Source organism: Papaver somniferum, chromosome 9 (genome assembly GCF_003573695.1).
Source record: "Papaver somniferum cultivar HN1 chromosome 9, ASM357369v1, whole genome shotgun sequence".
In the NCBI taxonomy this organism is placed as follows: domain Eukaryota; kingdom Viridiplantae; phylum Streptophyta; class Magnoliopsida; order Ranunculales; family Papaveraceae; genus Papaver; species Papaver somniferum.
Genome location: NC_039366.1, coordinates 95,571,248 through 95,643,336, shown reverse-complemented (window position 1 = coordinate 95,643,336; position 72,089 = coordinate 95,571,248). Strand labels below are relative to the sequence as shown.

General features: G+C 40.4%; 2 protein-coding genes and 2 long non-coding RNA genes across 4 annotated transcripts; 1 reads left to right on the top strand and 3 right to left on the bottom strand.

Moving 5' to 3' along the window:
• Positions 1–21,598: 21,598 nt before the first annotated feature.
• Positions 21,599–22,602, bottom strand: LOC113312306. Its single transcript, XM_026561070.1, has 2 exons — positions 22,375–22,602; positions 21,599–22,288 (listed from the first exon to the last, which is right to left on the bottom strand). Exons 1-2 carry the CDS (start codon positions 22,600–22,602, stop codon positions 21,599–21,601), a joined length of 918 nt encoding a protein of 305 aa, XP_026416855.1.
• A 4,351-nt stretch (positions 22,603–26,953) lies between these two features.
• LOC113309352 lies at positions 26,954–29,853 on the bottom strand. The gene is made up of 3 exons (XR_003340544.1): positions 29,377–29,853; positions 28,205–28,293; positions 26,954–27,001 (listed from the first exon to the last, which is right to left on the bottom strand). It is a non-coding gene; the product is annotated as an uncharacterized LOC113309352 (long non-coding RNA).
• Positions 29,854–30,159: 306 nt separating this feature from the next.
• On the bottom strand, positions 30,160–40,514 carry LOC113310060 (myosin-12-like). Its single transcript, XM_026558615.1, has 40 exons — positions 40,376–40,514; positions 40,084–40,212; positions 39,556–39,699; positions 39,279–39,424; positions 39,021–39,177; positions 38,862–38,920; positions 38,621–38,780; positions 38,386–38,535; positions 38,168–38,304; positions 37,930–38,076; positions 37,608–37,709; positions 37,461–37,518; positions 37,233–37,334; positions 37,098–37,135; positions 36,781–36,907; positions 36,524–36,694; positions 36,301–36,432; positions 36,108–36,214; positions 35,870–35,930; positions 35,570–35,747; positions 35,244–35,449; positions 35,022–35,141; positions 34,805–34,903; positions 34,451–34,666; positions 34,231–34,370; positions 34,051–34,152; positions 33,078–33,261; positions 32,957–33,004; positions 32,763–32,822; positions 32,499–32,669; positions 32,212–32,367; positions 31,925–32,116; positions 31,699–31,848; positions 31,538–31,608; positions 31,341–31,440; positions 31,193–31,249; positions 31,046–31,102; positions 30,875–30,955; positions 30,681–30,769; positions 30,160–30,590 (listed from the first exon to the last, which is right to left on the bottom strand). Exons 1-40 carry the CDS (start codon positions 40,376–40,378, stop codon positions 30,461–30,463), a joined length of 4,737 nt encoding a protein of 1,578 aa, XP_026414400.1. The 5' UTR covers positions 40,379–40,514; the 3' UTR covers positions 30,160–30,460.
• On the top strand, positions 35,707–40,381 carry LOC113310061. The gene is made up of 5 exons (XR_003340898.1): positions 35,707–35,812; positions 38,134–38,313; positions 38,616–38,840; positions 39,829–39,912; positions 40,101–40,381. It is a non-coding gene; the product is annotated as an uncharacterized LOC113310061 (long non-coding RNA).
• Positions 40,515–72,089: the final 31,575 nt, after the last annotated feature.

Genomic DNA, 72,089 nt, shown 5'->3' with positions numbered 1-72,089 from the left:
TATAAGGTGAGTATCTCTCCTGGGTCTGGTTTTTGTAGGATGGGTATTGATGCTAAGTACTCTTTGATCTTGTGAAAGGCTTGTTCACATTATGTGGTCCATGTGAACCTGTTTCCTTTCCTTAGCGTATCGAAAAATGCTTTGCATTTATCCGACGACCTTGCTATGAATCTTCCCATGGAAGCTAAGATTTCATTTAGCTTTTTTACTCATTTTAAAGTTTGTGGAGATGGCATCTCCATTATTTCTCTGACCCTTTCGGGGTCTACTTATATTCCTCGCTTAGTTACCAAGTATCCCAAGAATTTTCCTGAGGTTACTCCGAATGTGCATTTCTACGGGTTCACCTTCATGTGGAAGTTTCTCATGGCTTCGAATATTTCCCTTAGGTCTGACAGGTGGTTTTTTCCTTCTTTGCTCTTGACGAGCATATCGTCCACGTAGACCTCCAGTATCTTGCCTATCCATGGATTAAAGATTTTGTCTACTAATCGTTGGTATGTTGCCCCCGCGTTATTTAGTCCAAAAGGCATCCTTGTATAGCAATACAAGCCTCGTAGGGTAAAGAATGCAGTTGTAGATGGTGGTTTTTAGCTTAGGGTTAAAATCGTAAAACCATACGTATGATATGACGTCCCTATGACCACTAGCGCATTTATTGAATCAATCAACATACCTACGTAAGAATTACCAGGGTACCTTTTTTTTATGCATGTTTCATGTTCCACGACAGAACCCTTAGTATTGACTGACATCATCTTCGTATATACAAAACCCTAATTCTCACGCCACCGTGCCAATGGAAAACCATGCCAACCACTTCTCCGCGCCAAGGCATGCCAGCATGCCAGCCGCACCACCGTGCCAATGGCAAACCATGCCAGCCACGTCTCTGCGCCAAGGCATGCCAACCATGCCAGCCGCACCACCGTGCCGATGGCAAGCCGTGGAATCCATGTCTCCGCGCCAAGGCATGCAAACCATGCCAGCCACGTCTCCGCGCCAAGGCATTCAAGCATGCCAGCCGCACCAACGTGCCGATGGAAAGCCATGCCAGCCACGTATCCGCGCCAAGGCATTTCAGCATGTCAGCCGCACCACCGTGCCAATTGCAAATCATGCCAGCCACGCCTCCATGCCAAAGCCAGGACGGCCCTAAACCATGCCGCTAGCTGCCAAACGAAGGGTTGCAACAATCAACGACCACCCTTCCATCTGAGATGCAGATCTCAGCCGTCCAAGTTCGCCACCAAACACATGGAAACTTGCGGCCCAAGGCCAAACATCACGGTTTGAACCAAACCCTAATTTTGTCCGCGCCTACACTATGCCAGAGCTATGTCGGCCATAAACCATGCCGCTGGCTGCCAAACGAAGGGTTGCAACAATCAACGACCACCCTTCCATCTGAGATGCAGATCTCAGCCGTCCAAGTTCGCCACCAAACGCATGGCAACTTGCGTCCCAAGGCCAAACATCACGGTTTGCACCAAACCCTAATTTTGGCCACGCCTACACTATACCAAAGTCAGGCCGGCCCTAAACCATGCCGCTGGATGCCAAACGAAGGGTTGCAACAATCAACGGCCACCCTTCCATCTGAAATGCAGATCTCATCCGTCAAAGTTCACCACCAAACACTTGCCAACTTGCGTCCCAAGGCCAAACTTCACGGTTTGCACCAAACCCTAATTTTGGCCGCCCTTACGCTATGCCAAGGCCATATCGGCCTTAAACCATGTCGCTGGCTGCCAAACGAAGGGTTGCAACAATCAACGGCAACCCTTCCATCTGAGATGCAGATCTCAGCCGTCCAAGTTCTCCACCAAAAGCATGGCAACTTGCGGCCCAAGGCCAAACATCACGGTTTGCACCAAACCCTAATTTTGGCCGCGCCTACACTATGCCAAAGCCAGGACGGCCCTAAACCATGTCGCTGGCTGCCAAATGAAGGGTTGCAACAATTAACTGCCACCCTACCATCTGAGATGCAGATCTCAGCCGTCCAAGTTCGCCACCAAACACATGGAAACTTGCGGCCCAAAACCAAACATCAAGGTTTGCACCAAACCCTAATTTTGTCCGCGCCTCCACTATGCCAAAGCCATGCCGGCCCTAAACCATGTCGTTAGCTGCCAAACGAAGGGTTGCAACAATCAATGACCACCCTTCCATCTTAGATGCAGATCTCAGCCGTCCAAGTTCGCCACCAAACGCATGGCAACTTGCGGCCCAAGGCCAAACATCACGGTTTGCACCAAACCCTAATTTTGGCCGCGCCTACACTATGCCAAATCCAGGTCGGCCCTAAACCGTGCCGATGGCTGCCAAACGAATGTTGCAACAATCAACAGCCACACTTCCATCTGAGATGCAGATCTCAGCCGTCCAAGTTCGCCACCAAACGCATGGCAACTTGCGGCCCAAGGCCAAACATCACAGTTTGCACCAAACCCTAATTTTGGCCGCGCCTCCACTATGCCAAAGCCACGCCGGCCCTAAACTATGTCGTTGCCTTCCAAACGAATGGTTGCAATGATCAACGACGACCCTTCCATCTGAGATGCGGATCTCAACCTTCCAAGTTCGCCACCCAAGGCGTGCCAACCTATCCTCCCGCACTACATGTGCCAATGGCATGCCATGCCAGCCACATCTCCGCGCCAAGGCATGCCAACCATACCATGTGTGCCAATGGCATGCCGTGCCAGCCACATCTCCACGCCAAGGCATGCCAACCATGCCAGCCGCACCGTTGTGTCAAAACCATGCCAACCTTTCCTTCGTGCCGCTGGCTGCCAAAACGAAGGGTTGCAACAATTAACGACCATCCTTCCATATGAGATACAGATCTTAGCCGTCCAAGGTCACCAGCTAACGCGTGGCAACCTTTGGCCCAACGCCAAGCCCTATTTTTGGCCGCGCCTAAACTATGCCAAAATTCTAGCTTGGCCACGCCTAAACTATGTCAAAGCCACACCGTCCATACTTTCATGCCGCTGGCTACCAAACGAAAGGTTGCAATAATCAACGGCTACCCTTCCTCTCAAGACGCAAAATTCGACCGTCGAGGGTCACCACTGAGCCGACAAGTCTCCCAAGCTCAACTTGCCAAACAACAGTAACATGCTACACGTTTTCCACCAAAACACTCGAGACATCAACACATGTCAAAAACTGGGGGATGCTCATTGGGGTATTGGTTTGGCAGTTTACAGCGTGCGGCGTACACTACGCCCTTTACAAGACAGTGTCATAAGAATGAGGCGGTTAGTAAATACAGGGAGTAATGGTGAAACGCTTTCCTTCATTATGGAACATCAATTCCGGGCGTTACCAGTTACCATCTCCTCCCATTTACTCATCCGTTTCTATTTCTTAAGAGACCAGAGTACGTTTCACTTGGGCTTGTATAAATAGGTCTTACCTATTTACACCAAAGATCAAGTTTTGGTCAGGAGCATACGACACTCAGAAATCACTTGTTAGCTTTCCCATCTGTTAGCTTTCACTTTCTGATACAAGTCAAACAACTACTCTTCCCGAATCAACTATTCTGGTCTCAACACTCTCTTCGCTTCCCTCCCCAAAACCAACCCGTTCTCCTTCACTTTGTGACCGAAGCAAGTCTGAAACGGTCATTTTTTGGTTTAGGCCGGATTTATACAGATTCATCTCTCGAATCTAAAGTACTCCTTTGCAGTACATTGTTTAGGGTTTAAGCTCGTTTCTCACCCACAACACACGAAATTACCGAAACCAACAGAAACTGTTTTCACCCTCAAACAATTGGCGACCACAATGAGAGATTGATCTTTCGACTACACTGTCAATTTTCAATTCTCGGTCTCATAGTTCGACTCAGGTCTCGGGACGATAGCGGCAAATGATCCGACCAGGGATCAACGACTCAGTTACCAGGTGGCCCATTTACCAGTCATGACGGGACAAGGGATGACTGGGGAATTCCAAGATGGTAAAAGAAAACGAGCCGCTCAGGGATCGACGAATTAATTATCAGATGACTCAGGGACGACTGGGGAATTTTCCACAATCACGGCGGCGCTTCCCACAAAACTCGGACTAGCACGAAGATCCATTTTCCGTTAAGAGATCCAAAAGAAAAACCGAGTAAGTCTTGCTAGACAAAATACATGGTCTACTACTTCAAGTTTTCACAAGAATGGTAAGAACCGATAGCCATGTAATGTTTCATCCAATGCCCTCTACTGACAGCAACATTCACGATCCCATGACTCTCCGGGAGTATTTGTGCTACTTGTAGTCGCAAACCAAAAACATCATTATTCCAGAAATAATTCATCCCTAAAGAATAATCCAAAACCCTCATAGGTAACAATTATCTACCAATTCAAAACTAGAAAAAATCAAACCATAAACTAGGCATTTTTTTTTTGAATTTCAAAAAGAAAACTAAATAAAGAAGTTCAGAAGACAGGAGTACATTCAAGGAAAAGCATATATCAATGGATTGCTCCTCTTGGAGAAAGCCTCCTTCGTGCTTTCGAGAGCCGCTCGTTTCAGCTTCAGCTCCCTGGACAACCTCTTGATCTCCGCCTTCTGCTGTGCGACCTCATCCACGGGAGGGCCTTCAACCGCCGTAGTCTGCAACTTTTCGATCTCAGAAAAACCTTCAACAAACCAGGGAACGTTGAACCCGTGGTCTACGCACACATCACGGTGGAACTTCCAGTTTGAGACCACGTCCTCAGAAACGGTATGGCCAGTCACTTTACACATGTCGTCAATCGAAGATAAAGCTTCCTCCACACGCTTGACCAGCGCAAACCGACTAATGACCTTTTTGGTTGTGGCGATGTGTCCATACCTTTCCTATATCTTGGTATATAACGTCTCGTATTTTGCAGGCACGTTGAAGCCCCTGATCAACACATGATCTGGATAAGGAACCAGGTATGGAGGAGTAAATACGGCGCATGCAACTGAATCAACAACCGACAAAGGATTCCTAACTACAATTGCGTCAGCGGCCACTTGAGTACTCTCCATTGTTTGAGTCGCAACAACACCTTCATCTCGATCAACCCCCGTTTTAAGGTAACCAGGTGCGGCTGCCACGGTTGGAGACAAATATGTATCTTCACAAGTCTCCATCTCAGGGCCATCTTCAGAAACGGCTTTCCCCTACGATGTCACGGATTAGATATTTTTTAAAAGAAGAGAAAGAAGGGAAGAAGAGAAATGCATGGAAGACTCACTGATTCACTTTCAAGCCGACTAGAAGAAGACTCATCACTGCTGTTGGAAGAGCTATTTTCATCTTCACTAGATTCCGAGCTTTCCTACTTTTCAGGCTCTTCTTCACCGCAATAAGGCTCAGCATTGCCACCATCTGCTGCGAGAGACGCCGTCTTCTGACTATGTGCAATCCGGGCAAAGGCGTTCACACCCTGATTAAGAAATAAGGAAAGATCTTCAATAACAATAGAATTGTGCAATCCGAATGAACGGGAAAGAAAAAGAATACATACCCGAACATTGAAAGAACTGAAGGTCACGTGAGCCGTTGGATCCGACTGAAAGCCACCTGCACGACTTTTCGACCTTCGCTCCTTCTTTTGGGGACTGTCCGTGTCCGCGTTAGGAGACTTCCGTTTGGGCGAAGAGGGATCCCTTAACAATGGATGTTTTGCTAAAATTGCAGCAGAAGGCTTACCACAGGTATTCTTCACTACATCATTCACGAATCCATGAATGGCAAGGAACTCGTCCTGCCAGAATATGTTATACTTGGAAGTTGTTTTAGGATTTCGTTCTGGGAGCAATAAGGGAAGACTTATACCCGGCGCAAGAGCACTAACATCAAGAGCAGCTGGCAACAAGTTTTCTGGAACAGCTGACTGACGATAGAGAGGGACCCCTTGGTCAAATCCCATATGCCGAGCCGCCCTATCAATGTTGTAAGAAACTGCCTGGAAAGATCCTCGAAAGAAATACGGTGCATAACCAGGCGTGCAACTTTGCATGAACACAACCTCCCCAACTCCCGTATTCTTTTCACAAAGCAAAGATGTGTTCGGAACAGAAGCAAAAGTGTTCATTTGAACTATGGAGGCATGCACCGGGGCCCATGGACGAAAGTTGAACGTGTGGGAGTTATCGAGGAAGTTGACCAGACTCGAGTCGGATCTTGGCCTGTTCACCCAGCGAAGTATCCTAGAACCACCCCAAGCCTCGGGAAGCGAAACCATCGGTTTGGGAGCATACTTCTCAAAATGCTCCCATAACCATGCCTGGAGAAAAGCAACGTGGATGTACGAGCCCACTTTCATGTAACCATTTGAAGCACGCATGTCCGCAACCAGGTGATCCAAGTGTGTGTACAGAGAACCGAGAAACAAGCTGCCAATGGGGAGAACAACACCTTTTGCTAACCTGATGGTGAACTTGATAAGACCATGTCTTATTTCCTTCTTACCAGAGCCGTCATCAAAAATTTCCCTGGATAACCAAAGAACCAAGAACGCTGTGACGTGAAGCACACTATTCTTTTGGTCTGGATTCAACTCGTCTGGGAACCATTGAGACACCCACCAGCTATAGAAACACCTCGCCTCGTTTTATTTCCGAACAAAACCTTTCGACTTTGCAACAATAGCAGCTTGCATTTGTTATTCATCTTCAGACAAAGTGATATCAAGATTCCATGTTATGGGAAGATTCAGCAAGACGACCACACTTTCCAAAGAGACAGTCATCTCACCTCATCTGCATATAGACGTGTGAGTATCAAAGCAACTAAACTCGGGATATCTTTCCTAATTTTAAGTACTGCAGAAGCTGTGACAGCACCAATGATTTGCGCTTTGGTCAAATTGGCTCTTACGCAGTCTTGACTTATCATGAATTGCATCCACTTGTCGAAAGAACGCAACGGACTCTGGCAGATTCTGAAGTCAGTGGAAGAAGCAGGATATTCTTGCCTCTGAAGGAAAAAACGTGTTACGTAACCCGGTCGAACCGACCAGGTGTCTCCTTCACCCTCTGAACCAGTCAGAAGGACGGGCACGAGCTTAGGATGATTTCTCCTAGTTGTGGTGGACGTCGTAAAAAATTCATCATCCGTATTTGGCTTAGAATTACCAAGGTTCTTCAAAACTGCGGCAGGGGTATTCTCAAGTGACATCCTAACAAAATTTCTTGCACTGCTTCCACTATCAAGATAACTACAATGGAACAAAACGAGGAAGAGTTACTACAAAGTGCATGAAAACTATTTTATCGACAAAGAAGAATCCATTTTGGGCACGATCCGATTTGTTACAACTCATAACGTGCATGGCCGAGGAGATGGAGACTGGCAAACCCTACGTCGCAACGGAAGACACGCCCCTTGCCAAAGCCGCACCTTACAGCGGAAAGTACGCACCTGGCTAAGAGGATGCGCCCCCACCACAGAAACTATGCGCACGACCACACCAAGGGAAAGGAGGAAACCCTAAAAACTAGGTTTTCATGTGGAAGGAATTGGCGGCAGTCACCTACCCATGCATGCCTACTTTGCGTAATAATTAAGGTGGCCAACATTACTGCGGAATTCGCACCAAAATATTTCTACAAATTCATGGAAATTATACCTACGGCTAGGGTTTACACCGATGCAGAAAAACAATATTTCTACAAGTTCATGAAAGGTACACCTATAACTAGGGTTCAAAAAAAAAAAGGAGAGATCGAAAAAGAAACGTTAGAGTACATACCTGGAATGCTTTCTCGCTTTATTGCTACCACTCTACCGCTAGCACAAAGACGTGAGAACAAAGGCGCAAAATAAAAAGGAGAGTAACCCCTTTTATAAGAATGACACTTTTTGGAATTTGAATAAGGAAAGGATTCCCTATTTGAGCCACGAATGGGAAAAGACAATCGGACCCGCAAGAACAAGTCTCACGATGCCCAATAGTTCGCGCCATGCCTTGCCTCACGATGCCCTAAAAATCCGCGCCATACCACGCCATGCCGAGTTAGCCCCGTTCCAAGAGTTCGCACCACGCCAGCGCCAAGCCGACGTCCACACCCAGCTGACTTCCACGCCGAGCCAACGTCCACGCCCAACCGACGTCCACGCCGAGCCGACGCCCATGCACAACTAACGTCCGAGCCTAAGCTAGTGCCCACGCCAAGCTTACGCTAACGGCTCCATTGCAAGCCTACCAACACTAACGGCTTCATTCCAAGCCAATACGATGCATGCGGCTTCCATTCCAAACCGCACAACGCTCACGACTCCATTCCCAAGCCGCACAATCCCCACGGCTCCCTAAGCCAGCACCTCCGCGTTTCCTAGCCCAACCAAGATAACGCGTGACCAAGTCAAGCCGACAGTCTGCATCTCAACTAGAAACCGCTTCTATCATTTCACGGTCTAGCCAGCAACACCACGAGTGAAATTTATGAAAGGCCTCCGACACGAGAATCACAAACTCTCCTTACCTCTCGAAAAAGGTTGACCGGGTCTTCTTGACCATCTTTTCACGACTTGTCATTCCAATTTTGTCCTCGCTTGTCACCATCTTATGCTTACCTCGCAACAATGCTCCTGTTCCGAGCTAAGCAAGGGAATTAATGTTGATGGTGGTTTTTAGCTTAGGGTTAAAATCGTAAAACCATACGTCTGATATGACGTCCCTATGACCACTAGCGCATTTATTGAATCAATCAACATACCTACGTAAGAATTATCCGGGTACCTTTTTTTTATGCATGTGTCATGTTCCACGGCAGAACCCTTAGTATTGACTAACATCATCTTCGTATATACAAAACCCTAATTCTCACGCCACCGTGCCAATGGCAAACCATGCCAGCCACGTCTCCGCGCCAAGGCATGCCAGCCGTACCACCGTGCCAATGGGAAACCATGCCATCCACGTCTCCGCGCTAAGGCATGCCAACCATGCCAGCCGCACCACCGTGCCGATGGCAAGCCATGCCAGCCACGTCTCCGCGCAAAGGCATGCAAACCATGCCAGCCGCACCACCATGCTGATGGCAAGCCATGCCAGCTACGTCTCCGCGCCAAGGCATTCCAGCATGCCAGCCGCACCACCGTGCCGATGGCAAGCCATGCCAGCCACGTCTCCGCGCCAAGTCATTCCAGCATGCCAGTCGCACCACCGTTCCCATGGAAAATCGTTCCATCCACGCCTCCATGCCAAAGCCAGGCCGTCCCTAAACCATGCAGCCGGCTGCCAAACGAAGGGTTGCAACAATAAATGGCCACCCTTCCATCTGAGATGCAGATATCAGCCGTCCAAGTTCGCCACCAAACGCATGGCAACTTGCGTACCAAGGAAAAACATCACGGTTTGCACCAAACCCTAATTTTGGTCGCGCCTACACTATGCCAAAGCCATGCCGACCTTAAACCATGTCGTTGGCTGCCAAACGAAGGGTTGCAACAATCAATGGCCACCCTTCCATCTGAGATGCAGATCTCAGCCGTCCAAGTTCGCCACCAAACGCATGGCAACTTGCGGCCCAAGGCCAAACATCACGGTTTGCACCAAACCCTAATTTTGGTCGCGCCAACACTATGCCAAATCCATGCCGGCCTTAAACCATGCCGCTGGCTGCCAAACGAAGGGTTTCAACAATCAAGAGACACCATTCCATTTGAGATGCAGATCTCAGCCTTCCAAGTTCGCCACCAAACGCATGGCAACTTGCGACACAAGCCCAAACATCATGGTTTGCACCAAACCATAATTTTGGCCGCGCCTACACTATGCCAAATCTAGGCCGGCCCTAAACCATGTCGTTGGCTGCCAAACGAAGGGTTGCAACAATTAACGGCCACCCTTCCATCTGAGATGCAGATCTCAGCCGTCTAAGTTCGCCACCAAACACATGGAAACTTGCGGCCCAAAGCCAAACGTCACAGTTTGCACCAAACCCCAATTTTGGTCGCGCCTCCACTATGCCAAAGCCATGTCGGCCCAAAACCATGTCGTTGGCTGCAAAACGATGGGTTACAACAATCAGCAGCACCCATCCATCTGAGATGCAGATCTCAGCCGTCCAAGTTCGCCACTAAACGCATGGAAACTTGCGGCCCAAGGCCAAACATCACGGTTTGCACCAAACCCTAATTTTGGCCGCGTCTACACTATGCCAAAGCCAAGCTGGCCCTAAACCATTTTGCTGGCTGCCAGACGAAGGGTTGCAACAATCAATGGCCACCCTTCCATCTGATATGCAGATCTCAGCCGTCCAAGTTCGCCACGAAACACATGGAAACTTGCGGCCCAAGGCCAAACATCACGGTTTGCACCAAACCCTAATTTTGTTCGCGCCTCCACTATGCCAAAGCCATGCCGGCCCTAAACCATGTCGCTGGCTGCCAAACGAAGGGTTACAACAATCAAGGACCACCCTTCCATCTGAGATGCAAATCTCAACCGTCCAAGTTCGCCACCAAACGCATGGAAACTTGCGGCCCAAGGCCAAACATCACGGTTTGCACCAAACCCTAATTTTGGCCGCGCCTACACTATGCCAAAGCCAGGCCGGCCCTAAACCATGCAGCTGGCTGCCAAACGAAGGGCTGCAACAATCAACGGCCACCCTTCCATCTGAGATGCAGATCTCAGCCGTCCAAGTTTGCCACCAAACACATAGCAACTTGCGGCCCAAGGCCAAACATCACAGTTTGCACCAAACCCTAATTTTTGTCGTGCCTCCACTATGCCAAAGCCACGCCGGCCCTAAACCATGCCGCTGGCTGCCAAACGAAGGGTTGCAACGATTAACGACCACCCTTCCATCTGAGATGCGGATCTCAGCCGTCCAATTTCGTCACCCAAGGCGTGCCAACCTTGCCAGCCGCACCACATGTGCCAATGGCATGCCGTGCAACCTTCCACGCCAAGGCATGCCAACAATACCGCATGTGCCAATGGCATGCCATGCCAGCCACATCTCCGCGCCAAGGCATTCCAACCATGCCACATGTGCCAATGGCATGTCGTGTCAGCCACATCTCCACGCCAAGGCATGCCAGCCGCACCGTTGTGCCAAAACCATGCCATCCTTTCCTTCGTGCCGTTGGCTGCCAAAACGAAGGGTTTCAACAATCAACGCCCATCCTTCCATCTGAGATACAGATCTTAGCCGTCCAAGGTCACCAGTTAACGCGTGGAAAACTTTGTCCCAACGCCAAGCCCTACTTTTGGTCGCGCCTAAACTATGCCAAAATCCTAGCTTGGCCACGCCTAAACTATGTCAAAGCCACGCCGGACATACTTTCATGCCGCTGGCTACCAAACGAAAGGTTGCAATAATCAACAGCTACCCTTCCTCTCAAGATGCAAAATCTCGACCGTCGAGGGTCACCACTGAGTCGTCAAGTCTCCCAAGCTCAAATTGCCAAACAACAGTAACATGCTACACGTTTTCCACGAAAACACTCGAGACATCAACACATGTCACAACTGGGGATGCTCATTGGGGTATTGGTTTGGCGGTTTACAGCGTGTGGCGTACAGTACGCCTGTTACAAGACAGTGTCATAAGAATGAGGCGGTTAGTAAATACAGGGAGTAATGGTGAAACGCTTTCCTTCATTATGGAACATCAATTCCAGGTGTTACCGGTTACCATCTCCTCCCATTTACTCATCCGTTTCTATTTCTTACGAGACCAGAGTACGTTTCACTTGGACTTGTATAAATAGGTCTTACCTATTTACACCAAAGAACAAGTTTTGGTCAGGAGCATACAACACTCAGAAATCACTTGTTAGCTTTCCCATATGTTAGCTTTCACTTTCTGATACAAGTCAAACAACTACTCTTCCTGAATCAACTATTCTGGTCTCAACACTCTCTTCGCTTCCCTCCCCAAAATCAACCCCTTCTCCTTCACTTTGTGACCAAAGCAAGTCTGGAACGACCATTTCTTAGTTTAGGCCGGATTTGTACAGATTGATCTCTCGAATCTAAAGTACTCCCTTGCAGTACATTGTTTAGGGTTTAAGCTCGTTTCTCACCCACAACACACGATATTACCGAAACCAGCAGAAACTATTTTCACCCTCAAACAACAGTATGCTCCTGATCTTCTTCTGAAAGGGATATTTGGTTGTAGCCTGAGTATCCATCCATGAAGGATAGCCTCTGGTGACCTTCGGTTGCGTTGACCAGTTGTTCAATGTTTGGAAGTGGGTAGCTGTCTTTGGGGAACGCTTTGTTGAGATTGCTAAAGTCAATGCAAATGTGCACGCCCCCGTTCTTCTTAGGTACGATGACCATGTTAGATATCCACGTGGGATATTTGACTTCTCGTATGAATCCTGCTGCGAGTAGCTTTTGCAACTCCTTTTCTACCGCTTCATGATAGATGTCTTCCACCTTGCGGATGCGTTGTTTAAATGGTGGCATTTCCGGTTTGAGCCGAAGGTGGTGTGAGACCAAATTCGGGTCAATTCCTGGCATGTCTTCCATTGACCATGCGAAGACGTCGGCGTATTCCCTTAGTAACCTTTGTAGTTGCATCTCCCCTTTCTCTTCAAGTAAGGTTCCGATGTTGAACATTTTTGGTTTTGTCTCCGTTCCGATGTTGATTTTCTTCGTTGGTTCCACCGTGAGCAGGTTTGTTGTTAAGGCCGTTGAGAAGTGCTTTTTTGTAATTGTCATTTGGCAGAGACGTCTTCCCTTGGAGTGGCGGAGGTGCTTGTCTCCGGAACTGAGATTTCTTCGGGTACTGAGAAGGCTCCGTCCTTCACCTCCTTAGTGTTTTCTTTGCGTCTTTTTCTTTCGTGTTGCTGGGCAGCAACTCTTTCTTCGTTGAGTCTGACCTCTGCTAGATTGTATAGCCTTGCGTATTGCTAGTCACCTTTGATTTCCATTTCACCCATGGGTGTAGGAAATCGTAGGTATTTATGATATGTCGAAGTTGTTCCTCGTAACCTATGGACCCATAGCCTTCCCATGATTACATTGTAGGGCGAAGGTGCTTCCAACACGCAGAACCGTGTATTGGTTACTAAGGGTACTGCACGCAACTGCAAGACAATTTCTCCTTTTGGTCTAGAGACTGCTCCATTGAATTCGTATATTGTGCAAGTAGAAGAATTCATCTGCTCCGCTGTCAAACCCATGCGTAGGTAGGGTTTGTAAAACAATACATTTAACGAACTGCCCCGTCAACGAGGACTTTCGTAACGTTCCATCCGTGTTTTGGAAGAGTGATCACTAGTGGATCGTTGTGCATCTCGACCTCCTGATTGACGTATTTTGTTGAGAATGTTAATGGCGTGGCCATCCACTCTTCCCAAGTTCTAGTAGGTGGTCCACTTAGCTTGAACACCTCATGGGCTTCTAGCTTTTTTCTGTTTCGAGCTTACTCGAGGATGTCTTCGAGAATTTCTTCTTGACCTCCGCTGGAGAAGGTGATCATGTTGATGTATTTGCTGTCCTGAGGTAATTCTGCCCTTTTCTTCGGGGCCTCCTCAGTTTCAGCTGGCTGTAGCTATACGTACTCCATGAATTTTCCTTCGTCTATGAAACTCTGGATCACGTTTCGTAAGTGGTAGCACGCATCAGTTGTATGCCCGTAGTATTGGTGGTATGCACAATACTCCTTGGCCTCCTTCGTTTTGTCTGGCTGCTTTCCCCTAGTATTAGGGTAAGGAAAGCCTGGCTTTGCTCCCTCCTTGCTTAGAATGTGAGAGAAAGTTGTATTCAGCTTTGTGTAGATTTTATCTACAAATACTTTTACTCCTTTGCCTCTTTTGCCATCCCCGTATTTGGATCGTTTGTCTCGAGAGCTGGTCCTGTCCCCGGCTTAGTTTTGTCGCTTTGGTATCTCCGGAATTGGTTCCAGAGAGTTGGTACGTTGTGGAGATGTTGTCACCTTTTCTTGTTCCCTGGGGTTGTCCTTATGGATTTCTTCGAGTCTGATGTAGCGGTCTTGAACAACCCTGAGCTCTCCTTCGGAATCGAGGGCTCTGTTGTGAAGCTCCATGAAAATGGCTGAGGTTCTATCGAGTCCATACTTATAGCAGTTAATGTTAATTTCTGGATTGACTTTTTCAATTGCTTAGCACGTCTTTTTCCACTTGTCTGTGTACTGCATCAATATTTCCCGGGTCCGATAGCTAAAGCAAATAGCCTATCTAACCCTGCGTTTGTTGATTTTTTGTACATGTATGTCTCCAAAAACACCGTAGACAATTGCTCAAAAGAGTCAATTGAGTTTGCTGGTAAATTGTCATACCAGGCTAGTGCTGATCCCGTCAACCTTGTAGGGAAGTACCTACAAAGTACTACCTCATCTCTTTCCCAATAGGCAAGGACACGAGTGTAATACCGTAGGTGGGCTGCGGGATCTGAGGTACCATTGTATGCTTGGAACGTAGGTACCGGGCATTTCGGAGGGATATGTTCCCTCAGAATGCGAAAAGACAATGGGGATGTGGTTGCCTCTTGAAGCACTTCTTCTAATCTTGCACCTTCGTGGCCAGTTTTTAGGCCTTGTCTCTCCTTCCGCATTTTCTCCATTTGCTCCATAACCATGTTCACATTGTGAGCATCTTTGGAAAATGGTTCGTCGTAGTAGGATTGAGAGGGATTGTATGTTGAATCCGTCTCTTCTGGATCGTGGCGTGTTTTCCTGGCTCTCCTCGCTGGGTTAGCCTTTGGTGGGTTTGGATCCACCCTTCGTCTTCCTGAGATAGCTACGTTCTCATGCCTCTTTAGCGGAGGGTGAGTTTGGGAACCTTCGATCTGTGTGTCTAACATATCTTTTAGGTTTTGGTTCTCTTGGGCCATCTCGTGCATTGCAACCTCATGCTCCTTGTTACGGAGTAACAAAGCTGCTACTTGTGCTGCCATTTGGTCTTCGTTGTGGATTCCACCATCCTAAGGAGTGCTGTCGGCCGGATATTCAGAGTTATTCGTTCCTTCTTCTATAACTGGTGCGTATGGATCTATGTGGATTGGAGTTAGGTTTCCCAACCCTTGTCCCGTACGAACTAAGGTTCTGGGTAACCCTGTGTTGGCCGAAGGTGTCTGTGTAGTGGTGGGATGCTCCAGTAACGGCATGTCATAAAGTGATTGAGATCCCGATGTTTGCCCCATCCCTTCGGCAGGAATAGGTGATTTGTTAGCAATCGTTCTTCTTGCTATTTCGCTTTGTACGTCCTCTGCTTCGGTTCTTTGATTCGCTTGAGACAGCTTTTGAGATCTTCCTATGGTAAGTGTTGGTCGTGAGCTTGTTGGTATATCATTTGGTTTCTGCATGCCTTCGGCTTTTGTTATCCTGCGTTCACAGAAAGTCGACAAAACCTGCTACTTGGGTGCCTTCATCAAAAGCAGCAATTAATGCTCTGACACAGAAGACGGCAAAGCATCTTTTTCAGAAAAAGGACTGAAATAACGTCTTTGAAAGACAGGTATTAAATGTTTATGACACCCTTGGAAAGAACAACCTTAATCGTTGAAAACCAATTAAAAAGGGGTGTCAGATCTTCGCAAAAAACAAGGTTATTAAATGCTTGAGAAGATATTTCTTCCTTAAAATCATAACTGAGATTCCTCTGTCAGTAAAAGGTTCTCAGATCTAAAAGATGTTTTGTTGAAAAAGGCAGTTTTAGTACAAAACAAAGGTTTTAATGTTTTGTGAGTACGTTTTTGTGAAAAATTTTGTAGATCTGTGACATGGTACGTCTTTAGAGGCCATGAACTCAAAGAACATACATAAATAACGAATGAACAAATCACTAGAAAGTAAGATTCATCGTTTTAAAGAACCGATCCCTTCGTTAGAGAAGATGCGTAAGTTAAAGATAAAGCTATGTCTAAACTCAAGCTTGTGAGCAAATCACGGTGGGCGCCAAACTGTGACTACTCGTTTTCCCGTAGTCTACGTAATGTATACGGCTCAGAGAATCAGATGCTAAGTAGTATTGATACCTCTGTTGAACTGATAATGCTAAGTAATAAAAGATATCAAAGATCACAATAATAACTAAGAACACAATATAAGGTAAAAGCTTCTAAGTTATCATGAGACACAAGAGATTACGTGGTTCGACTTTTGTCTACGTCCACGAGGTAATGAGTGATTGTTTTGTATTAACAATGGTGGTTACAAAGATCTTAAATGCTTCCCAAAGTAATAGAGAGAACTCAAGTTGAAGTAAATACTTAAGTTCTAAACATTAAAGAGGTATAAGCTTAAGACTAGATCTTCTCTCCTAGATATTGAATGCCCTTAGTTTGTTGGTGAGGCTTGGTATTTATAGCCCCTTCTTCTCCAGGTATATCTTTGTTGCCTCTGGGTTCATCGTTTGCTGATATACCTTTCGTACCAATGGTACTTTCGTTCACCACGTGATTTCTCCTATCGTATTCTGCCATCTCAGCTGACCCACGTTCCTTCGGGAACTTCCTAACCTTAGTATAGGTTGTACCTTCGTTCACCGCCAGCCTCCGCCAATCAGGTACCGCCACATCATCTCTCTTCACGTGCTTTGATTATGCGTGTAGATAAGAGATTTGTGCATTTAATGCTGATTAGATGCGTCATCTAACTTTTTCCCCTCGCCAGCTGCCCCTTCCTAGACTAGGCTTTACTTTTTCCATCCTGGCCGTCGAAGTATCCCTTCTTGGGATGAGATAAAGCATATCTGCGAAGGTATCCTCTGTTACACAGGTTTCTCTGCATAGCGAGGGTTACACAGTTATCTTGTATGCGGCCACTAAAATCGTGACACGTGCTCCGCAGAATATTGGTATTCACATTGCGGTTTCCTCGTTAACAAAATTCTGGTGTCTGTGTTATTTATTTTCCGCATTATATTTTGTTATATAATTGAAATATCACAGGTTGTGCGTTAAGACAATCAGTTAGAATATCCAACCTTTGGTTGTTGATTTACATTGATTGACACCTGAACATTGGTATTTGATACCGTTCAAGTAACTCCTCTTATATTCAATCGGGCACGCAGATTTCTATTTGTTGATTGCGGATTTAATTAAGAGTTAGAGATATTAAGCTCATACTTTACTCTGGATTGAGTCTGACTGTCTAGTTGATTCTCTAGAAAGTATATTGGAGTAAGTCCTCTCTGATTGCCTGTGGTTGTTAGACCCCCGCATTTTCACCAATCTGCCTCTAACAGACAACCTACTTGATTTCTCATTAGATCAAAGAGCAAGTTTAGGAAATCTATTTGTAATAGACAAAGATAGCAAAACCTACAATCTGTAACATTTACGGTCACTTAGATGAGAAGCATGTATCTTATACCACCTCTCAAGAACAATTCACTTAAGAACAGTTTTCAGATATCTATCTTGAAGAATCACAAAGTCTGAGACGAAGATAACTTTGTGATTTCTATCTATCTTGCCTGAAAGAAATTACGAGAACCTCGATAACAGAAAATCAAGATCAAGATATATAAACTATCAAGGTAAAGATAGTCGTACTTGGCTTCACGAATCCCCCAAGAAAAGGTTTTTAGTTGTAAACCTAATTATGTTTCTCAGAGGAAACTTGGGTTCATAGAGGACGACTCTATCTATCAACTAGGACACAAAATGTCAGGGATTAATTTTCCCAGTTTAAAGAGCATCTCTATTTATAGTTTTTCGAGACTAAGGGTTGCTTTGAATCAAGCTAAGATAAGTTGAGAATCAAGCAACTTTCTCTATTTAGATAAAACTCTAATTAGGGTTTCAATTAAAACATACAATGGAAGAATATACACAGTGGTCCTGTTACGGAACCATGTATAACGACTGTTCTGTTTTGGCAAATATGCCTTTCGAACTAAAAGCAAATTGATGTTCATTTAAACAATCATGAGTTTAATCATGATGTACACACATAAGTGTTTTAGTGATCAATGAATTCTTGAAGTGTTTAAAAAATGTCTTTTGAGCATTTGCTAAGTTCTACTACGGACGTTGGTGAAACGGTTTGTGAACCGTAAGGTTAAAGTTCACGATACAGGGAGCTACTATCCGTGAATCGGGTTCGCCAACCCTACTCGGCTCGAGAAATAAGATGTACACCATTTGTGAGTTGAGTTAGCAAATCGTACTCGGCTCGAGAACTCTGATGGACACAGTTCGTGAACTGGGTTCGCCAACCTTAAGCCTTTTATACCAACACCAAAAATTCAGTTCACCGCTGTTCGTGAACCAGGTCCGTGAACTGTTCCCAATTGAACTTGCGGTTTGCGAACTGGTTCGCGAACCTTCCCTGTATTTCTGAAATCAGATACCTGTGGTTTCCAAACTGGTTTGTCAACCTACCCTGAGCAGAAATATTAGAAGTTCATGAATTTCTCTCTTATGATGTATGAAACGTTCCCAAATGATAAAATCACTTGTACGTGTACGGGCGATTTTCAATTGATCCACAAATTAATTCTCGAATATTCCCTTTGTTTCTGAAAGACCGTCCTCTATTCCTTTTTCGTCAGTTTCAAAATTGTGTCCAGCTTCTGTTTATAGTCATATGTTTTCAATGAACTCTCTAATATACCCTTGAATTCTTTATAATCATAAATCCATTTTTAACGTGAGTCAATCTAAAATATTGATGAAATTAGTATAATTGAGGAAACAAATATATCATTCATTCCTTTTAAGAAAATATACATTTAACTTTAAAAATTAAATTCCTTATAAAGTTCATACTTCATAAATTTGATATCTTTTAAATTTTCCTTTTATATTTCGTATGTATAATTCTCACAATAATTTTGGATAGTCTTTATTGCTAACATTATTATTAAAATAAAATAAGTAAGTAACTAAGGGTAGTCAAGTAAAATAGTATGGTCTCCTTATTATTTTGAGAAAGACAAAGCGGACTGTCTTTGTGAAACGTAGGGAGTAATAAATTGTTTCAAACTAATATTATTAAGGACCTTTGAACATCTATGCTTGAATCATGTTTCTACCTTTTTAACAATACAAGATTCACTCAAAACTTTCTCTTTGTAAATCTTCTAGAAGTCATACGACATAGTCTCAACAGATAGAATGGTAATATAGTGAGTAAAATAGAGTGGTTCAGTCTTCACATACCTGATAAAAAAAGTTCTCCAAATATTTTTGTCGATCTTCAGTCTTCGAGGGTGATGTATGATACTCAACTACCAAATTCTAACCTAGTCCGCGACTTGACTTAGTAGACTAGAAATCAAGATATAGTTTTGATCATCTAATATTGACAACAAGCTTGAGATAACAAAACTTGTGGGTTCAACCGAGCATTGTTCTAACACTATCCTCTAACTTTAGAGACGTGTAAACATTTAATCACTAATATCAATGATTATTAACAGAGAAATTAAACATATAATTTTAAGATTACTGGTTTAAGTTCTCGAAAGGAGGAACAACAACGCGTGTATGTTTCCAATTCTGCTAGGTGAACAACGGAATAATATGTTTGAGTTGATCCCACGTGGCATCAAATATGGAGGATTTGAGAATATTTTCTTTCATCCACGTTATCAACCATAGCGTTGTACCTCCCTAGGTATCCACTGCAGAGAGGGGTTACTTTAATACTAGTCGATTCAAGTGTCAATTATTCGAAGAAATCCTCGATTATCAAAGAAATCTTTTTTTAACCTCATAAACAAATTCTTATATGGGATTATTTAGCTTCATTATCCATGTGCTTTCTCTTAGATTTTCCTCTAATCTCTGATTGTTGTTGGTAGGTGTTCTTCCGCTAAAAATTCCCATCAAAATTCAAAAATTCCTTAATATTACTGCTCTAAGAGCAACTCCAATGGGAACATCAAACAACTCAGTCTGATGATTATACACCTACAGTGGGACTGAAAAACCACTAAAACGGATGAGCAAGCCCTTAAATAAAAGGTTTTGCATATCACGTCTCATACAGAGTCGATCGGCTTAACCTGAGACGACCGGCTTCATAAGAGACGATCGGTGCTTAGTGAGTCGAGATTCGTCTCAAACAGAGCCGACTGTCGTTCTACCTTGAGTCGGTCGGTTCATACTGAGCCGACAACGGCTAGTTACATCCAACGGCTATGAATCCTCTTCCTATAAATTAAGTTGATTTCAACTCCAAACTCACACCTTCTTCACCTTCTACACATAGAAAAATCTTATAATTCATTTTCAGTCTCTCCTTCAACACCCACAAAAATTTATAGTTTCACTTCAGTCAAACCTTCCACACCCACCTTATAATTTCACTGCATTATCTTTAAAACAATTTTTTGTAGAAAATGGCAAGTCAAGCAGATACACAAATTACTGCATCACAAAGAGTTCGCGGTCCGAAGTTTAGTTTGGATGAAGATAAAGCTATCTGCAGAGCTTATGTAGCATTTACACTTGATTCAATCAATGGGGCTCAACAACCACATGCAACGCTTTGGGAAAATATTTTTACGCAATTATGTCAGGAAATCGGGAATCCAAAAAACCGCGATGCGACCGGGATGTCACATCGTTATGGTGCAATCAGTAACGATATGAACAGTTGGGTTGCTTTGATGATGCAGATGAAACGAAAAAGGAGAAGTGGTGATACTAATGTCGATCTGGTAAGTTTCATTAAACATATTGTTTAATTGGTTTACAAATCCTTTATCAATTTGATGCAAAATGCTAATTTATATATTGTTCAAACTGCAGCAACGAAAAACAAGAGAGGAATGGCAAAAAACCAGAACTTGTAGTTTTAAGCACGAAGCATGCTTCCACATCCTCAAAAAGCTCAACCGATACAACCCTGATTTGTTGGATGAATATGATGTGCCAAAGGAATCCCCTTACGAGACCGGTGGATCCCAACATGGTGGATCCCGACATGGTAGTCAATCCCAGCATGATGGGTCCCAACATGGTTCTCCAAGTTCTCCTTATTCTTCACCAGAAACAAACACATATCCTCACCTCAACACTGGTGCATCAATACATGGCAATTCTAATTTGAATGTTAATGGAACAGCTAATGTATGGAAGGGAGTCGGTGTGAAAAAAATCCAAAAAGCTCAGAAAGGAAGCTCAAGATGCTGCACAATCATCAAATTCAGGTTCATCAAAGTTGAACCTTCAAGGTTATTTTGCAAAACAAGAAAAGAATGATATTGATAAACTAGTAATACGTAATAAAATGGCTTCATAAATGAAGAAAGGTCGTAAGGCGGTTGAAAAGAATATTTTTAATGCACACATGCGAGGAATTATGAGAATGGACACTTATAAGATGAATCGAACACAACTTCGTCTCTGGAAAAATGAATTTGATGCACTCCAAGCACAGAAGGCCAAGCAACGACCACCAGTAACTGACGGGTCATCTTCCTCAGAAGTAGACAACCATCAGGAGGATATCAATAATGCCATAACATTGGTTTAATTTTTAAAATTCATGACTGTTTAAGTTGTTCTATGTAATCCTTTTAGTTTTAGTTTCAATTTAATCCTAATTTGCAACTTAATCATGTTCATTTATATTGGTTTATACGAACGATATGGTTCACAAATTATATGGAACCTTGTCTTCAAAATTCCAAATGCTCGTTCCACATTCTTTCTACACGCTATTTTTTTTTTGTTGTTAAACAACTGTTTAGCACAGACATATTCCCATTTGTAGGTATCTCATCGTAAGCTTGAACTAAAGTTGACCACTGCGGATAAATTCCGTCCGCCAAAAAATACCTCATGTTATAATGATTGTCGTTGATGGTGAAAGTGGCAGCTGGAGCTTTTCCATACTTCAATTCTTCGAACAACGGTGATTTGTGCAAGATATTGATGTCGTTGTTGCAACCCGGAAGTCCAAAAAAACCATGCCATATCCAACAATCATAAGAAGCTGCCACTTCCAAAACCACGATTGGTTTTATGTAGTAGCCCTTATATTGACCTTGCCAAGCATACAAACATTCATGCCACACCCAATGCACGCAATCAAGGCTACCTAACATTCCAGGAAAGCATATGGCCCGATTCTCATCTAGTAGACGATTGACATCATCTTGCGTGGGATACCGTAAAAAATTTGGACCAAAATGGTTGACTACAGTTTCGCAAAACATTTTGAGATTGTCATATGCAGTTGTTTTGGCCATTCGAACGTACTCATCACAAGCATCCGCAGGAAGACCATAACCAAGAATCCTAAGGGTTGCGGTGACCTTTTGTTCGGGACTATGCCCTCGTATATTTCGTGCATCAAATTGATAGTTAATTTTAGGGTTTACCCGACAAAGCTCTCCAATAACCGCCTGCCCAAGTGATGTGGCATTCGATAGCAACGTTGAAAATCCTCATCAGAGTAGACACTTATATTAATAAAATAATAATCACGTACATTTTTTGGTGACGTTCCTCTCGTAATCTCCACGTACATATATATTCTCCTCAATATAGCTCCTGGTTCTGGATCTCGTGGAACTTGCTCGGTGTATAATTGTAGCATTGCGTTAGTTCTGGATCTCTCAATGTCTGAATATGCATCCATTTGATCCAGCAGCTGCATAAACGCTTCTTTTTGATGAAAACATGTTTTCGCTAATAATTGAATTTCTTCATTATCCATTTTAGGATCCATGATGAACGAAACTAATGAAAATTAGAGAGATATAAAAAATTGGAACATTTTTTTATACAACAGACAATGAAATGTGTTAAAGTGTGTTTATCATTGGTGGATTGAGTGTGTTTATATAAGTGTAGAACTAAATATAGTCGTTGGGGGCGTATGGAATAATAGCCGTTGTCGATCCATACAAGACCGTTCGGTTCATAATGGGACGAGAGTCGTCTCCACTTGAGACGAGCCTCAGACCAGGTTGAGCCGACCGGCCTAATATGGGATGCTCGGCTTATTTTGACTCGATAAACAATCTTCCCACTGCACAAAACTCAGTTTGCCCATCCACATGGCACCACAAACAATCTTATTTGCATAGTCCCATTGGACTTGCTCTAATTTGTTTGTCTTTATTATAAATGTAAATGGGTTGTTTTAAGATTTGATGAATATGATAGTGTTTATTTTTGGGGTTTGGTTGAATACGAAGCCTACTTAGCAATTCGGTGTGCAGCAAAAATTCGGGTCAGCGAAAATGCGAGCATTAATCAGCTAGATAAAAAACGAATTCGGTTAAATATGCCGTCAAACATGCGCAATACGATAAAAATCCGGCAATTTGTTAATTCACATTTAAAACGTTTCACATGTACAAATGCGACCCTAAAAGTACAACGCGTATTAAATTACAAAAATACATTTTTCGGTTTTTAAGTAATATGATTTGTTGTTTGTATGGTACATATACGAATTCTATGCATCATAATCACCAATAGATAACTGGTTCAGCTGATGGTCAAGTGTGGGTGCTGCAGTTCGCGGTTTCGAACCTTGTAAATATTTTGAAAGAATAAGTATACTTGGAATTAAGCAACTGAGTAATTCGGTTCATAAAAATCGCGAATTAACCTGGAAGAACTTAAAAATCGCGTTTTTGAAACGTGATTTCATTATAATTCGCCCAATTACTAACTAAATTATGAACTTTGGGGTGTTTCTTAGTTTCCCTTTTGATTTCTTGCTTGGGCACTTGTAACTGTTCATTACTATGCATTCCATAATCATATAAGTAGCTCGTCATGAAATCAAAGCAAAATCAAATGTTCTGCACTACCCGGTAAGAATTTCCAAAACTTCAAGAGAGTACATAAATGGTGGACATTTTGATTTCCATGATACCCTTGCTCTACATTTAGCTTTTTTTTATCCATACAAAGTTGAGTGTAGTGGAGAGATTTTGGGTAATGACAATGACAGATTTACGTGGCTAAAACATCAAAAAATTAAAATTCTCTTTCTCTCTGCTCGAAAGAAGGTAAGACGAGTGGGAATTTAAAAATACGCAAGGAAAATATCCTCGCCAGAAAAAAAAAAGAAGAACCTAAAAACGAGGAAACAATCCTCGCTTACTCTTTTGTTATAATAAAAAAACTAATAAAGATTCTGGGCCCACCTTTAGTGTTTTATATAAATAAAATACCCTCGCCTATTCCTTAATTCCCTCCCTCACAATTAGACTAAGACCTCCCTCCTACATGGCGTGGCGCGACTGTACAATTCGTCTGTTACCTCCTCCACTTTTTTTTGAAGCATTACCTCCTCCACTTGACTAAGCCTAAAAGATGATAGAAGTGGTTATCAAAGGATCGTAAAGCAAGGAGAAGATGCAGAAATGAAGAGCCCGATAAAAGATTATTTTCTTATAACGTGGATAAAGGATAAAATGTCTCTTTCCTTAGCATTGGTTTCCAAGTGGAATCAGTTGTTACTCAGCTATCCACCAAAAGAAAAAAAATGAGAGCTGGAATCTACCAAAAAGAGTCGGTCTACTCAACCTACTCAACAAACTTAAGCTACTCAAGAAAATGAAGATGATAATATGGATGAAGATTTGGAAAATATGGCAAGGTTTGGTAGCACTTCATCCACTCATAATTCTGAAACCTCAGACATATCAAAGAGAAGACGCTACTTCGAACAAACAGATGACGTTAGAAGTAAAGGGAGAGATAAAGCAAAGAAAAGGGCTCGTGAGGCTAAAGCATCGCAGAAATCAGATGAAAAAAATGGATAAACTCATCGAACTTCTTGAAAATGCACAAGCACAAATAGTGGACAAGTATGGAACATAGGAAGAGTATTTGAAGAAGAACATGGAAAACTCTTCAATCTTGGCACAAACGCAGCAAAGAGAATCGGACATGAAGATCCTACGACAACCCTTGGATGAATTACAGGAATAGGAGAAATCCGTCTACAAAATATGGAAGAACGAGATTTTGGCCCGTCATGAATTGCCACTTATCCCCTAAATTAAAGTGATATATTAGTAATAATTTAAGTTATTTAGAAGTAGGATTTCAATTTCGATGTACTTTTTTTATGTTTTAAGTTATTTAGAAGTAGGATTTCAATTTCAATGTACTTTTTTTTTTATGTTTTAAGTTATTTTAATTTTAATGTATTTTTTTAATTTCTTCAAAAATCATTGTAACCTTGTTTTGCAATGTAATTAAAAATTTCCCTTTACTTTGGTAAATTCTCAAATTTGAAACAAACAACCATTGGAACAAATTGACAAACATATAGAAATGTGGTTATCAAAGGATCGTAAAGCAAGGAGAAGATGCAGAAATGAAGAGCCCCGACAAAAGATTATTTTCTTATAACGTGGATAAAGGATAGAATGTCTCTTTCCTTCGCATTGGTTTCCAAGTGGAATCAGTTGTTATTCAGCTATCTACCAAAAGAAAAAAAAATGAGAGCTGAAATCTACCAAAAAGAGTCGGTCTACTCAACCTACTCAACAGACTCAAGCTACTCAAGAAAATGAAGATGATAATATGGATGACGATTTGGAAAATATGGCAAGGTTTGGTAGCACTTCATCTACTCATAATTCTGAAACCTCGGACATATCAAAGAGAAGACGCTATTTCAAACAAACAGATGACGTTAGAAGTGAAGGGAGAGATCAAGCAAAGAAAATGGCTCGTGAGGCTAAAGCATCGCAGAAATCATATGAAAAAATGGATAAACTCATCGAACTTCTTGAAAATGCACAAGCACAAAGAGTGGCCAAGTATGAAACAGAGGAAGAGTATTTGAAGAAGAACATGGAGAACTCTTCAATCTTGGCACAAACGCAGCAAAGAGAATCAGACATGAAGATCCTACGACAACCCTTGGATGAATTACAGGAATGGGAGAAACCCGTCTACAAAATATGGAAGAACGAGATTTTGGCTCGTCATGGATTGCCACTTATCCCCTAAATTAAAGTGATATATTAGTAATAATTTAAGTTATTTAAAAGTAGGATTTCAATTTCAATGTACTTTTTTTTAATGTTTTAAGTTATTTAGAAGTAGGATTTCAATTTCAATGTACTTTTTTTATGTTTTAAGTTATTTTAATTTTAATGTATTTTTTTAATTTCTTCAAAAAAACATTGTAACCTTGTTTGGCAATGTAATTAAAAATTTCCCTTTACTTTGGTAAATTCTCAAATTTGAAACAAACAACCATTGGAACAAATTGGCAAACATATAGAAAATGAAATTCTGGAAAAAATAGTCGTTGGAGGAAAAAAAGAGTCAAGCGTTGAATGGTGCAGCGTCGGCTGCTAACGCTGAATGGAACAACGTCGAGAGGAGCGTTGAACTGTTCAGAGTTGATACCCTGGAATATTCGCATAACGCTGAATCGTTCAGCGTTTGGACCACTTTTTGAGCGCTAACTTTTTAGTGTTTCAATCTCGCTGCTAGTTGAACTGCGAGCAAATGTTAGGAGAGAGAAGTATCCAGAAGTAGTGTTAACTTTTTTGCAACACTTTTTTGTTGATTTGCAACACTTTTTTGGCCAATCCAGCGGTTCAATCTAGCCCATAGGGGTTACCTAACGATTTTGACGGGGAACAACAGTTTGGTAAATGCAGCTTCCTCACTGGCAAAAAGAAGAAAAAAAATCGGGCCGCGAGTTATAACCCCAAAGGTATCACTATCCATGCACAAAAACTCCACCAAAACAAATTGTTTACAAAAACCCCATTTAACATAAACTGTCTATATTACCCTTCTAGTATTTAAATCATCCCAACAAAAACAAAAATCAACCTCGCCTTTAAATTTTATTATATTATCACCACCAACAACAAACCACCACCACTGACCACCGCCGCGTAACAACCACCGCCCGCCGCCGACGCCCACCAATGTCGTCGACCACCACCTCCGCCGCCGACCACCACCGTTGCCGCCGACCACCATCGTCGCCGCCGACCACCACCTCCACCAATCACCATCGCCGCCACCACCAACGCGCCACTACCACAGCCGCCACCGACCACCACCAAAGACCACCGTTGGCGACCACCACCACCAAAGACCACCGTTGACGACGACCACTACCGTCGGCGAGCAACACCACCATTATCACCGAACACCACCACCAACCAGCCGCCACCACAACAAACAATTAATTTCATTAATCAATATTCAATAAAATGAGAAAAAAATGATGAAACCAAACAGAAAAAATGATGAAACCAAAATTGGTTTCACCAAAACTAGATGAAACCGAAATTGGTTCCATCATTTTTCCACATATTGTCATTTCACCAACACAAACTTCAATGATGAAACCAAACACACCGAATTTCAAGTCAAGCAGAATATAACTAGGCAAAAATCAGGTGAAACCAAAATTTGGTTTCATCATAAAAGAAACACAATAAGATGAAACCTACCACCACCGTCGCCGCCACAACCACCAACACAACCACCACCACTACCATTACCTCCTCAACTAAAACTACTTTCAACAAAAAACAATCCACTTGTGTCTCACCATCGAAGATTGGTTTCATAGAGATCAATATTCAACAACTGAAAAAAACACGATGAAACCTAATTAGGTTTCATCATTTTTCCACATATTGTCATTTCACCAACACAACTTCAATGATGAAACCAAACCAAAATAAACTAGGAAAAAATCAAATTGTGATGGTGTATAAACCAAATTCAGATGAAACCAATTCTTGATTCAATAGAAAAATATTTATTACCAACAAAGTTGGTTTCACCAATAAAAGTTAAAACAAAGTTAGATGAAACCAACATCGGTTTCACTAAAATTAGATGAAACTAAAATTGGTTTCATCATAAATTTACTCTTGAGTGTTTTAATTTTCCTTTTCCAACACAATATATCTATTGTGATGGTGTATATATTTCATTTTACTCTATCTTGGAACCAAAACATGTTCAAATGCAAAATTATTTTATCACCAACAACAATGGTTTCGTCCAAAAATATAAAACAACATTAGACGAAACCAAAAACGGTTTCACCAAAACTTGTTTCATCATAAATCATAGTACCACCAATATAATTGGTTTCGTCTACAAAAAGTAAACCGGCCAGTATTGCTTGACACAAAATTGACGAAATAAAAGCAACAAACAGTTGAGTTTCAATGAGAACAATCCCATAAATTTGCCAACAATACTGGTTTCGTCGACAAAATAGGTTGTACCAAAAATAAATAAGAAAAAGAAAGATATTAAATATATGATGAAGAATTCAAAGGTAGTCCAGGTGATACCTTTTTTTTCCAGGTTTCTATGAAAACGTTGTATAACAATTAAGCTTCTTGGGCAATTCATTGTTGTTTGTGGAAAGCAACCTGCAGCCCTGTAGTACCACTTGATATGTAAGTACTCAACAATCCAAACAGAAAGAATGTGAAAATTTTAGGTCCACTTCAATTATAAACTTCCCATGTGAAATACAAACTGTGGAAATGAATAACTAAATAAATGTGTACCATTCTTAATAGTTCCAAGAACTTTATATAATAAATAATATCTCAGTGAACGGTTTTGAGAGCTATAGAGGGAACCCTTAAAAAAAATTACATCCTTCCAAGCTCCACAAATCGAGCTCTCATTAATCAAATGCAATCCCACAAATTAGTCCAAGACTTATACCAGCTTAAACCAGACTTTCACATTTCTTTTTATCCAAAGCCATCACCTAAAGGAAGCCACTGTTCTTATATTTCGGACAACGTCGTTAGCAACTTGACTTGCTTCCTCATACAACGTATTCAACCATCACATGTAAAAAGATAAATTTTGCACAACCAAGATCGCGAATTAGAAGGAAAAAAGCATGTATATAAACCATGTAAACAGATTCTCATTTATACCTAAATCACTTATGAGTCTTTTGATTAAGCTACACACGACAATGACAAAGGAATATATTTTTGATGCAAATGAAAAAAATGAAACAAAGTTAGTTTCACCGATAAAAATTAAAATAAAATTACATGAAACCAAAATCGCTTTCACCAAAATTAGATGAAACCGAAATTGGTTTCATCAAAAATTTACTCATGAGTGTTTTAATTTGCCTTTTCCAACACTTTTCAGAGAACTATTGTGTTGGTGTATATATTTACATCCCAAACATCATCTCTTGTAAGTGCTTGAGCCAAAATTATCATTAAACACAACAAATCAATCAAACTGAAACAATCATGACTTCAAATTCAGATCTAAAATTCATTGGAATGTAAAATCAATTCAACCCAAAAAAAAACCAAAATCGGGTCCAAACCATCATAAAAATATAAACCCAATGACAAATTTAACAAAGATGACCAAAATTTTATCTCAATTTCAAAATAAAAAATCAAATAGATTCAACAGAAACTCATATAAAATTATAATTCAACAACAACTCGTATGAAATCAAGTAGGAAATTAGTACCAGATTGAAGTCATGGTTTGTGGTTGTACAACCACTATTGAAGAAGTGAATCAATGGACGAAGAGATGATCACCAGATTCCCAGTTCGCCAAACAATATGTTGATTTGTTGTTATTTTACTGACATCCAATTCCTATTTTTCTTCTTCTATTTCAAGTGATTTGGAACTCTAAGTTCTACAGTGATATGGTGTTGACGAAGGAATAAATAAACCCTAAAGAAGTTAAGGAGGAGGTGATGGTGGTCTTGGAAATGGTCGTCGATTTGGTGGTGGTGCGGAACGAAGAGGAGGTGATAGATCTGAACATAAAAATAGAAGAAAAAGAAATGGATTTGTTCGTGGAGGAGACGGAGGAGACAAAGGTGTTGCTGATGGTGGTAACGGAGGTGTTGCTTCGGGTTTTCGCGGAGCTATTTGTTGTTGCTGGTGGTGATGATGGTGGGGAGAAGGAGGCGGGAGAAAGAAGAAAAAAGAAAAGAGAGGAGAAGAAGAAGAAATGAAGATAAAAATGGTATGTTTAGATTTTTTAAAAATAATAAAAACTAAATTTACTCATTATTATTTGGTCACCTCGGATTTTTATGTCTAGTTCTGAAAAAGAAAATAAAAAAAATAATGTTAAGACTAGAAACAGACGTCAAATTACTAAAAGACAAGTCAGGGAGACAAAACCGTTTTTGGCGGTTCCGAGTTTTAAACATCTCTCCTCGTTGGCTTCCTCCTGAGTTCTGTCTCCTCCACCGGACCGTGAAATTCGTCGAGATTAGGGCTAACATGAAAAACGAAAAACAAACCCTAAAATTATCTTATTTTCAGTATCAAAATTGCAATTCATCAACAACAATCCTTTCTCTCCCTCTCTGTCTCTCATCTTACAAATCTTAAATTCACAAGAAAAAACCCAATTCTCAAATATACAAATTCATCTGTAAGTTAAACAAAGAGGAAACCCAGAAACCCCAAAAATAATAAATAATAATTTACATTTTGCAAGCTCAAGCTTATAAATAGGTAAAAAAAAATGATAAATTACAGTATTGATTGTTCTACTCTCTTTTTCTATAAGAATCAAAATCAAAACCTTTAGTCGGTTCTTTGCAACAGGAAATGGAACTCAGAGTTTTGGCGGAGGAGAGGTGGTGGTTCTACGATGATGTCAGATGGGCTCATTTCCAGGAAGGATCTGGAGAGCTCTTCTAGAGAGAAAGGTATGCTGCAATTTCATTTCCCACAAAATAATTAGTTAAAATTTCTTCTTTTTTTGGGTTAGGGTTTTGATGTTCTTTGTTAGGGTTTTAGTTACCTGGAATCGACATCGAGTAAGAATGAATTGTTATTGTTTGGCATGTTGATTGAATCTTCAGTCATCAATACCCTCATCTTTGCTATTATCTGAAAGCCAGGTGGTTAAAGTTTGAATTAGTTATATTTTCTAATTCTATCGAGTAATTGGGGTATGAAGGAACAGAATAGAATCGTAGGTGAAAGCAAACTTACATCTTGTGATAACCCTTGGGTTCCATATTTGTCATCCCAAAACATTGTCCCAATACGGTAAATTTGTGGAATGCTCAACGCCTGCAAAGGTAGATTTAACTTTAGTGAGAATTCTTGTGAATCTGTTGCATAAATGACAACTCTAAACATAGAGTGTTTAGCTTAAGTTACCGGACAGAGTTCAGCTGTGATCTCTTCCAAGGTTTTGGTAGGCTTTTGATGTGAAACCTGAAAACGAAGATGAGATAAATTAAGAGTGACTAAGTAGTGTTTGAACTGAAGTACTAGCTTATTGGTCTGTGGTTGAGGAAAATATACCAGAAATCCAACAGCTTGTCTTATATGTTGAAGCTCATTCCAAGCTGATCCAGTATACTGCAACATGAAGATGAAAATACTGTAATTCTTCCTTCTTTGATTGAAATAGGTTTCTAAAACACTTTTAGTTAGAAAATTATTAGCTTGCCTGATCTGTTGCTTTGGAACACCATTGTTCCAATTCCTGCAAACCGGCTTTAACATATTCTCCGTTGCTAAATGAGCAGCACTCACGGCGAAGCAATAAACTGCATTGAAAAGCACAAGACTTCTTTCAAACCCACCTGATCATGCTTGCACAAAATATTGTATAAACTTTGTGGGATCATTTAAAACGTTACTTACCTGTTGAGAAGCTGCACATTTATGAACGCAAAAACCTGGGTGAAGGTTTTCCTTATGATAACAGATGGGACCTACAGATATGGAAAAGAATGTTACTTAAGTTTGTGTCAACCTTCTGTTTGAACAACCAATTAGCTGGTTAAAGGATGAATCTTGCTTACATTGTTTTCACGCAATATATTCCATGTGTGATCCATGCACTTTACTATGCTCTGCCAGTGTATGCTTGATACTTGTTGTTTCGCAACTATGTTTGAGTGCATATTTTTGGATGCCCCTCTTAGGGATCTTGCCCTGGTAGATCTTGGTGCCTGTGTAGAGTTTGTGGATTTGGTCATGTGTGGTTGCGAAGATAAATTGTCTTGTCTTGCTATATTAAATGCTTACCTGTATGCAAAGGTTTAGGAATGGACTTATTTCTTTCTTCAAACTGTCACGGATCATTCCGTATATTTTCTCAACATATGCTGTCAAGTGCTGCTTAAATAATAGGGCTGGGTATTTTGCTTCAACTTTGGATTTCTCTGGCTTCCCTACCATTCCGCTGTACCCACTTGATATTGGAGATGTCCGTAAACCCTACCAGAAGCTGTGGTCAGTTCAAAATTATGTGTAGTAATTTGTCGGGCTTTTTTTAGGATGTAGGCTAGATAAGTTTTAGTATAAGAGCTTACTTGTGCCATCCTTCCAAACAAAGTAGTGGGAGAGGCTCGGCTACGGTGTGCAGCATTGATCGGCGAATTGCATGCCTTAATTGTATTCTGTATTAGAAACAAAAGGGCGGATGTCGTTGATAGCCAATATGCAAGCTCGTTTACGTTCTCCTGATCCTGAAAGATACAAAGGAAATAAACTCTAGGTATAATTTCAACTTCAATGAATTCTTCAAACATGCTGCAACTAATCTTATTACGAGTATCTATAATAGTTCTCTTAGGTTCAAAATCATGTAGCTGATTACCTCAACAGAATCCCTAATTATGTGGATAATTCGATCAAATATGTGTGTTTTATCTGCTTCGAAGGATCTCCATTGAAGAAGAGCTCTGTACACAATACATGCAGCAACAGGTCTGTTTTTCTCAAATCTCTTATCTTCCACCAGGCACTTAATAAGTGCATCATGGTTCTCCTGATGATCATAGGAGAAGCGAAATGAAGGACAACGTTAGTAAGACATGAAAGTGAATAAGAGAAGTACCCTGTTTCTAGGTCATTTATGTACCTGCTGCCTGTCTGTCAGAGATTTCTGCTTGGTTAATGGAGTTCGTACATGCTCCTTTTCCTGCAAAGATAGTTTTATTTGTCAATGTTCTTCCTACTCTTTTGATATTCAGAAAATATCAAGATAACGCACAGTATTGAATTTAATACCCTGTTCTTCATAGAATTTAAATTTTATGAGAATGTGGCACTTACTTTCGGTGTCTTGAATTCTTCCTCAGTTTGATGTCCATTTTCGAGACTCTGTAGAATCAGTAGCGTCAGTATGAAAATATCAATATCAGCATTCATTAAAAGGGAGTTGGATTGTAGTAACCTTTGTAACTGGTGTATATGTAGCCACTTCAGGAGAAACAATTTGTTGCTCAACAACTGGTGCCTGGTTTGTAGCTGGTGGATATGTAGCCACTTCAGTAGAAACAATTTGTTGCACAACTACTGGTGCCTGGTTCTGCAACATTTCACTTTCCAACTCCAACTTAGCGATCTTATCCTCGAGGCTGCAAACAAAGTTGAGATTTTTATAACTATGTGATTCTATGTTTTCCCCAACCCAATTCTAGTTATTTTTCTAAATGTTTTAAAAAGTGAAAGCAAAGAGTAAGGCGCTGCTAAAAAGCGTTATTTGCTTCACTAAATATATAAATTAATAAATACTTAAAAATCTCTATGAAAAACGTTGTCAACATAATAAAGGGAGAAGAGCACAGAATAAATACTTATAAATCTTTTAGTTAACTTTCTAGCTTGGCTAGAGATAGATGATTAAAGAATTGAAGATCACAGAAGAAAAAAGAGGAAGAAGGAAAAAGAAACGTCTTAAATAAGTGGCTGAATGAGATATTAAAATAGTTTTAGGGCACTTCAAGTTATGAAAAAGCTATAAGGCGTTTTGTAGGGGAAGCACAAAATAGCGGGTATTGATGCGCGAGGCGAACCATTTTTTTAAAACCACGATTGTCCTGCTCAAACTGGTCTATATTTTTCACCTTTTAACCCATTTCCCACTTTTGCTGCTCTTTTTTTCTTGGAGAATGTTTAGTAGTAACTAATAACATAAGGATACTGTGCTTATCTTGGCTGATCATTATCCAAGTTTCAGGTCAGATTTTTCTCAAATCTGATGATCATCAGGAAATTCTAAGTTTTTTTTGTGTAATTTATTTTTTGATAGCAATTCAAAAATCTGCTCGCTATTCCTATTTCTACAAAACTCAAGCTACTTTTGCATACATTTAAATTTCCTAATCATATACTTACAATTTCGTTTAGAAAAGTACAATACTCACATTTTTAGTTCTTCTGATAGGTCATCACTCTTTGATGCTTCTAGTGCTTGCTGACGTAGAACCTGGTTCTCAGATTCCAAGTTGGACAAACTCACTTCCAATCTTAAGAGTGACAAAAAAAAAAAAAATCAAGTTCCATACTCTGGCATCCAATATCCTAATATAAAATATATACATTACCTTTCAATTGTCTCTTGAAGCTGAGATAGTTTTGACTGCAATTCTGTTGCCTCTATTTCCTTCACTTCAGTGTCTTTTTGAATCTCATAGTATCTTCTCTCGATATCCTCAGTCTTTATCTTCAATTCACTAAGCTCACCCTGTATACAAGAATTCCTCTTTTGGTCAGGTAAGACATTTATTAATAAAGATAATACAACGTTGAGAGTGATATTTTTACCTCCAATATTTCATTGCGATTAGTCAGTAACTCAAGGGCGGTGTTATCCACCACAGGCACCTCTTTAATGACTGGTGGTGCTTGTTCAATGGCAATTCGTGCAGCCTCTTTCTCACTGATGATTGCAGCATTAGCTTCATCTACTTTTCCTTGCATTTCGTGTAATGCCGTTTGCAGCTTTGCAATTTCATGCCCTTTTGCTTCTTCAAGGTCAACCTGAAATCATTTTTCTGCTAATGAGTTCAAGTAGACATCCATTATGGACTTAAAGCTATGGTAGAAAATGTCGTAGTTCGAGTTTACGGGAACAACATCAATATGAGTAACAGAATTCAGACCAAAAAGGAAAAATACCCTCAGTTTCTTTTCAAGATCTAATCTCCATGATAATTCTTCAACACGCTTCTCCAACTTGTCCTTAGCTTCTCTAAGAGCCCCAGCATCCCTAGCAGCCTGTTCCAGTTCCAGTTGTTATCTACTTCACTTGACCAGGGAATCATAAAGACATTCACTTGAAATGAGAAATTATACATTCGACGTGCACATTGGCTACAAAAAATTGAAAACTCACCATCCTGAGCTTTCTTAGCTCTTTCCTTCCTGTCCTACCTCTCCATAGACATTGAAGGGTAAGAGTAGCCACCTGCTTTTGCTTATAAGAAGTAAGAGCTTTGTGACTGCGCCATCGAGTCTGTAAGAAACGATAACATATAATTTAGATTCAGCCTGAATTTGGTTATGCTTTTCATTACATTCAATCAAATTAAATGTTCGTATGGAGAGATTTTTCTACCTGAACAATGATTGAAGCCTTGGTTCTTCTTCTGTGCCTATATTCATTACGGGCAGCCATTGCACGCATTCCAGTTTGAATAACTACTGCTGATGCTCTTAACTGTTTATATGCTTTTCTGGCTCTATGAGCACGTGCATACTTCTGAAGACATATTGAAGCAGCTTCCCTCCTCATTTCTTCATATAACTTGCGTGCAACCAGTCCTGTACAAGGAGATGCATACAAAAATGTTATCTCTCAGGTATTCATTCATCTCTAGGTAATAAATTCCTTCATACTTTGCTTTTTAAATATTAATATATTTATTTCAGTATTATGAATACCTCTCCATAATTTCTGGAAACGCATTGTGGCCCTTCGGATTTTAATAAATTCTTTGCGGGCAAGATATGTTCGGATTTGTCTTTGGATCAGTCTTGCAGCATTGGCCACGACTTCAGCCCTCCGCGCATCTAGTTCAGCCATTTGTCCTGCTCGGAGAAACACCTTTGTTTTACCTATCTAAAATTACGTATGGAGCAGAAACTTAGTGCAATGCTCGAGAGAAATTTGTCTCACAGTCAAAGGTATGCCCTTCATAATTATGTCGTGTTACATTATTTAAGCTCATGTTCGAAATGTACCTGATAACCCTTCAGACCCATTCTGTCACATAACGATGCACAGGCTTCTTTCTCATCAGATCTGTCGTAGGGATAAAACAATGAGTGAAACTGAGCGAATAAGCATTAGCAGTGAAGGCACGAGAATTAAGAAAAATGTCGTTACACGGGGGTCTTTCATTCTGCACAGAATAGTTTCAATTATTTGAGTCTTTCTGCATATTGAGAGAGCTAATTTCAAAGTTTTATGAACTTTTACCTTTCCAAAAGATCCGGTGCTAGTGTGCCAAAACGATCAAGGAACTCATCGAATGTTCTCTTGGTGGGATACCCAGCACAGCTGATCCTAATAGCCTCTAGCACTCCCTGCGGCAATGGGCATCACATGAACTCTAGTAAAACAAAACTGATTATTGATTTTCTAGTTGTAGTGATAGAAGAATGAGACTTACTCCACATCTCAACTGGTTCAAGACGTTGAAATTTTCAAAGATTCCAGGCTTCAGAACACCATTGGGCTTCACACATCTAATGTAATGTGGTTCTGTTGTGCTCAATGTCTCCATTAAAGATTGAAGTTGTTGCTTTTGAATGAATTCAGAGAAAAATAAAGTCAGAGGTAGAGAATTAGGTCATTAAAATATGAAATTCTAACCAATATGAGACTTGGATTACCTTGAAACGTGTACCAATGGAAGAGAATTTGGATTGTTTAGAGCTGTCCTCGGCCAGTTTAGGAAAGAGATTTGCAACGAAAGGGCAGCTTGAAGCATCCAGTAAAGCTTGATGTTCTGCTACGACATAGTCCTTGTTTTTGTCTAGGAAATAATCAGCTTGGTAGGTAACCTTTTCAGAAAAATATTTACAATGAGAAGCAAACTCTAGATTAAACAAACTTGCGGGTCAAAGATAATTTTCAAGGTTCTGCTTACATCACCAGCGTAGTGGTTGATAGTGAAATTTGTTCGTGAAGTCTTTGGTTTGCTGAAGCGCTTGTTGTTTTTGTATGTCTGGTACAATTTTTGAGCAAAAGTCTCATGAGTTGACTTGGGAAACATACTGCAAGGAAGGAAAGTGAGTTAACATATAAGCATGTGATGAAATCAGGTTTATGTCTTAAACCCTTTGTCCTAAGAGTCTTATGTATGGGATTTTACAAATTAAGAATTTTGATTAGCCCTTTAGGGTAGTTTGATTTTCTTAATAGATGTGCCATAGAAGAAGAGTAAGAAGTTGAGGAAATTCTTACCATGCTTCATCAAGTAGGGCAATGATGCCTCCTGGTTTCTGCATGTAGATATCATCCATCAACGTGTTAAGATCTCTATGTTGTTCAAAGATTATGGTAATTGTATAGCTTATGTATTGCATTTCAGTCAAATACCTTTTCAATTAGATCCAACACATCCTGGTTATCCACGAACTCTACATAACTCCAGTTGATTTCTTCCTTCTCGTACTCCTCTTGCTCCATCTTAAATACATGCTGCAGAATATTTACATCTAACTGGTTAATAATAGATATATTTAGTGAAGTTGTACTGTTTAGATATTTTCGTAGCAAAAATAACAATCATTATTGATGTGAATTATGTATTTTTCACACTCTTACTTGATTGAAATGCTGTTGCAGTTTCTCATTTGTCAAGTTGATACATAACTGCTCAAAACTGCCAGATAATGCATGTTGTTAGATCCTAGCTTTGGGAATTTTTAGTTTCGTTTCATTTGAAGATAACCTGAATCACCTTAGATTTACCTGTTGACCTTGAAGCTCTCAAACCCATAGATATCTAGTACTCCAATTAAACTTGCAGCGTTAGGATCTTGACCAATTGACCGGTTTATTTTATCAACAATCCTGTTATATAAGTAAAACTAGCATCAAAAGCTAACCTCAATATGTAAGATTGTTAGAACTAAATGAATACATTATGAGTTCATCTATATGGTTTATTACATCTACCCATAATACCCAAGGGAAGTTCAGAAATTCTGCTACTTGGTAGATGAAAAATATTTTACTTTTCTCGAGTTTTTAAGTATAATTCAATTTTCATATGTACATGATATGTTCTTACCAATCAAATAGTCTAGAATAAACCGTCTTTGCTAATGCATCACGGTTTGATGCCGCTGAATCTGGATCAAGAAGTTTGATAATGTCACCATCTGGGGTAACTATGACACGCTTAGTAAGAGAGTCTTCAAGTTGCTTTGCATCACACCTGCATAAAAAGAGTAATTGTATGTTGGGGTAACTGAACGGGATTGATGTGTAACAGGTTCAAATTCAGCTTGGTGAAGGATGAGAATTACTTGAGAAGCTCTGCAACTGTTTGAAGATGGTAGAGTGACTTATCATTTTTCAATTTTGAAGAATCGATTTCTTTTCCTTTAACGAAGTCAATATTCCCAAGATGAAGTATGGCAGCAACTACACTGAATATCGCATCCTTCACAAGGTAAAAATTTTATGTTAACTATTGTTGGTTATGAATTGGATCTGATGTTAGGTTTAACTATAGATATAGTACCTGCTCTTCCTGACTTATCCCGACTACATCCATAGCATTTCTAGTTTCTAAGTACTCTCTCGCATCATCAACATTTGCAACTTCATAACAGCTTGTTTGGTTAAGATAATGGAAGTTTCTGGGATTCTCCAACTTGTACTTTTTGACATCCTGAAAGACGGATGATCAAATTCACTTCAGAAGCTATCAAGAAATGAATCATCAGTGTATTATGCTAATTTCTGGTATAGGGTACCTCTGGTGGTGCAGCACAAAGCATGTAAAAACAATGATAGTTTCTCTCTGGATCTGACACCTGACAAACACGCGATCTCTCGAGAAGATATGTTCGAACAGCCGCTCCAGAGATCTTCCAATGCTTATCAAATTGGATTTCAACAAATTTACCGAAACGACTGATGAAGCAAAAGTAGCTGGGTCAACAAACAACAGCTTAACATTAAAGAGGTTGAGCCGTAAGTGTCTGACTTGCTCACCTTGAGTTATTGTTCTTCACAGTTTTTGCATTTCCAAATGCTTCTAAGACAGGGTTGGACTGAGGGGAAAAAAAGAGCGCCAAGTATGCTAATTAGAATTTTTCTTGGTCAATGAAAACACACACACACAAAAACACACATATAAGCAACTCATTCCACCTCCAAAACTTGCTGTTCAACTGTTCTTCCTTCAGTACCAGATCTCCCTCCCATAAAAGCTAGGTATCTCATGAGCATTTTTGTCGTCTCTGTTTTACCAGCTCCACTCTCACCACTAACCAGTATGGATTGGTTTCCGTGTTCATTGATTATTGACCTAAGGAAGGAAATTTTAAAAAAGAAAATTGGTGTAAATATTTCCTGCCGAGCATGCATATTTTTGTTGATATTTGATACCCCAAGTATCTAGATAGTTACCTGTAACAAGCATCAGCGACAGCAAAAAGATGGGGACTAAGTTCACCAAAGGTAGCTCCTTTGTACTGTTGCATCATGTGTGTGTCGTATAAATGTGGTAACCTTTGAAAAGGGTTCACTGCTATTAGAATGTTGCCCGTATAAGTCTGCCAAATATAGAAATGCTAATTAGACTTTTCTGCCTTTCCCTTTTTTTTAAATTTTTTTTCTTTGGCAAGTTAAAGAACAGTAGTACCGGTTTAAGATAAGTGGTAACTGGAGAACTGTTGAAACTCACATATATCTCATTTAGAGCAAACCTAGAAGCAAGGTTTTGAAGAACTCCTGGTTCATGAAGGTAAGCCAACTTAGTCATGTCATCAACCCCAGCTGGTGGTGCTTCTGTGTCTTTCGGATAAATGCTGGACAGATTTGCGACAATCTGAAATTGGATTGAACATATTTCATATTTCAGTATTTTCAAAATGCTTACAAGTATATCAAAGATTTTAAAATTTATTAAAACCATCATTATTTTCCAGCTGTATGATTTGCCCTATGTGAATTTTAGGTACAAAGAGCTTCATTGACCAAATTAAGTCTGTGGTGCAAGTTGATTGATGGGCATAGCATTCTTGAGCTTCAATTAATATCAGTAAGTGAAAAATCTAAACACTCCATGTTTCTGTGCTTTGTACTTGATAATTACAAGTACAGTTTCTATGCTCTGTGAATTTTGCAACTCTGATTTCCGCAAAATGAAGAGAATTCCATGGAGGATCTGATCGAAATTGAACATATATATGGGTGATGAGCTGAAACTTACCTTTTTCCCATTGGTAGTGACTATGCTGGCATCTTTTCCCTTGATTTCTGTTACTTCTCCATCGATCCAGGCCACCTGTGGATCTTCTACCCATATGTGTGAACCGACTATGATGTTTACAGGAGTTCCCTGAAATAAACCAAAGGAAATCATTAGGAAAACAAAAAGAAACTGAGCAATTCATCGCGATCAAATTGAGAAAAGATCAGCCTGAAACTTTTCAGCAACTTGTTAAGACTTAAAAGAGTACAGAATGGATTTTGATCAATAATAGAATCCTTCCTGAGCTTACCATGATTGAATAACACTAAATTCTGATCATGGAATTTGGAGTTCTGACAGAAAATAACAGAGGGGAAGTACTTGAAATGCTATGACAGGCAGAATAAGAAGAAGAGAGAGAAAGTAAGAAGAATAAGAAGGGGGTTATAATGAGATCAGAAGTTTTATATAATAGGGTGGAATTTGCAGGGGAATGTGAAAGAGAATTTTTTTTTTAATTAAAGAAAGAAAAGAAAAAAGTGTTCAGAGGAAGAATTGAAAAGCAATAGAGAAATGTAGATGGCGATGGTAATGGTAATGCTGCTGGTGGTGGTAAAAGCAACAGACAGAGAGTAGCCACCCTTCTCCTTCCCCACAACCCCGCCAACTTTTTTGATCGTTCCACAGAGGATGCTGACATGGAATCTGAACTGGTCGGCGGGATCGGACGTGTTGGGACGTCACAGAATAGCCGTCCTACATGATAACTAAAAATTAAAATTTTGTTCTCATTTGCTCTCCATTGCAGCCGTTGGATTCTTGAGCTATGGGGCAGAGGAAAAAAGGATATCAAATAATAACTTATTTTAATTGAGAAAATTATTTTTTTTATCGTTATTCTCTTGATTATTGTATTAGATATTAGATTTGAATCTGAAATAGGAATAGTTTCAGAAAATAATTAGTAGAATAGACTAGTTGAGATAATTAAACTTATTGATACCACTACTCTCTTTACAGTTAGGTGTATATGAAAAGTTGTGAGGAATTGATTAAACAAATTAACCCTCTCTCACTTATAATATCTGAATTTTTATTTCCAGATTAATTGTGTAATTATTCAACGAGTGTACGCGTAATACTTCAATTAACTTTTAACAAGTGTAACAGACGTCACTTGGTAATTACATGATCTATGGATTCAAACAAAGGGGCATGGGAAATGCGTATTTATTACTGGATGAATAATTTCGTTAAATTAATTTGGTGATTCTAGATAATACTTGAAACACCCGATCCACATGTGGGGCCCAAGAGAGGTCTTGTGTACCATCATTGTATTTGATGGATCCCACATAGTACCACTTTCTTGCTGTGCGTCTGAGTTTGAAAATCTTTTTTGGGCGGTGGAGTGGGAGATGATGAAACATGGGATCCTTTGTTTGCCGTTTGATCATGAATCAGACGGTCCACATAGTAAGATTTTTGGGAATATGGTGGGGGTGCAAAACAGCCTACTTCTACCATGCTTTCCGACAACACTTTTTCTTCGATGTCTTCTTCTTTAACTGTCATATTAAATAATTGAATAAATGAATCTCATCAATGGGCTCATATTTGTATTCTTCTTCCTAATGAATTGAAAGTTTAGGGCTGCTTAACAACCAGTGTACGATTTTTTTTTTTTTTTTTTTTGAAGCATGATATTCATTAATCAATTAAAGGGATGTTACAAGAGGGTATGTAATACCGTAAAAGAACTCCAGAAAATTAGAAAATCATGACAATAAAGCAGAATTCGAGTATCAGTCTCCAGATTGAGATTGCAGCGGGGATGGATGTTGGGATTGATGGGGTGGATCTGGATGAGGTTGTCGATGGTACAAAAGCCTTCGACGAATGCCTTCGACAAGAAAAATTGTACTTTTGATGGATATAGCCGAGTCCATGAGAACTTAGATGTTGGTGGTGGTTTTCGATGCAATTGATCCGAGATGTATCCAGATGTTGCTGAGTACTGTTCCATCGATATCTGTCTGCGTTCTTGTTTACTGGCGTTACCCATAACTTCAATCTGAGTCTTTGGCTTTGAAGGTGACATGAAGTAGAATCTTGTATCTGCCCTTGAATCTTAAAGCTACTAGTGCTATTACAGAGATTACTAAAACTAAGATCAAAATACAGGCACACTAACAACTATTAAACCTACTATTGCTAAAGAACTAAAAGATACTAAACTGAAAAACTAAAAACAAAGAAACTGACAAAGACTTTTAAGTAAAGGTGTCGGATTCATCGACACATTCGCATACCAAATAAGTTTTGAGCTTACTGTTGAGATACAAAGAAACGTTGAAGTTGTGATACACTCCCGGGATTATAACTTAGAATTCCAACATGTTGATTGTGCAAGTGACAAAAATGTCAACTTGGTCAAGACTCAGATGACAAAATTATAGTAGAGAACTAGGTTATAGAGTCACCGGGCAGGCTTTTTACAGTTCCGCAAGAGATGAACCAAGGTTAACAATTATCTGACCAGGGGATTATGAGCATAATTGTGAAGATGCAGTTAAGCATTGCCAACTAGTGTATGATGCTTAAAAGAAAAAAATAACAACTAGTGTATGATTTTTGAAAAAGATAAATAGAATTAACGAAGTTGGATTTCGAAAATAGGCAAAGAATGATAATGTAATTATCACGCTATCTCATATTTTCGACGTCAGTTTATTCATAGAAACTTAAATAACAAAGAACCTGAGTTCAAGTGACATGTTTCCCTTACAAACATTTGTATTTCTATTAAGAATGTGCAAAACATCTTTTAAGTATGTGCATATAGTATGTTTTTGTAGTAAAATTCGCTAACGAGCTGGGAGATTTTTTTGAGATCAACTAGTTAGAATGATTCCTGAGAACTATAGCCCACGATTATTCAAACTTAACATTACTAGTTTTATCCATTGCCAAAAGAGAAAAAACCATTGTTGAACTTTGACTTGTCACCAATATTAAGTAATTGCAATCAGTTGTACTAATTTGATCAACTTTAAGTTTAATTGATATTCCACTGAATTGGTTTCAAAGCATGAGAAACCATAAACAATGGCAGTATAATTTATAAATAAGATTCTCTTGGTTGTACTGAAAACCATCAAGTGATCTGATGGTTCTCATGTTTATAGTGGAGGTTGAGGTTCGAATCCTGTAATAGCTTAAAAAAATCTTAAATGAGTTTGGATTCGAATCCTGTAACTGCCAAAAAAAATTCTTAAATGAAGAATTTAGGAAATAGTCTATTGGCCACAATTCTATGATACTAAAGGAAGTAGTCTAAGTACCACTATGTTATGCTATTAAATAAAGTATTCGATTGTTTTGTTAATTGAATTACCAATATTGAGTAATTTTAATGGGTAGATTTCAATTACTAATTTCTTGTATTATTTTTAGGTAAACTAAAGTTAACAAAATCTGAAATAATTGCTAGTTTATGGCGACCACTATTTTATGATGTTAACAAAAAAAGTATCTGATTGTTTTGTTTACCAAATTACCAATATTGAGAAGTTGAATGGATAGATTGTAATTACTTACTTTTTGCGTATTTTTAAGTAAATTAATATTAACAAAATCTGAAGTAAATACTTGTGTACAACTAATTAATATATGAGTATAATTCAACTAATAAATTTGAAATATCTGAATTATCTTTATATATAAGTATACATTAACATTTGCATTTTATGCTCCAATGTTGCGGGTACAATCTTATTCACAACGATCTCTTAAAGTCAACTTGGTCTTACTTCATTCATGCATGTGGAGTCCTATGGATGAAGCCAGAGAAGTCAAAAAAACAACTAAAATTTTGGAAAATCAACAACATTAGGGTCATTGCAATTTTATATGGTCAATATGTTAGACCACTGCTTGGTCGAACTCGCAAGTTTTTCTATCTCATGCTTGTTGTCAATGTTAGATGCACAAAAATATATCTTGATTTCTAGTCTACTTAAGTCAAGTCTCGAACTAGGATTAAAGTTTAGTAGTTGTGTATCAGACATCACTGAATAACCCATGAAGATTAAACTGAAGATCAAACGAAGACATTTGAAAAACTTCATCAACAAAGAGGTATATGAAGGTTGAACCATACATTTACTCAAAAGTATTACTATTTTATTTACATAAAGACTACGTTGTATGACTTCTAGTAGATTTAATACCGCAAAGAAGAAGTTTTGAGTCAAGCATGTCTAGTTAAACATCTCAAAATATGATTCAAGTAATGAATGTTCATAGGTTCTTAGCAATCGTAGTTCGAAATAATTTATTGGCTTGAACTATGTTTGTGGATCATTTGGAAATTTCCCAAGCATGTTATTTATATCTATGACGATTGTGAATGTTTCAAACATCAAAAGAGATTTTTCAGAACTACTGAAATCTGGACTCATGGAAGGTACTCCCCTAGATATCTGAAGTTATGGAACATAGGTAGGTATGGATACCCATACCATGGTGTTCAAAATTCGTGAATGGGTGGAGGTACACATACCCAGTACCCGTACCTCAAGGGTCTGAGTTCGTGAATATCCTAAGGGTACGCATACCTTGGACACGTGAATTCATGAACTGGTTCATAGGTAGGCATACCTACCCAGTACGAATTAAGCAGATGCCATGAACTATTTTCACAAATATGTTTAGTGTTGCAACCAATATTTTATGACTCGGGGATCGACCCCGGATCACCTGGAGACCAATCCCTGATCCCAGGCGAGTAACTCGGCGATCCCCAGACTTGTACATATTGCAATCAGATATTTGATGTCTCATATATCATTTTAATGCATAAATTTTTTTGATTTAAATCCTAATGGCTAATGCAAGTCTATTAACAGTAGAAAAAACAAATGATAAAGTCATGTTAATGCAGACAATGGATAACATTCCCAGACTTCAACCAGACTAAATGAACACCATATTTTGAAGTTCCGATTTCAAAAAACAAAAAATAAACGAAAATCAGCTTCCTATCATCTATCTTCTTATTCCTCACTAAAGTTCAACTTTATCATTTTCTTCCTCACTGACATCTGTGTCTTTATTACCACAATTGCTCTTATTAACTTCCATGCGCTTATTGTAATCCATTTCGAATTAAAACTTTGAATCATTGCCTTCATCACTGTCAACATCAGATGGATGAAGAACATTAAGAGTCACAAGACTAAATCAGAGGTTCGTATTCTTTCCCCTGCTCTTGGTACAACTTCCATAGCTCCACTGGTTGCATTAGCTTGTTCCCAAGTAATATCATCGCCTTCCATAACTAATCCTCCACCTTTCGGTATGGTCCAATCATCGTCTTCATCAAATGCTTCCAAGAAAATGGGATGATCTACATTCCCATTGTCGTATTTAGTTTCTTCCTCATATCGACACTCTAATTCCCTGTTGTGTACAATGAAAACAACTTGACTCAATTTTTGCTGCAAACACTTGTTTATTTTCTTATAATATAACTGAAATTTGATTGAAAAGGTGTTGATGGTGGATTTTCATTTGAGGCTAAAATTATAAAAGCCAAAATTACGCGCTGACATCCTGCAAAGGATAAAGCCACTAATAAAATGATGAATACTTCTTCACTTCGCTAATTCATCCAGGTTGGAGCATGTAGCAACAATCTCTTATATCCTATGAATTTATAGCGTTATTCATACATGACTAGCCTTGTATTTCCTGTTCCGCTGAACTCTCATTATTAGTGCGGCATGACGACTGAGTGTTTCTCTCAGCAGAGTAACATGAATCTCCAAACGGTCATAATGAGGTATGCACGAAATATTCGTACAGGCTACATCTCTCGGTGTGTTATACTAGCCCGATTACACATATTTGAATCTGGACTGTCTATATCAGTCTCAGAAACAATCACAGCCACACAAGTCGGCCGCACGATTTAACCAGCCTAGACGATCCTCAGCAGGAGCAGGCTACTACATTAATGACCACCAGCAGGCCCACTTATGCCCTGGTCGGTCGAATAACTACCATGCCTCCCAAACTACCACTGAACATCAGCCTGAAGTTGGATTTCCAGACTGGTATGGAGCAGCTTGGAGGAATCGTACAAACAAAGGCCGCCTCTGGCAGTCTCAAGTTCATCACGTTCGTCCAACTTCACCGGCGTGGTTGGACGGCGTGGATCAGCCCAAAGCCGGTCGAACAAGCACCGTGGTGTACACCGGCGGACCTTCTTCCTACCTACATGACCGACTCTTCCTTAACCTGACCAGATGGCAATATACGTTTGTCCGAAGTTGAGTCAGCGTGAAGAATTGAGGGTCGCAGGAAATTCCACTAAAGTTCCCAAATTGATCACGACCATCCAATTTCACCGGCATGATTGGATGGCTTAGATCGGACCCATAGCCACCAAGCAGGTATTGGCACGTTCACCACCGGCCCAACGTGGGCCCCACATGGTCGGCCTCCCTAAAAGAGAAGCGTGACTTGCCAATTCGTCCATCCAAAGCAGTGTGGACGTGAAACCCTAATTAGGGTTTGCGGCACATCACATGTGTCGCAAATCAGTCTCAACCATCCATCTTCGCAGGCATAGATGGAGGGTGTAGATGTAGACTCAAAGAGCCTAGAGCATGTCAACATAATCACTGTGGGCCCGCCTACATACATGACTAATCGGTCAAGACCAACTATGGTTGGTCGTCTCGATTCGTGCGCCCAAACTAGGCATGGCCACGCGTTTTCAACTGCAAATCGATCTCGACCACTCAACTTTGCCGGACAAATTGAGTGGCTTAGGTCACATCTTCACGGGACAGTAAGGTACGGACGCGTACACTGGCCTGCCGACTACACGCCTGACTGATCGGCCAAGGCCGACCATGGTTGGTCATCTAGAAACGCGCGCCTGAAGTAGGCACGATGTGCGGTCTTCAATTCCTTTGCGACATGGGATTTCTGTCGCAAATCAATCTCAGCCGCTCCTCTTTGCTAGACAAATTGAGTGGCTTAGATCGCATCTCCATGGAACAGTGAGGTACAGACACCTACACCAGCATGCCGTCTATACGCATGCCCAATTGGCCCTGCCAAAAACGTGTCCCATGCTTGGATTCGACCAAGCTAAAGGTTGGTGTTCGAGCACCTCCTAAACCCTAATCCGACGGTCACAGATGTGGGTCGCAAGTCATCTCGTCCGTCCAACTTCACCAGCTTGGACGGACAGCCTAAGACAGGAGTTAGGCGACCAGTGAGGAATCACCACGATCACAATCCACCACTCTTCCACACAAAGCGATCGGACAAGTCAGGACTTACCTGTACAACCTCCAAACGATCACTCGAAGATGGCTGGACGTGATGCTATTTTAAGATGCTTAATCCGCGACTTACTCTGTTAAGCCTTAAAAAAGCGATGCTTCACACATGCTGAATATATTAGATGCATTACCTGCATAAAATACACGCGATACTTCACAAGTATCGACTTCCTAAATAACTTAGTTATTTAATCTAGCATCACATGCTACTTTTTGTGGGTCCCACGATCCCCACATTCGAGACATCAAGCATGTCACAAACTGGGGGATACTTACTGAGGTATTGGTCTGGCGGTTTACAGCGTACAACGCACAACTGGTAGGCTTTTAAGAGTGTATAAAATAAGAGCAAAGACAGCCTACAGTGATACCTGCAAGTGCACAGGGTCAGTTGTAGCTTGTGTGCAAGAACAGGGTCATTCCACAGGGACTTGGGGTGTTATGAAGTTTTCCTAGCTAATTCTATATGCAAGGCAGTGACAAAAGATAACTGTGAGATGTTGGCAGGAAGCAAAGAAAGTGACTAAGAATGACAGTGGAAAAAGCAGTGAAGAAAATGAAAACAGTGAAGAAGTGTATGGAAAAAGCAGTGAAGAAGTGTATGGAGATGGATGAGAATTCTCTTTCACCTAGCTAGTTAGCCTAGGATAAATCCTTGTCATGTGGCTAGTTAACTACCTAAAGTCCTTGGATTAACCCCTAGCATTGCCTATCTGATTAAAGCATAAACAATCACAGGTCATTTAGGTTTCTAGGTCTCTAACTAATATGGCTGGTTAATCCCTTAGAACTACCACTGACCCCTAGCATTAGTGGTCTTCTTACAGCACCACTAATCACAAGTCAGTTGAGCTTTTAGGAATCTAACTAGCCTAAGCTATTTTGAGTTCAACAAAAACTAACCTAATGGCTAACCATCATGGCTTAAGGGTCTTCTCACCCTAGTGTGGATTCAGAACAAGTTTAACATAATAAATATTTGAAATTGAAATTAACTGAATTATGAAATTGAAATTGAAACAACAACATGAAATTAACCCAATTAGGGGGTTTCTCGGATGACCCAAGAACCAGTTTTGCATTCTCTACAGCTTCCCTTTTATAGCTTACAACAAAATCCCTAATTTCACAAAACCCTAAATTTGCAAACCCTAACTTTTGGGGAAAATCAAATTCGACATACCCATGTGTGAATTCTGCTCGACCCATGCTTCTTGATGTCCCTCTGATGCTCTTCCTGCTCTTGTTGCGTTGTTGGCCTAGCCCTAGACTTCTGTGAACCCTAGCTTCTCTCACTGTCGAGTTTGTAGCATCAGGACTCGATGCTACAGATGAGAAAGGAAGAGACAAGGGTGGTGATGGAATACTGAGTTTGTCGGGGGAAGGTGGTAGTGGTGGTGTTCGAGATGAAGGTGGAAGAAGTTGCAGGTTTGTTGGGGGATGGCTGTTGCAGAGAATTTGGGGAGAAGAGAGCTCGATGGATAATGAGATTAGGGTCTGTTTGTTTGGGGTGTAGGTGTTCGGTTGCTAGGGTGTGAAGCGGGGATAGAGAACTTTGATGAACATCGAGTAAAGAGCGTTGGATGATCCCATATAGATTGAATCGAACGGCTACGATGGAGAGGTATGTAGCGACCGTTGGATTATGAGATACAACAAAATTGACGGCTTCAGATGGAGTTAGGTACTATGGTGTTTGACAGGAGCTTCGGATTTTGATGCACAATGATGAGGCGACCGTTGGATGACAAGATGGATCCAATCTGACGGCTCTCATGGAAATGGGTATGGATAATGGAAATGGATTTGGGTAAGGGTTTTGGGCCTTGGGTATGCCAAGCCCATATCTTCTTTAAGAACAATTCTTCCTCTTCAAGCCCACTTCTCGTTGATCCGGCTCTTGCAAACATCATTCTTCGCTTCCTCCTAGCGAGAGTCTTTGCCGTTTCTTTGCTCTCTTTGCTCCGTGAGTTAACCAGGCTTTATTTAGTAACTAAAAATGCAAAATTAATTAATAAAAATATTTATTCTTGAAAACAATGAAAATACAGAATATGGGATAAAATGTAGAATTAATGCACAAAAGATGAGTTAAATGCCAAGAAAAATATATAGAAATATGCACTTTTTAGCACTCATCAAATACCCCCAAACCTGAATTTTACTTGTCCTCAAGTAAAACAAAACTAAGGAAATCCTACCTATACCACTGTCGCTGGTCTCTCGATTGCATTTAGCGAATGCAATAAGCCTTTTAAACCACTAAGTGTCCCTAGTGGACGAGTTGAAGTCTCGTGAAGGTTTGCTTAGAACATACCTACAAAGTTCTAGGTCAAAATATAAGCTCAGATTCCATCAAATGTGACATGTGCAAGTCAGTTTAAGCTCACAGCAAAATGGAGATGTCAATCTAGCTAAAAGGCACAATCCTAGCACTGATAACAAATAAAGACATGTGATAAGAGTGTAAAGTGTATCTACACATGTGTAAAGAAAGATCGGATGTTATGACTACTAATCACCAAGAGATAGTTTCTCAGGCTAAGAACTGAGGTCGAAATCTAGCTAGCTGTCCGGACTTTACGAGAATTGTGAATGAGTTGGAGGTATTTCACAATTACTCGTGTTGTACATCAATGGCATACACCCTTCCTTGCTTATTACAATAAAACACAAAAGATGACTCTTTACATGACTCTTATTTACATTGACTACTCTCTTTTATTTTTGGAACAAGAGAGGATGGAATTGATAAATACTTGATTGATTTTTTCATTTCATTTTTTTTTTTTTTTTTTTGAGAAGGAAACACTTTTGATACATATACAAAAGGAAACAAAAGATTACATGACACTTTGCAAGAGGTAGCCCTTTTTGATGCACCCAGTTAAATTCGATGGTTTTCTTTCTTAATGTAACCTCCACCTTCTATCCCAACCAACCAAAGAACAAGCTAGTCAAGTTTCGTTCAGTATTCTAAAGTGATTGGCAACTAAAACTTCTGATAGAACACCTCAAGGATGAGGCTATACATGTATTGGTAGATCGTGCGCGTGCAAGTTTCTTATCACTATGTGAATTGTGCTAGAATCAGGGGTGCCTAAATATCTAGACTAAGAATCCTTATAATTACATATTTGCACAAGAGTCAACATTTCAAGGTAAATGAGCTCCATTTTTATGTTTTTTTCAATTTTTAATTTTTTATTTTCATTTTTCATTTTTTTTCAAAAAGAAGGAGTTCTTGTTTTCAATTATGGCATATTATCAAAGTATCTACTTTTCACCCCCAAACCTAAACTAAACATTGTCCTCAATGTTTCAAAATATGAACAAAATTATAATACAACATATGAAGAGGATCATGTTGAGTAGAGAAAAAGGAAAGAGAATACCCGATTTCGGCGAAAGCAATATTAGAACTCCGTTATTCAAGGCAAGAATCCAACATATGTCAGCCGAGATCATATTGGATTAAAAAAAAAATATATACAAAAGGAACAAAAGGTTTTTAAGAAATTTTATCTACTGGATTATATACAAAAAATTCACCATACACTAACAATCTAAAGAGTTGAGGATCAACCCAAAAGACGAAGTGTAGAGGTTTCAACAGCTTCACACAAATATAACAGGAAAGAAACGCAAGTGAAACTGTGAAACAAAATGAGCTACCCCCAAACCTGGATTTTTCAACGGATAAAATTTTGGAAACAAAATCTCGCAGTTTTGGGCGTTCATCATGCACAAGGTCTAGCTCGAAATGAACTTTTCTAGGGACGGGCAAACATGCTAATTCCAACTGTGGCTCCTCAAAGATATTATACTTAGATGCAAAATAGTCCAAAAGGACTTGGGAAGCACACAGTTCCAAACCTAGATTAGGGACTCTCAGAAAAGTCGGTTTGACAATATGGGTACAAACCAAATCTAGGTTGGGTGGAAGGCCATCAGATTGTGACTTATGTAGGACGATAGGCACATCATTACTAATCACATCAACATCTCCTAAGTCTTCTACAAGTGTCACAACATGCTCATAATCATCAAACAAATTGGCAAGATCACAATCAGAGTCATCAACATCATCAACAAATTTATTCTCATGCATCGGCAAATCAGGAGAAATATCACAATGTGACCTAGGTAGAGAATCAGACACATCAAATATATTTTCATGCATATTAGCATTAGTGTCTACAGAAGATTCAACTATTCCTATGTCATGCTCATCTTCGCAGAATAATTGTACGAATCCCATGTCAATATCAAAATCATATGAATTACAATGAGTATTAGAAAAAACAACATTCATGAAGGTCGAAGGCGAGAAGCCATATGTTATTGAACCAACAGGTTCCACAATATTTTCATGTTCTTCTAACATATCATCATAATCATCATCATGGTAGCATGCATATTGGTCCTCATTAACAGTGGTGGTGTCATTAGTCGATTCATGTTCCTCTAAATTAGGTTCATATTCAACATCATTTACATGAATGGGACTAGACACTTCATTAGGGACAACATACATTTCCTCATGAATTTCCTCCTTTTGTAGGTGAAGCAAAATATGATCTAAATATGCATGAATTCGTGATGTAGATCTATCAAAGTTTTGCTTACTGAGTCTTAAAGCTTCTGTGGTGGAGTCTAAATTCATGGGAGTACAAAATTCTTCATGTTCAAATTGTGGTGAATGGTACATGTGTGCATGGTCATTAGAGTTTACAAAATATTGATCGCAACCCTCAAAGGATTGATTATGGTCCCAATGACTACCATTCTCACAATTTATGGGCATTTCATACCTTGGATTTTCTCTAGATTGCCTAAAATTATGCAAAATATGACAATTCTCAACAGGGTGGTCTAAACTACCACATGCGGGACATGCATAGATTTCAGGTTGCCTAAGAAAATTAGATGTGACAGATTCCTCATGTGATTGCATTTCTAAAGCTGCGATTCGAGCTTCTAATTGATCGATCAGTGATGATTGTGTGAGTGAGGCACTAGCAAAATGTTCATTTTCACGTTGTGGTGAATGGTGCATGTGTGAATAGTTATTAGGGTTCATGTATTGAGGCTCGGGACTTTGAAAATGTCCATAATAATTCCTATAACTATTGACATCATGGTCTATGGGAGGTTCATAACGTGGAGTATGTCCATACGCAAGTTCTCTAAGGGATTTGTTGTATTCCCCAACTGTAGACCAAGATCTAGACATGATTTGGCTCAAAAGCTAAGTAACTATGTTACAAAGCCCAAAATTTGGTTTTTAATGGGTTTGGATTTTTGGGAAAAATTTGGTTTTTATGGGTAACATTTGGTTTTGTCGGGTTTGAAAAAGAAATTTGGTTTTTAATGGGTTTTAGAAAATTTTGGTTTTAGACTTTGAAGACAAAGCCCATTTGGGAGCTTTTGGTTTTGATGGGAGCAAATTTGGTTTTAAAGAGGTAGAAAAATTTGGTTTTTAATTGGGAGCAAAAAATTTGGTTTTAGTATTGGGAGCAAGAATTTTGGTTTTAGTGTTGGGAGCAAGCCCACATTGGTGGAAGAAATTGCTTTGCCAAGGGAAGGTGAACTAAGCCTACAATGTGTATGCAAACTGAAGCCCAATGTAGCTTTTGAAATAGCCCAACTGTTGCTTGTTTGGTCTGAGGCCCAGTTGGGCTTTCAAAAGTTCAGTTTTTCTAATTTAAAACTACAGGCCCAAATCAATCTAACACCACAAGCCCACAAGCAATTAAACAAACAAGCCCACAAGTAATTAAGATTACAAGCCCAACAGAAAAATGGAAAAAATTATTACAAGCCCACAAATTAAAAATGGAAGCCCACAGGTTGGGTTCTCTTAATGGGTTTAGGCTTACTTGCTTAAGCACAGCCCAGCTGTTCAGTTTGGTTGCAAAAGCCCAGTTGGGCTTTGGATCATCCTAAGCTTTTGTCTTTGTTGAGGCCCAGTTGGGCTTGGCTTATGAATGGCAGCAGCACCACTTCAGGCCTAGCAGCAGGAGCAGATCAGCAGCAGCAGCACAACAGCAGGCTTTGGGTCAGGTCACACAGCAACAGGTGCAGAAGGCAGCAGCAGGCAGCAACAGGGAAACTAATAGCCTCAGTTCCACCAGTTCACCAGCAACAGCAGAGGCAGCACAAGCAGGAGCACCACAACAGCTACAGCAGTAGTCTTGGCAGCAGCAGAGGCTGGCAGCAGCAACAAGAAAGAGGAAGAAAGTAGCAGCAAGTGGCAGGCCCAGCTGCAACTCAATCAGCAGCAACAGCAAGGGCTCAGCCAAGCAAAACAGAGTCACAACAGCACAGCAACAGGAGCACCTGGAAAGCTCAACAGAAGCTGTCAAGAACAGCAAGAACAGCAAGGGAAAATGATGCAAAGATGAAAAATTATGCAAAGATGAAAATGCAAGTTATGATGCACTAAATGCTTATACTAAGATGCAAAGACTTCACTACACGACACCAAGTCCCCGGCAACGGCGCCAAAAACTTGGTAGGTTTCTAAAAAGACCTACAAACTAATACCGCAAGTGCACGGTGTCGATTGAAGCTAATGTGCAAATACGGGTCGATCCACAGAGACTTGGGGTGTTATGAAGTTTTCCTAGCTATCTCTAACTGCTAACAGAGCATGAATGGACTGAAATGAGAGCTGTGAGAAGTGAACAAAATCAGAACTAACAGTTATAGCAAAAGTGAAAATATGAAAATTAAAATTTGAAAACAGGACATGAAAGAAAATTAACAAGAACAGGACATGGAAGATGTGAATGTGGATGGGAATGAAGTGTATGGAGATGGATGAGAATTCTCTTTCACCTAGATAGTTAGCCTAGGATAAATCCTTGTCATGTGGCTAGTTAACTACCTAAAGTCCTTGGATTAACCCCTAGCATTGCCTATCTGATTAAAGCATAAACAATCACAGGTCATTTAGGTTTCTAGGTCTCTAACTAATATGGCTGGTTAATCCCTTAGAACTACCACTGACCCCTAGCATTAGTGGTCTTCTTACAGCACCACTAATCACAAGTCAGTTGAGCTTTTAGGAATCTAACTAGCCTAAGCTATTTTGAGTTCAACAAAAACTAACCTAATGGCTAACCATCATGGCTTAAGGGTCTTCTCACCCTAGTGTGGATTCAGAACAAGTTTAACATAATAAATATTTGAAATTGAAATTAACTGAATTATGAAATTGAAATTGAAACAACAACATGAAATTAACCCAATTAGGGGGTTTCTCGGATGACCCAAGAACAAGTTTTGCATTCTTGATCCGGCTCTTGCAAACATCATTCTTCGCTTCCTCCTAGCGGGAGTCTTTGCCGTTCCTTTGCTCTTTTCGCTCCATGAGTTAACCAGGCTTTATTTAGTACCTAAAAATGCAAAATTAATTAATAAAAATATTTATTCTTGAAAACAATGAAAATACAGAATATGGGATAAAATGTAGAATTAATGCACAAAAGATGAGTTAAATGCCAAGAAAAATATATAGAAATATGCACTTTTTAGCACTCATCAAATACCCCCAAACCTGAATTTTACTTGTCCTCAAGTAAAAAAAAACTAAGGAAATCCTACCTATACCACTGTCGCTGGTCTCTCGATTGCATTTAGCGAATGCAATAAGCCTTTTAAACCACTAAGTGTCCCTAGTGGACGAGTGAAGTCTCGTGAAGGTTTGCTTAGAACGTACCTACAAAGTTCTAGGACAAAATATAAGCTCATATTCCATCAAATGTGACATGTGCAAGACAGTTTAAGCTCACAGCAAAATGGAGATGTCAATCTAGCTATCTAAGGCACAATCCTAGCACTGATAACAAATAAAGACATGTGATAAGAGTGTAAAGTGTATCTACACATGTGTAAAGAAAGATCGGATGTTATGACTACTAATCACCAAGAGATAGTTTCTCAGGCTAAGAACCAAGGTCGAAATCTAGCTAGCTGTCCGGACTTTACGAGAATTGTGAATGAGTTGGAGGTATTTCACAATTACTCGCGTTGTACATCAATGGCATGCACCCTTCCTTGCTTACTATAATACAACAAAAGATGACTCTTTACATGACTCTTATTTACATTGACTACTCTCTTTTATTTTTGGAACAAGATAGGGCGGAATTGATAAATACTTTTTTTTTTAACAAGGTAACACTTTTGATACATAAGCAAAAAGAAACAAAAAATTACATGACACTTTGCAAGAGGTAGCCCTTTTTGATGCACCCAGTTAAATTCGATGGTTGTCTTTCTTAATGTAACCTCCACCTTCTATCCCAACCAACCAAAGAACAAGCTAGTCAAGTTTCGTTCAGTATTCTAAAGTGATTGGCAATCGTGACTTCCGATAGAACACCTCAAGGATGAGGCTATACATGTATTGGTAGATCGTGCGCGTGCAAGTTTCTTATCACTATGTGAATTATGCTAGAATCAGGGTGCCTAAATATCTAGACTAAGACTCCTAATAATTACATATTTGCACAAGAGTCAACATTTCAAGGTAAATGAGCTCCATTTTTGTGATTTTTTAATTTTATTTTATTTTTGGAATTTTTAATTTTTTCAAAAAGAAGGAGTTCTTGTTTTCAATTATGACATATTATCAAAGTATCTACTTTTCACCCCCAAACCTAAACAAAACATTGTCCTCAATGTTTCAAAATATGAACAAAATTATAATACAACATGTGAAGAGGATCATGTTGAGTAGAGAAAAAGGAAAGGGAATACCCGATTTCGGCGAAAGCAATATTAGAACTCCGTTATTCAAGGCAAGAATCCAACATATGTCAGCCGAGATCATATTGGATTAGCAAAATATATACAAAAGGAACAAAAGGGTTTTAAGAAATTTTATCTACTGGATTATATACAAAAAATTCACCATACACTAACAATCTAAAGAGTTGAGGATCAACCCAAAAGACAAAGTGTAGAGGTTTCAACAGCTTCACACAAATATAACAGGAAATAAACGCAAGTGAAACTGTGAAACAAAATGAGCTACCCCCAAACCTGGATTTTTCAACGGATAAAATTTTGGAAACAAAATCTCGCAGTTTTGGGGGTTCATCATGTACAAGGTCTAACTCAAAGTGAACTGTGCTAGGGACGGGCAAACATGCTAATTCCAACTGTGGTTCCTCAAATGTATTATACTTAGAATCAAAATAGTCCAAGAGGACTTGGGAAGCACACAGTTCCAAACCTAGATTAGGGACTCTCAGAAAAGTCGGTTTGACAATATGGGTACAAACCAAATCTAGGTTGGGTGGAAGGCCATCAGATTGTGACTTATGTAGGACGATAGGCACATCATTACTAATCACATCAACATCTCCTAAGTCTTCTACACGTGTCACAACATGCTCACAATCATCAAACAAATTGGCAAGATCACAATCAGAGTCATCAACATCATCAACAAATTTATTCTCATGCATCGGCAAATCAGGAGAAATATCACAATGTGACCTAGGTAGAGAATCAGACACATCAAATATATTTTCATGCATATTAGCATTAGTGTCTACAGAAGATTCAACTATTCCTATGTCATGCTCATCTTCACAGAATAATTGTATGAATCCCATGTCAATATCAAAATCATATGAATTACAATGAGTATTAGAAAAAACAACATTCATGAAGGTCGAGGGCGAGAATCCATATGTTATTGAACCAACAGGTTCCACAATATTTTCATGTTCTTCTAACATATCATCATAATCATCATCATGGTAGCATGCATATTGGTCCTCATTAACAGTGGTGGTGTCATTAGTCGATTCATGTTCCTCTAAATTAGGTTCATATTCAACATCATTTACATGAATGGGACTAGACACTTCATTAGGGACAACATACATTTCCTCATGAATTTCCTCCTTTTGTAGGTGAAGCAAAATCTGATCTAAGTATGCATGAATTCGTGATGTAGATCTATCAAAGTTTTGCTTACTGAGTCTTAAAGCTTCTGTGGTGGAGTCTAAATTCATGGGAGTACAAAATTCTTCAGGTTCAAATTGTGGTGAATGGTACATGTGTGCATGGTCATTAGGATTTACAAAATATTGATCGCAACCCTCAAAGGATTGATTATGGTCCCAATGACTACCATTCTCACAATTTATGGGCATTTCATACCTTGGATTTTCCCTAGATTGCCTAAAATTATGCAAAATATGACAATTCTCAACAGGGTGGTCTAAACTACCACATGCGGGACATGCATAGATTTCAGGTTGCCTAAGAAAATTAGATGTGACAGATTCCTCATGTGATTGCATTTCTAAAGCTGCGATTCGAGCTTCTAATTGATCGATCAGTGATGATTGTGTGAGTGAGGCACTAGCAAAATGTTCATTTTCACGTTGTGGTGAATGATGCATGTGTGAATAGTTATTAGGGTTCATGTATTGAGGCTCGGGACTTTGAAAATGTCCATAATAATTCCTATAACTATTGACATCATGGTCTATGGGAGGTTCATAACGTGGAGTATGTCCATACGCAAGTTCTCTAAGGGATTTGTTGTATTCCCCAACTGTAGACCAAGATCTAGACATGATTTGGCTCAAAAGCTAAGTAACTATGTTACAAAGCCCAAAATTTGGTTTTTAATGGGTTTGGATTTTTGGGAAAAATTTAGTTTTTATGGGTAACATTTGGTTTTGTCGGGTTTGAAAAAGAAATTTGGTTTTTAATGGGTTTTAGAAAATTTGGACTTAATGGGAAAAGAAAACACTTTGGTTTACTGGGTTTTGAAAACTTTGGTTTTAGACTTTGAAGACAAAGCACATTTGGGAGCTTTTGGTTTTGATGGGAGCAAATTTGGTTTTAAAGAGGTAGAAAAATTTGGTTTTTAATTGGGAGCAAAAATTTTGGTTTTAGTATTGGGAGAAAGAATTTTGGTTTTAGTGTTGGGAGCAAGCCCACATTGGTGGAAGAAATTGCTTTGCCAAGGGAAGGTGAACTAAGCCTACAATGTGTATGCAAACTGAAGCCCAATGTAGCTTTTGAAATAGCCCAACTGTTGCTTGTTTGGTCTGAGGCCCAGTTGGGCTTTCAAAAGTTCAGTTTTTCTAATTTAAAACTACAGGCCCAAATCAATCTAACACCACAAGCCCACAAGCAATTAAACAAACAAGCCCACAAGTAATTAAGATTACAAGCCCAACAGAAAAATGGAAAAAATTATTACAAGCCCACAAATTAAAAATGGAAGCCCACAGGTTGGGTTCTCTTAATGGGTTTAGGCTTACTTGCTTAAGCACAGCCCAGCTGTTCAGTTTGGTTGCAAAAGCCCAGTTGGGATTTGGATCATCCTAAGCTTTTGTCTTTGTTGAGGCCCAGTTGGGCTTGGCTTATGAATGGCAGCAGCACCACTTCAGGCCTAGCAGCAGGAGCAGATCAGCAGCAGGAGCAGATCAGCAGCAGGCTTTGGGTCAGGTCACACAGCAACAAGTGCAGAAGGCAGCAACAGGCAGCAACAGGGAAACTAATAGCCTCAGTTCCACCAGTTCATCAGCAACAGCAGAGGCAGCACAAGCAGGAGCACCACAACATCTACAACAGTAGTCTTGGCAGCAGCAGAGGCTGGCAGCAGCAACAGGAAAGAGGAAGAAAGTAGCAGCAAGTGGCAGGCCCAGCTGCAACTCAATCAGCAGCAACAGCAAGGGCTCAGCCAAGCAAAACAGAGTCACAACAGCACAGCAACAGGAGCACCTGGAAAGCTCAACAGAAGCTGTCAAGAACAGCAAGAACAGCAAGGGAAAATGATGCAAAGATGAAAAATTATGCAAAGATGAAAATGCAAGTTATGATGCACTAAATGCTTATACTAAGATGCAAAGACTTCACTACACGACACCAAGTCCCCGGCAGCGGCGCCAAAAACTTGGTAGGCTTTTAAGAGTGTATAAAATAAGAGCAAAGACAGCCTACAGTGATACCTGCAAGTGCACAGGGTCAGTTGTAGCTTGTGTGCAAGAACAGGGTCATTCCACAGGGACTTGGGGTGTTATGAAGTTTTCCTAGCTAATTCTATATGCAAGGCAGTGACAAAAGATAACTGTGAGATGTTGGCAGGAAGCAAAGAAAGTGACTAAGAATGACAGTGGAAAAAGCAGTGAAGAAAATGAAAACAGTGAAGAAGTGTATGGAAAAAGCAGTGAAGAAGTGTATGGAGATGGATGAGAATTCTCTTTCACCTAGCTAGTTAGCCTAGGATAAATCCTTGTCATGTGGCTAGTTAACTACCTAAAGTCCTTGGATTAACCCCTAGCATTGCCTATCTGATTAAAGCATAAACAATCACAGGTCATTTAGGTTTCTAGGTCTCTAACTAATATGGCTGGTTAATCCCTTAGAACTACCACTGACCCCTAGCATTAGTGGTTTCTTACAGCACCACTAATCACAAGTCAGTTGAGCTTTTAGGAATCTAACTAGCCTAAGCTATTTTGAGTTCAACAAAAACTAACCTAATGGCTAACCATCATGGCTTAAGGGTCTTCTCACCCTAGTGTGGATTCAGAACAAGTTTAACATAATAAATATTTGAAATTGAAATTAACTGAATTATGAAATTGAAATTGAAACAACAACATGAAATTAACCCAATTAGGGGGTTTCTCGGATGACCCAAGAACCAGTTTTGCATTCTCTACAGCTTCCCTTTTATAGCTTACAACAAAATCCCTAATTTCACAAAACCCTAAATTTGCAAACCCTAACTTTTGGGGAAAATCAAATTCGACATACCCATGTGTGAATTCTGCTCGACCCATGCTTCTTGATGTCCCTCTGATGCTCTTCCTGCTCTTGTTGCGCTGTTGGCCTAGCCCTAGACTTCTGTGAACCCTATCTTCTCTCACTGTCGAGTTTGTAGCATCAGGACTCGATGCTACAGACGAGAAAGGAAGAGACAAGGGTGGTGATGGAATACTGAGTTTGTCGGGGGAAGGTGGTAGTGGTGGTGTTCGAGATGAAGGTGGAAGAAGTTGCAGGTCTGTTGGGGGATGGCTGTTGCAGAGAATTTGGGGAGAAGAGAGCTCGATGGATAATGAGATTAGGGTCTGTTTGTTTGGGGTGTAGGTGTTCGGTTGCTAGGGTTTGAAGTGGGGATAGCGAACTTTGATGAACATCGAGTAAAGAGCGTTGGATGATCCCATATAGATTGAATCGAACGGCTACGATGGAGAGGTATGTAGCGACCGTTGGATTATGAGATACAACAAAATTGACGGCTTCAGATGGAGTTAGGTACTATGGTGTTTGACAGGAGCTTCGGATTTTGATGCACAATGATGATGCGACCGTTGGATGACAAGATGGATCCAATCTGACGGCTCTCATGGAAATGGGTATGGATAATGGAAATAGATTTGGGTAAGGGTTTTGGGCCTTGGGTATGCCAAGCCCATATCTTCTTTAAGAACAATTCTTCCTCTTCAAGCCCAGTTCTCGTTGATCCGGCTCTTGCAAACATCATTCTTCGCTTCCTCCTAGCGAGAGTCTTTGCCGTTTCTTTGCTCTCTTTGCTCCGTGAGTTAACCAGGCTTTATTTAGTACCTAAAAATGAAAAATTAATTAATAAAAATATTTATTCTTGAAAACAATGAAAATACAGAATATGGGATAAAATGTAGAATTAATGCACAAAAGATGAGTTAAATGCCAAGAAAAATATATAGAAATATGCACTTTTTAGCACTCATCAACAACGCGCCATCACAAGAACGTGTCAGGAAGACATGGACGGTTAGTGATGATGGGAGAAGTGTGCAAGACTGATCGTGTGACACAAACACACGCAACTCCAGTACTCCATCACTCCACTTTCTCCACTTCCCATGAGAGACGTGGGTTAGGCTCAATGACTTGTATAAATAGGTTCTCCTCCCTATTTCCAAGACAAAACAAGACAACAAAAACCAAGTGTTGGTACAACCGTATCCAAACACCAGAACTGATAGATTACATTCTGCAAGCCAGTTCAGCTTTTTGATACAAGTCATACACAGCCAACACCTTCAAAATCTCAACACCTTCTTCGCTTCCCTCCCTAAGATCAACCCCATCTCCTTCACTTTGTGACCGAACCAAGTCTGGAACGGCCATTTCTTGGTTTAGGCCGGAGTTGTAAAAATTGATTTCTCGAATCACAAGCACTCCCGTGCAGTGCATTTATTTAGGGTTTAGATTCATTTCTCATTTGCACACCCCAAATTACCAAAACCGGCAGAAATAGTTTTCACCTATAAACAATTGGTGACCATAGTGGGAGATTAATCTCTCGGTTGCAAAATTGATTTCTCAATATTCATTCCAACCTTCTCAATTTTGGGGATAGATCTTGGTTTCGATTCAATCATTAACCTATTCATCTTCGTTTTTCATCTCACGATGTATCTTCACCCGCTAGATTCTTCGGAAACCATAAATGATTCAGATATCAAGGGAAGTGTGGCTAGAATGCTGGAGGATGTCCTGGAAAATCAAGCTGGTATCGCTAGAAGGCAGAGAGAAACCTTCCGCCTTTTGAATGATATAACATCTCAATTACACGAAAGATCGGCAAGCATTTACCCATACAATGCAAGAAATGCTGAATCTTTATCTAAAAGTCATGCCTTTACTAGTGGAGTCACAGAGAGAACGCGCAGCCACAGGGGACTCAAGAAAGACGAACAACATGGTCCAGCTGAAGACAGAGACTCGAGACAACTCCATAGAAGAAAATACTTGTCCGGGATGCCACAATGTCTGCCGGATAAAGAAAAGGAGCATGTAGATTACGAAGCCTTGTTGGAAGATTTGTATCTCAAGACTCTTGCCGAAGCTCAGAAGACTGCCCAATCCACAACGACCTTTCAACCAAGTGAAGAAATGCTCGAGGAAGGAGAGATCAATCAAGGAACACGTGAGTACAGATGATGGGAGCGTTCAATTCATTCACTCAGCAGTGATATTACGACGCCTTCCGCATTCCGTCACCCGGTCAAGCGATCCGTGGATATGATGACACACACTGGTCTTCCAACTCTGTCTCCGAATCATGCTTCACATCAAAGCCACATAGAGATGTCACGACGTCCACTAGCGCAAGAACATCTAGACTCAAGGTACCTGCATTTTCCGTTCCCAATGAAAAAGATTGTGGAGATGTTGGAGGCGTGGGTACGAAACGGAGAGGTAGAGCTGCCTCCTGTATGGCGGCCACCGACCGATCAAGAAATAATGGATCCGAGATATTATCATTATCACCGGTTCCTTCACCACCCTACCAGTGAATGCAACGCCTTGAAACGCATTATTCAGAAGAAGCTTAATTCAGGAGAGTAGCTTTCCCTCTCTGAAAATTAGTGCGGACGATTTCCTTGGAGAGGTTGCTCGGGAAGATTCAGTTTCGTGCAAATGAGGCTCCAAAGAGCAAGTAAGTTATATCAAACAATTTTACGACAAAGATAGTTTTAGAATTTACTGGGGACTTGACATCCCACACACAGAGAAAGAGATTCGATGATCAAACATCATGTTTTTTTCCTTTTCGCACGATGTTTAAAATTTCATGTACATGTATAATCATTCGTAACCAGGATGCAAATTCTATTTAGAATAATCACTTTCAGAAAATCAATTGTTCACAAAACTATCTCAAAAACCAATTCAAAATTCAACCACTTATTAGTTCAAAACCTGAAATCAAATTGTGAAAGGGAATCCTCACAATCACTCAAAAGCATCTAAACAAAGAACACAAGTAGGCGGCACGAATCCTTCAAGGAAAATTCTTCAGCAGCAACTCATCCTTCTGAGCAAGAGCAGCCTTCATCCTGTGGATTGCGGCCTGTTTCAGGTTCAACTCCTTAGAAAACTTTTCAACCTCTTCTTCCTGGCGAGCAATACAGTCTGCAGAAGGATCTTCGTCTTGCAATTTCTGAAGCTCCTGGATTTCAGAGAACCCTTTGAAGAACCAAGGAGTGTTGAAGTCGTACTGCACAAACACGTCCCGATGGCACTTCCAGTCTTCAATCACCTCCTCAGAAACACTGCGACCGGTTGTGACGCTCATCCCGTGAATGGAGAATAAAGCTTCTTGGACGCGATTGACCAATGCAAGGCGACTTTTGAGCTTCGTAGTGGTAGCAATATGGCCGTGCTTCTTCCATATCACCGTGTATAACTCCTCGAACTGAGCCGGCACACTAAATCCCCCAACCAACACATGACATGCATGAGGGGTATCAACGAGAGGATCGAAGATAGCCCCAGGAACAACAGGTTGCCTTGCCAATACTTCATCAGGAACCTTGTCCGCTGCAAGAGGCCTTTCAGAAGAAGTCACCATGACTGCCTTATCAATGGGAACCTGCTCAGGAAGATCTTTAAGGGGATCCGCCTCCGCATTAGCAGATGTTGCCTCTCCTGCATTCCTCCGGATGTCCACTTCACTCTGAATGATGATTTCTGTCACGACCTCGTCTACAAGCTCACTAAGGTTACCACTTGGGGAGGCATTCCGTTTAGTCGAGATTGCACCATCTTGTCATTATCTTGAAGAGGATCCGTATCACCAGACCTCTCCTTAAAAGCATCGCCAGACTTCTCATGAAGACCAGTATCGCCAGACCTCTCGTTATGACTACGAGCCAGTCTTGCGAAAGCATTTTCTTTCGAGATTACCTGATCGCCAACAAAGGATTACCTTTAGTGAAAGTTGCTCAGGAAGAACGAAACCAAAGGATCAAACAGAAAGAAATTTAAAATACCTGCATATTGGAGGAATTGAGGGTCATCGAACCACATGCCTGCTTCTTAGACCTCACTCCTGCTTGGGGACTGCAGTCATCAGCTCTGGTTCGTTTACCTGGGAGTGGTTTCAACCGAAAATGCTCCTTCAAAACGTCAGAAGATGGTTCGCCGCGGGAATCTGTCACAACCTCCTCCGAGAATTTCTGAAAGGTTAACAATTGCTCCCTCCAAAATTCCTTATACCTGTTGGTTACCGCTGGTTTTCTTCCGATATGACAGAAAGGAAGACTCTGCACTGACGAAAATGTGTTAGCATTAAGAATGTACGGAAAAGTTCTTTTGGAGCCTTCAACGGACGAAGAAATGGAACACCCTGGTCGAATCCCATTTTCCGAGAAGCCCTGTCAATATTGTACGGATTCACAGTAAATTCTTCGTCAAATAAAGACGGGACATATCCCGAAGTGCAGCTTCGTAAGTAAATGAGTTCTCCTAGACTTGCAGTTTCAGCATCAGTACGCAACACGGCATCAGGAATAGTAGCAAAAGTCTTTGGATGAACAATGGATGGGTGGATCAGCCCCCATGGACGAAAATCTATGGAGGACACATTGTCGAAGACATCCACGAGCTTCACACCGGTTTTAATACGTCTCTTCTGCCAACGGAGTATTCTCGAACCACCATACAAACTTCTGATTGAAGTCGCGGGAACAGGAGCATAGATTTTGAAATGTTCCCATAAAAACGCCTGAAGAAAAGCAATATGGATATGCGACTCCACCTTCTTATACCCATTGGAAGCATGCATGTCCGTCGCTAAGGCATCCAGATGAGAATACAGTGATCCAAGAAACAAGGCGCCTAGGGGAAGGACCTCACCCAGCCTTATTGCAAACATAACAAGGTCGCCTCTTATGGTCTTTCTTCCAGAACCGTCGTCGAATATGTCACTAGATAACCATAAAGACATGAATGCAATCACGCTGAGCTCGTCTTCCAACTCCTGACCAGGTTTCGGGTCTGCAGGAGACCACTTCGACACCCACCAAGTGTAAAAGCATTTCGTGTCTTTCTTAGCCTTCTCCATATCATTGAATTCTCCCGCCTTTCGAAGTATAGCATTATAATCACGACGTTCTGCATCAGAAAGTTTATAGAAGAAGCTTCCAGCGACAGGCAGGTTCATCAATGCAGCTACGCTTTCCAGAGTAATGGTCATCTCTCCCCATCTACATATGGCTTATGAGTAGAGGGCGAGAAATGAAAGTGATCAAGCCTGCATCATCTTTCTTAACTTGAAGAGTGGCGGATGCCATGACCGCATCAAGGATTTGCGTTTTGATCAAATTAGCCTTAATACTCTTATTATTCAGCATGTGTCTCATCCATCCTTCATAAGGACCCAGCGGGGTATGACAAATCTTGAAGTCAATAGGTGAAGGTGGATACTCATTTCTCCGAAGACAGAATCTCATCCCAAGTGCTGAAGAAGAGGATGGATCAGCTTTCATATTTTCTGAAACAGAGAGAAGGACTATCTTGTGAGAAGGATGCTTTCTAATGTTCGGAAAAGACACGGTGAACAACTCATCATCTATGTTTGGCATATATTTGAAGCTGTCAACACTCCCTGACTTGGCATCAGCATTATCCCCAGAAGACATCTTAACAGGAGCCCTTTTGTTCATTCTACAATAAAAGGCTGGGGAATCAGTACTTGCATGAAAACGCATGGGATGTGTAGTCACACACGACAGAACACACATTCACGTTGGAGTACACAAGGCTGGGAAAATCATACAAGCAAGGCTGGTATTGGGCCACGCAAGCAAGACTGATATCATGACATTAGGCTGGTGTTGGGTCACGTCAAGCCGGTATTGGTCATCAAGTCACAAGTCTGGTGTTGGGTCACGTCAATCCGGTACAGGACCGATCAAGGTCACAAGTGTGGTATTGGGCCACGTCAGCAAGCAAGACCGGTCGAGGTCACGAAACTGGTATAGGGTCGATGTTCAATCAGGCATACATAGTGGGACTCACGTTCAACCGAGCATATATGGTGAGGCCCTCATTCATTCGCACGCATTATAACACGATTTTTTTTATTCATGGAAGTCGTGTCTACGAAATTCAAGCCAAGATTTTTTCAAGCTATAACCTAAAATCTAGGTTTTGCATGCAACAATGAAAAGGAAGCAAAAACAACATGTTCATGGATTCGCGGATATCGACGGTTTTGCTAACTAATCATGATATATCTTGCAAAAAGAGTTTACCTAAGAAATTAGGGTTTGCAAAAAAAAGTGAGAACAAGGGAAAACAGACGAAGTACCTACCTTGTATGTGTGCGGTGGCAGCGGCAAAGTCCGGCGACGACAGCAACTCTGGCAGCAGCAACGGCGACAGCGTCAGCGGGAGCGGCGGTAGGAGTCACGGACGGGAGCTTCCAAACAAAAAAAAATGTGCGAGAAAAGAAAAAGGGGTCGGTCCCTTTTATAAGCAAACAATTGGAAGAATCCCAATAGAACAAGGATTCCTCTTTTGATTGGATTCCTCTTATGATTGGATTCCTCTTTTGATTCAGACGCCCAAGGAAGGAAACTGGTCCCACCCAAAAATTCCATACTTGCACGGCACGATCACATGGAAAATTGCTAGCGGTCGGTCAAAGTCTTTCCGGGTAAGCTTCCTTTATCTTGTCTTTCTCACGTAGGTATGTCACCATCTCATGCCTACCCCACAATAGTGTAACCATTATATGCTAGGCAGGGGACTTAATGTTGATGGTGGATTTTCATTTGAGGGTAAAATTGTAAAAGCCAAAATTACGCGCTGATATCCTGCAAAGGATAAAGCCACTAATAAAATGATGAATACTTCTTCACTTCGCTAATTCATCCAGGTTGGAGCATGTAGCAACAATCTCTTATACCCTGTGAATTTATAGCGTTATCAATTAATACATGACTATCCTTATATATCCTGTTCCGCGGAACTCTCATTACTAGTGCGGCATGACGACTGAGTGTTGCTCTCAGCAGAGTAACATGAATCTCCAAACGTTCATAATGAGGTATGCACGAAATACTCGTACAGGCTACATCTCTCAGTGTGTTATACTAGCCCGATTAAACATATTTGAATCTGGACTGTCCATATCAGTCTCAGAAACAATCACAGCCACACAAGTCGGCCGCACGATTTAACCAGCCTAGACGATCCTCATCAAGAGAAGGCTACTACATTAATGACCACCAGAAGGCCCACTTATGCCCTGGTCGGTCGAATACCTACCATGCCTCCCAAACTACCATCGAACACCAGCCTAAAGTTGGATGTCCAGACTGGTATGGAGAAGCTTGGAGGAATCGTACAAACAAAGGACGCCTCTGGCAGTCTCAAGTTCATCACGTCCGTCCAACTTCACCGGCGTGGTTGGACGGCATGGATCAGCCCAAAACCGGTCGAACAAGCGACGTGGTGTACACCGGCGGACCTTCTTCCTACCTGCATGACCGACTCTTCCTTAACCTGACCAGATTGCAATATACATTTGTCCGAAGTTGTGTCAGCGTGAAGAATTGAGGGTCATAGGAAATTCCACTAAAGGTCCCAAATTGATCATGACCATCCAATTTCACCGGCATGATTGGATGGCTTAGATCGGACCCATAGCCACCAGGAAGGTATTGGCGCGTTCACCACCGGCCCAACGTGGGCTCCACATGGTCGGCCTCCCCAAAATAGAAGTGTGGCTTGCCAATTCGTCCAGCCAAAGCAACGTGGACGTGAAACCCTAATTAGGGTTTGCGGCACATCACATGTGTCGCAAATCAGTCTCAACCATCCATCTTCGCAGACATAGATGGAGGGTGTAGATGTATATTCAAAGGGTTCAAAGCGTGTCAACACAATCACCATGGGCCCGCCTACATACATGTCTAATCGGTCAAGACCAACTATGGTTGGTCGTCTCGATTCGTGCGCCCAAACTAGGCATGGCCACGTGTTTTTAACTGCAAATCGATCTCGACCACTCAACTTTGCCATACAAATTGAGTGGCTTTGATCACATCTTCACGGGACAGTAAGGTACGGACGTGTACACTGGCCTGCCGACTACACGCCTGACTGATCGGCCAAGACCGACCATGGTTGATCGTCTCGAAACACGCGCCCGAAGTAGACATGACGTGCGGTCTTCAATTCCTTTGCCGCATGGGATTTCTGTCGCAAATCAATCTAAGCCGCTCCTCTTTGCCAGACAAATTGAGTGGCTTAGATTGCATCTCCATGGGACAGTGAGATACAGACACCTACACCAGCATGTCGTCTACACGCATGCCCAATCGGCCCTGCCAAAAACGTTTCCCATGCTTGGATTCGACCAAGCTAAAGGTTGGTGTTCGAGAACCTACTAAACCCTAATCTGACGGTCGCAGATGTGGGTCACAAGCCTTCTCGTCCGTCCAACTTCACCAGCTTGGACGGACAGCCTAAGACAGGAGTTAGGCGACCAGTGAGGCATCACCACGATCACCGTCCACCACTCTTCCATACAAAGCGATCGGCCAAGTCAGGACTTACCTATACAACCTCCAAACGATCACTCGAAGATGGTTGGACGTGATGCTATTTTAAGATGCTTAATCCGCGACTTACTCCGTTAAGCCTTAAAACATCAATGCTTCACACATGCTGAATATATTAGATGCATTATATGCATAAAATACACACGATACTTCACAAGTATAGAATTCCTAAGTAACTTAGTTATTTAATCTAGCATCACATGCTACTTTTTGTGGGTCCCACGATCCACACATTCGAGACATCAAACATGTCACAAACTGGGGGATACTTACTGGAATATTGGTCTGGCGGTTTACAGCGTGCGGCGCACAACGCGCCATCACAAGAACGTGTCAGGAAGACATGGACGGTTAGTGATGATGGGAGAAGTGGGCAAGACTGATCGTGTGACACTAACACATGCAACTCCACTACTCCATCACTCCAATTTCTCCACTTCCCATGAGAGACGTGGGTTAGGCTCAATGACTTGTATAAATAGGTTCTCCTCCATATTTCCAAGACAGAACAAGACAACAGAAACCAAGTGTTGATACAACTGTATCCAAACACCAGAAATGATAGCTTACATTCTGCATGCCAGTTCAGCTTTCTGATACAAGTCATACACAGCCAACACCTTCACAATCTCAACACCTTCTTCGCTTCCCTCCCTAAGATCAACCCCATCTCCTTCACTTTGTGACCGAAGCAAGTCTGGAACGGCCATTTCTTGGTTTAGGCCGGAGTTGTACAGATTGATTTCTCGAATCACAAGCACTCTCGTGCAGTGCATTTGTTTAGGGCTTAGATTCATTTCTCATTCACACAACCCAAATTACCAAAACCGGCAGAAATAGTTTTCACCCGTAAACAAAAGGGAAGTTAGATAATCATTTCAAATGACCAAAGACTGTACATTCTTTGATTGTATAAGCAAAAAAACACAAGTAAACAGTTGTGTAAAGTTATAAATTTGATTGTACAAACAAGGAAACAACATAAAACATAACTACACGGTTGGATATCAAACTTGCTAGATGATATTTATACTTACATTGTGAAATGTACTCCAATTCCGATCACAAGGAAAAGAGTTACAAGTTAGACTTAAAACACGAATTGCAGACCTCTGTAAGAAAGGAACATTAACCCCATGAAGTATCCACTAATCATCTACAATAAAAGAAAACTGTTGATTAAGAAATTGAATTCTAAGTGTCTAACATTTTGAAAATTTAGAAACAAAGTAAAATTTGTATCTCTTGAAATTATAATACTTAGGTTGGATAGTATTTCTCTGACAGTTGATGATCTTCGTAAGATCCCTCCAGCATCTGTGTAAGTTTGCAATTGAACTATGACCTGATCATGTTCATTATGATTAGTGATAAGTCGTTCCATAGCAGTGTAGAGTCTTTCTTCCATAGTTCGGTACATAGAATCCTCCATTTTCTCAGCAGAGATTTTGTAGAAAAACCTTGGGTTTAGGTAGTAAGCAACACAATTCAAGGGATGACGAATCTTGTTTTCCCATCTTTTATCAAAGTTGTCGAAAAATTTCTTCGAAGTCGCATCATTGTATTTGATTTTCTTTAAGTTATATTCCATCCTTTCTTTAGATTAATCACAACTTCATAAATATAACCCATGAAAGGTTTTCCCTCCATATTTACCATCCTAACATCCTCTACTAATGGACACAATACTTGATTTGAAAATGTGATAGTCTTCTATAATTCATTACTCCAAACTATAGGCATCATTCTTTGTCCATCTAATTTCTTCGTGTAACTAGAATTAATCCACTTATCTTGAACAAATAACACTTCCAGGGGACCTCTATACTCCAAAATTATGCTCATTGTATAAAATATAATCGCAAATATTGTATCAGTGGACCTATCCAATTCTGAGTTACCTGTTAAATCTCTAAACATTGTTAATACTTCTCAATGGTTGTAAATATAAGAACATATGACTTGGCCCTGCTGATAGCTTTAATTATCTGTAGAATATGGTTGCAAATATCTTTCATCAATAAATTAACACAATGAGCATCACATGGAGTCCAAAATAACGCAGGATGTTCCTTCATCAAAAGTTTACCAACAACTTTAAAGTTTGAGCCATTATCAGATACAAACCGAACAACATTCTCTATTCCTACATAGGATATTACCTCGTTGCATAGTTTTATTATGTGTTCAACGTTTTTGGTAATGCATGAAGTGTCCATAGACTTCAAGAAAACAGTCCCTTATGGGCAATTAACTAAGAAATTCAGAATTTGTCGTTCTTTTTGATCTTTCCAACCATCGGACATTATAGTGCATCCAAACCTTTTCCAATATTCTCTGAATGACTCAACAAACTTATTTCTTTCAGCTAACTTATTGGTAAATATATTGGTTCTTAATTGACGATACGACATAGTCATCATTGCTCTTTCATATTCCCTAATCTTGTAAACCATTTCTTGAAACGAAGGGAAAAAAAAGGCATAAATGGTAAACCGGTTGTTGTTTACCATGCTCCAATTGCGTCCCATTCCCAAGCTTCCAATTTCAGTTGTTTCTGTGTTGGCTGGAGTTCTTATATTGATTTTTTTCTTCGCCTTCGCGGGATCTGAGTTTATTAGCAAATTAAGTGGAACTCTAACATCACTCACAACTTTAAATTTCTTCCTTTTAGATAAAATTTTCTTACTAGCTATTACATTTAGTGCATCAACATCATCCAACTCATTATCATTTTGATCATCATCTTCAAAAAGTCTATCAATTCTCATCTTATTTGTTTTTTCTTGATTCTTCTTTTTCGTGCTTGCGGAAACTCTCTTCATTGTTTTTGGTGTAGTCTTGGGATAAGATTTCTGTTAGAGCATAGCTCGGTCGACCTCGCATGTGTTGCTATATCAAGCATGTTTGTCAATGTTAGTGATCAAAACTATGAGTCTTGATTTTTAGTCTATTATAGCGAAGTTTCGGACTAGGATAGAAAAGTGTAGTTGAGCTCAAGGACTTCATGGAGATTCATTATACAACGACGAAGATCTACTCAAGGAACCGTGGAACTTCATCAACAAAAAGGTATGTGGATACTTGAACTTATCTATCACTCAAAAGTCTATCTATTCTATCTCCTACTTCTTATGAGACAAAAAGTCGTATGCTATATAGACTGGATCATACACATTTGACATTTTGAGCTGAGTATTCACTACTTATCTTTTTCTCGAAATCGTGTGTTGGTAAAGCGTTTCGCTTTGATCAAGTTTATCTTCAC

Coding starts and splice junctions, on each gene's coding strand:
- LOC113310060 (XM_026558615.1), bottom strand. Junction 36,695..36,780: donor TCAACCACTACGCTGGTGAT/GTAAGCAGAACC, acceptor TTTTCTGAAAAG/GTTACCTACCAAGCTGATTA. Junction 30,956..31,045: donor TCACAGCTGAACTCTGTCCG/GTAACTTAAGCT, acceptor CTACCTTTGCAG/GCGTTGAGCATTCCACAAAT.
- LOC113312306 (XM_026561070.1), bottom strand. CDS start 22,602: ATGGATAATGAAGAAATTCAATTATTAGCGAAAACATGTTTTCATCAA. Junction 22,289..22,374: donor GAGGAACGTCACCAAAAAAT/GTACGTGATTAT, acceptor TCACTTGGGCAG/GCGGTTATTGGAGAGCTTTG.